Source organism: Mauremys reevesii, unplaced genomic scaffold (assembly GCF_016161935.1).
Source record: "Mauremys reevesii isolate NIE-2019 unplaced genomic scaffold, ASM1616193v1 Contig72, whole genome shotgun sequence".
Taxonomy (NCBI): domain Eukaryota; kingdom Metazoa; phylum Chordata; order Testudines; family Geoemydidae; genus Mauremys; species Mauremys reevesii.
Genome location: NW_024100887.1, coordinates 269,203 through 330,150, shown reverse-complemented (window position 1 = coordinate 330,150; position 60,948 = coordinate 269,203). Strand labels below are relative to the sequence as shown.

Below are 60,948 nucleotides of genomic sequence, written 5' to 3'. Positions count from 1 at the left end.
ATTAATCACTACAGGTGTCTTTGAAAACTCCTAGCCCTTTAAAATTTCTCCTAACCCACAGGAAAGGAGTGTAATTTATGGGAATTTAGGCTATGTCTAACCTTATGGTAATGTGTAGAGTACGTATTCTGCATGCACTCCGGCACGTGTGTGTGTGTGTGTGTGTGTGTGTGTGTGTGTGTATGTGTGTGTGTGTATATATAATATATATAGTAGTGTAGATGGTGAAACACTACTTAGGTGACTTAAGTAAAGACATGTCAGAATCGTAGGGTATGTGTCCTACACATCTCTCTACACCCAGTCAGTACCTGCCACATCTATGCTGCTATTCCCTATTTGTGACTGAAATAAGTAACATTTTTTTTATTTTTGCATAAAGGCAAAGTCATTAAATATAGTTGTAACCCTTCCCTCCCACCCCCCAAAAAAATCCATTGAGGAAAATTGAAATTACTTTTCATTTTACACTGGCAGGGTGGGTGTGTGGGGTTTGGTTTTTGCTTTTTTTAAGAGATATTGGCATCAACTGCTGCCAAACTGATTCACTGAGTAACCCCCCCTTCCCCAAAAGCCCCCAACAAATAAATCTTGAAAGAAAACATCTTTATTCTGCTTATAGTGAATTCCACACCCCCATTACAGCAAGCCCCCCACAGGAGGTTATGGGACCAGATTTTCAAAAGAGCTTAGGGTCATATTTTCAAGTGCTCAGTACCCACATCAGGGCCGATTTTTTTAGAAAGAGTTCATTCCCCTTGAGACACCTGAATACGGGCTAGCTTTTCAAAAGAACTCAGACACTGAGATTTGGGTACTGAACCTTTCTGAGAGTTCTAGCCTTAAGGGTAATTTCAAAAATACACTGCGAAAGGCTCTTAAATATTGCATTGCATGTGCTGGGCTTGTATCACCCAGCATCTTCTCCTGTGTTGGATAATAAAGCTAGAAACCTCCATGTCATAGTACTGTCTTGTCATTAATATATTATGAATGTTAACATATTATTTATTTATTTGCGGTAGCATCGCCGGTGTGCTAGGCACATTCCAAAGATAGAAGATGTCAAGCTAGGAAAACACAAAATGAAAGGGGACTGTCCCTGTAGAGCTGACTGGTTTTGTGGAGTAAAAGTGACAGATCACCCTGCCACACTCACACAAACATACACTCACAGACACTCCAAACAGCTTGTAAAACAAACAAACAAAACCAGGAGTGATTATACTGCTGAAGTCCTAAGAGAAGTAGGCCTCTTTCAGCCCAAAGCTTTCCTGTGGATGAGCTGTCTCATTTTTCTGGTCGGAGTTTTTTTCCTGATTCATACTTTGACCTTAATATGTCCAAATTTCCTGTTGGATTTTCACCATCTTGTTTTGTTACTTAGCAGCATGGACAGAAGTGCTTGTAGCTGAGTGCTTCTGAACATGATCTTTTAACTTTTAAGCTATAAGTTCAAGACTGCATAAATATATACCATAATGGGATAAGTGATTTCTTGTTTCTGTCAAAGTGTTTTGCACTACAGTTCTGGGTGAACATTTATTGAAGTGCTCAGGAGCACTTTCGGCAGCAAAGAGCTTGACAAAAATATCTTAGGCTGGTACATTTATAAACCTGTAAAATCTTGTCTAGTTTCATTATTATCATTTGAAAAAAATCAAATGTTTTTTGTTGGTCGAGGAAAATTTTCGGACGTGGAATTCTGTCCCTGAAATGGACCATCTAAAGCACCACATTTGGTGTGTACAGTTTCATAGAAAACGAGAAGCATGACACTTAAAATATTTTGTGGAACGCCTAAATATTCCATTATTATAACTTGACATTCCTAACAATGTTTATTGGATCAGTCTCCACCCTTTTGCCTCAAAGTTCCAGTTTGATTCAACCTCCGACAAGAGTGATTGAACCTCAGCTTGATTAATGGTTTTAGTAGATCCTAAATGAAGTGAATGGTGATCTCCACTCAATCAGTTATGGATTATACAGTAGTCTACATAAAATGAGCACGTTTAACACAAATCGGTACAGCTGCTAACCTTCAATTTAAAAAAACGCTCAGGCACACATTTCAGATATGCCTGAAGGGAATACTGAATTGTATCCATCACATAGATACATCATTGTTCATATAAACTGCATAAGTAAATCTACATGAATCCCAAATGATTGCTAAATAAATGTGGATTTTCGGATGAGGTGCACTACCTTTTTCTCCCACCTAAAATAGAAGCTGGAAAGTAAAGTAAAAATCTTCCTAGTAAATGTATTTAAATGTATGATAATTATACAGTCAGCAGTAACCCATCCTTGCTTTGACTTTTTCCATAATTACATATCACAGTATAAATTCTTAGTAAGAGTGGTCTGTGTAAGCTGCGAAAGCTGCTAGAGTCCCTGAAATTCTCCATCATAGATTCATAGAATATCAGGGTTGGAAGGGACCTCAGAAGGTCATCTAGTCCAACCCCCTGCTCAAAGCAGGACCAAACCCAACTAAATCATCCCAGCAAGGGCTTTGTCAAGCCTGACCTTAAAAACCTCTAAGGAAGGAGATTCCACCACCTCCCTAGGTAACCCATTCCAGTTCTTCACCACCCTACTAGTGAAAACGTTTTTCCTAATGTCCAACCTAAACCTCCCCCTCTGCAACTTGAGACCATTACTCCTTGTTCTGTCATCTTCTACCACTGAGAACAGTCTAGATCCATCCTCTTTGGAACCCCCTTTCAGGTAGTTGAAAGCAACTATCAAGTCCCCCCTCATTCTTCTCTTCTGCAGACTAAACAATCCCTGTTCCCTCAGCCTCTCCTCATAAGTCATGTGCTCCAGCCCCCTAATCATTTTTGTTGCCCTCCGCTGGACTCTCTCCAATTTATCCACATCCTTCTTGTAGTGTGGGGCCCAAAACTGGACACAGTACTCCAAATGAGGCCTCACCAGTGCTGAGTAGAGGGGAATGATCACATCCCTCGATCTGCTGGAAATGCCCCTACTTATACAACCCAAAATGCCATTAGCCTTCTTGGCAACAAGGGCACACTGTTGACTCGTATTCAGCTTTTCGTCCACCGTAACCCCTAGGTCCTTTTCTGCAGAACTGCTGCCCAGCCATTCGGTCCCTAGTCTGTAACAGTGAATGGGATTCTTCCGTCCTAAGTGCAGGACTCTGCACTTGTCCTTGTTGAACCTCATCATATTTCTCTTGCCCCAATCCTCTAATTTGTCTAGGTCCCTCTGTATCCTATCCCTACCCTCCAGCGTATCAACCACTCTTCCCAGTTTAGTGTCATCTGCAAACTTGCTAAGGGTGCAGTCCACACCATCCTCCAGATCGTTAATGAAGATATTGAATAAAACCGGCCCCAGCACCGACCCTTGGGGCACTCCACTTGATACTGGCTGCCAACTAGACATGGAACCATTGATCACTACCTGTTGAGCCCGACCATCTAGCCAGTTTTCTATCCACCTTACCGTCCATTCATCCAGCCCAGACTTCTTTAACTTGCTGGCAAGAATACTATGGGAGACTGTATCAAAAGCTTTGCTAAAGTCCAGAAATAGCACATCCACTGCTTTCCCCTCATCCACAGAGCTGGTTATCTCATCATAGAAGGCAATTAGGTTAGTCAGGCATGACTTGCCCTTGGTGAATCCATGCTGACTGTTCCTGATCACTTTCCCCTCCTTTAAGGGGTTCAGGATTGATTCTTTGAGGACCTGTTCCATGATTTTTCCAGGAACTGAGGTGAGACTGACTGGCCTGTAGTTCCCTGGATCTTCCTTCTTCCCTTTTTTAAAGATGGGCACTACATTAGCTTTTTTCCAGTAGTCCGGGATCTCCCCCGATCGCCATGATTTTTCAAAGATAATGGCCAATGGCTCTGCAATCTCATCGGCCAACTCCTTTAGCACCCTCGGATGCAGCGCATCCGGCCCCATGGACTTGTGCTCGTCCAGCTTTCCTAAATAGTCCCGAACTACTTCTTTCTCCACAGAGAGCTGGTCACTTCCTCCCCATACCGTGCTGCAGAGTGCAGCTGTCTGGGAGCTGACCTCGTCTGTGAAGACAGAGGCAAAAAAAGCATTGAGTACACTAGCTTTCTCCACATCCTCCGTCACTAGGTTCCCTCCCTCATTCAGCAAGGGGCCCACACTTTCCTTGACTTTCTTCCTGTTGCTAACATACCTAAAGAAACCCTTCTTGTTACTCCTAACATCTCCGGCTAGCTGCAACTCCCAGTGTGATTTGGCCTTCCTAATTTCACACCTGCATGCCTGAGCAATACTTTTATACTCCTCCCTGGTTATTTGTCCAATTTTCCACTTCTTGTAAGCTGTTTTTTTGTGTTTAAGACGAGCAAGGATTTCACTGCTTTAATGTTGTCAAATTAGTCTACACAGTGCTCAAAACAATCCCGAAGTGAAGTGAGAGTTTGACTGCATTAAAAAAAATAAAAAGCACAGTGTGATCAGTCAGAAACCAATTTTTAAATATGCAGCATTTTAGAATGCTCCAAATATCTTTAGTTGAATGTAGCTGGGAAAGACCAATATAGTTAGGATTTACTTTCTGGTTCCCTTTTAAGTCTATTATAAGCATATTAGTTAAGCCTGGCAAGGGGTTTGTGAACAACGTTTTATTTCAGTTTATCTAATTAAACCATAGCTGTAGGCCAATTAGACTTAAGCAAGAGTGTTTTAACCACCTTTTATTTATAAGAAGAAATCATAAAATGAGGTCTCTTTTTCTCAGATAAAGGAGAGAGCTGCTGTTTATGCATAGATATTAAAACTCAGTGAGAGAATTAGCAGACTAGTCGGACAACTCTAGCTAGAACAGAGAATAAGGCATCAGCAGACTGCAGCATGCCTACTCTCGCTAAACTTTAGCTAGGCTATAGAAGGGAAGGTCACATGCAGCTTCCTGTTATCTTAACCTTCAACAGTAAGGTTCTCCCCTTGCCAATATTATCATTTTTACACTGATGGCTTCGTTGAAAGGATGAGAAGAATGAGTGGAGCAATTTTTAATGAACTCTTTTTTTTCTTTTTTCTTTTTCTTTTTTCTTTTTTTTTTTTTAAGTGGGAGAGGAAATAGTCTTGATAAAGTGGTGGGAAGTAACAGAAAATTATTTCTAAATGATATGCGACAAGATACATTTCTCTAAAGGAGCCATCTGGGAAAAAGATACATTATGCAACTATTTATGCGGTCTAAACATTCTAAAATATCCAGAAAAAAGAGTGCACAGACCCAGAAATGCAGTATATTTTGTGCTGACAATATACACTTTATGCTTTTCATGTTCCTATTTACTATCAGTGTACCTGCAATAATGGATGCATCTCCCATAGTTGGGGGGTTTGATAGGTTTTTTTTTAAGAATCATACTACAAACTCAATAAAGTATAGATAGACAAACAAGCTTGTACACAAGAAGAACCTTTCAGAGCCTTCAACCATCCCTCTAACCAAGAGTGAATCTTGGTTCAGGTTTTGAAAAGCCCTCTCCCCATAACCACAAAGTCCACCTGTTCCTTTTTACTTTAGTTCACTTCCTTGCTCTAACTGCTAACCCTATCTGACCCCATATCTATCCCCTCCTCCCTATCATCCAGCGGAGTGCAAACCAATCCCTCCCTTTTCCCATAGACAGAAGATACTAATGGATCTGTTCTCTGACTTGTTTTTCATCTGACCAAACCCTCTCTCTTTTTCACGGCTCTTTTCACTGCTGCTCATTTTCCTTCCCTGCAGTTCCCCCCCATACAATGTGCCTAAAACTTCTATGAATCTCTCTGTTCCAACATTAATGTTTGCTTCAAAGTTATGGGAGTTCTACCCACCCCAAGTATGCACAGCATGCTTTGAACTCTAGAGAATGCAATACTGAGCTCATGAATTTTAGTAAAAGCATTTTTTCATGGCTTGTAGTAGCTACCTATTAGCCAACTTGACAAGGAAGCAGCAAAGAATCCTGTGGCACCTTATAGACTAACAGAAGTTTTGCAGCATGAGCTTTCGTGGGTGAATACCCACTTCTTCGGATGCAAGCAGTGGAAATTTCCAGGGACAGGTGTGTATATATAAGCAAGCAAGAAGCAAGCTAGAGATAACGAGGTTAGATCAATCAGGGAGGATGGGGCCCTGTTCCAGCAGCTGAGGTGTGAAAGCCAAGGGAGGAGAAACTGGTTCTGTAATTGGCAAGCCATTCACAGTCTTTGTTTAGTCCTAAGCTGATGGTGTTAAATTTGCAGATGAATTGGAGCTCAGCAGTTTCTCTTTGAAGTCTGGTCCTGAAGTTTTTTTGTTGTAAGATGGCCACCTTAACATCTGCTATTGTGTGGCCAGGGAGGTTGAAGTGTTCTCCTACAGGTTTTTGTATATTGCCATTCCTAATGTCTGATTTGTGTCCATTTATCCTTTTCCTTAGAGACTGTCCAGTTTGGCCGATGTACATAGCAGAGGGGCATTGCTGGCATATGATGGCATATATTACATTGGTGGACGTGCAGGTGAATGAACCGGTGATGGTGTGGCTGATCTGGTTAGGTCCTGTGATGGTGTTGCTGGTGTAGATATGTGGGCAGAGTTGGCATCGAGGTTTGTTGCATGGGTTGGTTCCTGAGCTAGAGTTACTATGGTGTGGTGTGCAGTTGTTGCCACAGGATTCTTTGCTGCTTCTACAGAACCAGACTAACACGGCTACCCCTCTGATACTTGACACCATGCAAGGCACTGCATTTAGCTGTATGGAGTGGAAATCCATCAACCTCATGAAGAAACTTGCACAAATACAGACGGATATCATCTTCCTTTCCAAATGTAAACGGATGGACATCATACCTAATGGACTAAAGGTAAAAAATCCACTGCTATCTACATACTACACAGACCACAGTGAGAGTTTATGCCGTACTCTATCTAAGAAACTGAGGAACCACCTGATCAGCATCCTATACAGCAAACAGGAAAACATCAAAAAAGAGCTCTCCAACCTAGAGACTCTCATCAATAACCAAACTTCCATACAAACGGACTTCACTAAAATAAGACAGGAGATCTACATTACCCACTTCACCTCTCTAAAAAGGATAAAGGACTGTAAGCTGTCTAAACTCCTACCTGCCACATGGGGCCAAAACCGTGATACCCCTAACCCACCCAGCAATATCGTCAATCTATCCAGCCACACACTCAGCCCAGAAGAACAGTCTGTCCTATCTCGGGGACTTTCCTTCTGCCCTGCCACCCCCACCAACATGATACAGTTCTGCGGCGATCTGGAAGCCTACTTTCGCCGTCTCCGACTCAAAGAATACTTCCAGGACAACACTGAACAGCGCACTGATACACAGTTACCCTCCCACCAACAGCACAAGAAGAAGAACTCCACATGGACTCCTCCTGAGGGTCGAAATGACAGTCTGGACCTATACATTGAATGCTTCCGCCGACGTGCACAGGCAGAAATTGTGGAAAAACAACATCGCTTGCCTCACAACCTAAGTCGTGCAGAACGCAATGCCATCCACAGCCTCAGAAACCATCCTGACATTATAATCAAAGAGGCTGATAAAGGAGGTGCTGTTGTCATCATGAACAGGTCTGACTACCAAAAGGAGGCCGCCAGACAACTCTCCAATACCAAATTTTACAGGCTACTTCCCTCAGATCCCACTGAGGAATACACTAAGAAACTGCACCATCTACTCAGGACACTCCCTACACTAGCACCGGAACAAATCAACGTACCCTTAGAACCCCGACCAGGGTTATTCTATCTACTACCCAAGATCCACAAACCCGGAAATCCTGGACGCCCCATCATCTCTGGCATTGGAACTCTCACTGAAGGACTCTCTGGATATGTGGACTCTCTACTCAGACCCTATGTTACCAGCACTCCCAGCTATCTCCGTGACACCACTGATTTCCTGAGGAAACTACAATGCATTGATGACCTTCCAGAAAACACCATCCTAGCCACCATGGATGTAGAGGCTCTCTACACAAACATCCCACACGCTGATGGAATACAATCTGTCAGGAACAGTATCCCTGATGATGCCACAGCACAACTGGTTGCTGAGCTCTGTGCCTTTATCCTCACACACAACTATTTCAAATTTAATGACAATATATATCTCCAGATCAGTGGCACTGCTATGGGCACCCGCATGGCCCCACAATATGCCAATATTTTTATGGCCGACCTGGAACAACGCTTCCTCAGCTCCCGTCCACTCACGCCCCTTCTCTACCTACGCTACATTGATGACATCTTCATCATCTGGACCCATGGGAAGGAGACTCTGGAAAAATTCCACCATGATTTCAACAGCTTCCACCCCTCCATCAACCTCAGCCTGGACCTATCTACACGGGAGGTCCACTTCCTAGACACCACGGTGCAAATAAGTGGTGGTCACATTAACACCACCCTATACCGAAAACCTACTGACCGCTATGCCTACCTTCATGCCTCCAGCTTCCATCCCGGGCACACCACAAGATCCATTGTCTACAGCCAAGCACTGAGGTACAACCGTATCTGCTCTAACCCCGCAGACAGAGACCAACACCTAGAAAATCTCCACCAAGCATTCTCAAGACTACAGTACCCACACGAGGAAATAAGGAAACAGATCAACAGAGCCAGATGTGTACCCAGAAACCTCCTTCTGCAAGACAAACCCAAGAAAGAAACCAACAGGACTCCACTGGCCATCACATACAGTCCCCAGCTCAAACCCCTCCAACGCATCATCAGGGATCTACAACCCATCCTGGACAATGATCCCACACTTTCACAGGCCTTGGGTGGCAGGCCAGTCCTCGCCCACAGACAACCTGCCAACCTGAAGCATATTCTCACCAACAACTGCACACCACACCATAGTAACTCTAGCTCAGGAACCAACCCATGCAACAAACCTCGATGCCAACTCTGCCCACATATCTACACCAGCAACACCATCACAGGACCTAACCAGATCAGCCACACCATCACCGGTTCATTCACCTGCACGTCCACCAATGTAATATATGCCATCATATGCCAGCAATGCCCCTCTGCTATGTACATCGGCCAAACTGGACAGTCTCTAAGGAAAAGGATAAATGGACACAAATCAGACATTAGGAATGGCAATATACAAAAACCTGTAGGAGAACACTTCAACCTCCCTGGCCACACAATAGCAGATGTTAAGGTGGCCATCTTACAACAAAAAAACTTCAGGACCAGACTTCAAAGAGAAACTGCTGAGCTCCAATTCATCTGCAAATTTAACACCATCAGCTTAGGACTAAACAAAGACTGTGAATGGCTTGCCAATTACAGAACCAGTTTCTCCTCCCTTGGCTTTCACACCTCAGCTGCTGGAACAGGGCCCCATCCTCCCTGATTGATCTAACCTCGTTATCTCTAGCTTGCTTCTTGCTTGCTTATATATACACACCTGTCCCTGGAAATTTCCACTGCTTGCATCCGAAGAAGTGGGTATTCACCCACGAAAGCTCATGCTGCAAAACTTCTGTTAGTCTATAAGGTGCCACAGGATTCTTTGCTGCTTCTACAGAACCAGACTAACACGGCTACCCCTCTGATACTTGACAAGGAAGTTTTCTGGACTTTCTTTCATCTGGTTTAATGAAAACAAAAACAACCACCCCCAAACCCGAAAGATCCTTATGTCACTGACCCTTCTTTTTCTCATAACAGTTTCAGAGCTAATGGTTAATTTCCTTTGTTTCATCCCATATATTTATTATTGTATTTTAGAAGCAGTCAAGTTAGATATCTTCTCATGTTTGCAATTTAAGAGATTAAGCACAGCAATGCAAGGAAAAACTCTTTGTTCACAGTTTCTGTGGATTTGCTGACTTTGAACTTTGGATTCAAATGAACTCAAAGCAAACTTGTCAAAACTGTCTCAATTCACTGGTTTTGTTGTGAAATTAAATTAGCTCACGTATGTTTCCAAAGTTTGTCATGAGATTGGGCTAGGAATCAAATTTGTAAAGAAACTCGTGTGATTTGGGGTTGTCTGAGTTTAGTCAAGTTGGAGCAAAAAGTCCATTTTTTCTGAAAATAAGCTTGGGTTCTTTAATTACTTTGGTGGTCAAATCCCTGATTATTTTTGCAGCAGCAGCTTCTGTTTTGGTGAGGGTTTCCTGAATATGGTTAAAGTCCACAAATGTATAGTTCATTAGTTGTTACAAGGGAACATTTTACTAATTTAGGGGTGTGTGTATATAGTTTCAAAAAGAGTCAATCTTTGAGACTGCTACTTGAGTGACTTAGCATGGGAGTGAATTGAAGTATCTATTTTGGCCATTATCTAGAAACACTGAATTTGAAAAGTATGTCTATTGATAGTGCTTACATTTTTGATATTTACAAAGCAAAGTGTTACATGTAATTAAACTATATTGCGAAGTGCTGTTGAACTGCATACAGTACCTTTAGAATTAGAGTTTCAAATATTTTTCAAATTGCTTTTGAATTTATTGGTTCATGAGGCTGAGATTCATCTTTGTTCACTCCGTGTTAATTTTTAACATTCTTACAAATATATTATTTGTCTTGCTGCCAGAGTCTTTAATTCACAATAATTTTCAGCATGGCATTTTTTCTCAGTCATCTGTTTATGCCAGCACACTAGCAATTGGCAAATATATACTTTAAACTGAATGGGTAGCTAATCATTTTCCATTATTATTATTTTGTGAATGGTTGGGAGTGGGAGAAAGCTTTTAAATCTGCAGTTTTTGCTACCAGACTGAATTCAAGGATTTGTCCTTACAACACCTTTGTGAGAGTAGCACCCTAACCACTAAGCTATCTATCCGCTCAGGGTAGGAAACCTGTCTCTGAGGATTTTAGTGCTGTTTGTGAGGGATTCAGAGCCAGCTCCAGGCACCAGCGGAGGAAGCATGTGCTTGGGGCAGCACATTCAAAGGGGCGGCATTCTGTCCATCCAAGCCACACAGTCCGAGTGGCTTCCTTTTTTTTTTTTTTTTTTTTGGTTGGGGCAGCAAAAATAGTAGAGCCAGCCCTGGAGGGATGAATGTTAAATTCTTGTAATGTGTCTGGCTGAAATTCCTCTCTGGTTGTGTAATAGAAGCTTGGAATTAAACTCTTGTCGAATTGGTGCTTTCCCAGAAAAGTTGCACAATTCATAGATTTTGGGTGGGCTATAAAAATATCTTTTTGAAATCTGCTTTTTTAATGGCAGGAATCTCCAAGCACCGGGATATTAAGATTGGTTGCCTTTTGGATCTACCTCACTCCCCACATTTCTTCCCAATATAGAGTCTTATCGCAAGTAGCTTATCTCAGCACATATGCATTAAGTGCCACATGGCCATGGATGCGGAGACCAGAAGTTGTTCTTGAATTCAGTCCAGTAGCAAAACCTGCAGATTTAAAAGCTTTCTCACCCCTTCTCTCCCCCCAACCACTCAAAAAAAAAAAGTTGATCACAAATCATTGTTCTCTAGAATTTTCTAATTTCCCATAAATGTCTGTAGAAAGAGGCAGAAAAGAAAAATGACCCCTTTAGATAGAGGAGTAAATCTGAAATGTTCCATACAAATGTGGTCTGTTCTTCAGTGCAGCAGTTCTTTCCTATGTGAGTGTGTTACAGCCTCTGCAGAAAACTCCAGCACAATTTTATACAACTTCTCTTAAAATGAAGAGCATATTCCTGATAATTCACGGTTTAAACAATCCCTGACCAGTAACTCATTAACAAGTGTTTAACAGGGGGAACTTGTCAGGGCCGCCCAAAGGATTCAGGGGGCCTGGGGCAAAGCAATTTTGGGGGCCCCTTCCATGAGAAAAAGTTGCAATACTATAAAATACTATATTCTCATGGGGGCCCCTGCAGGGCTCGGGGCCTGGGGCAAATTGCCCCACTTGCCCCCCCCCAACCCCCCCGGGCAGCCCTGGAACTTGTCCTCTCCTCATGCCTCTGAGGACAAAAGGGAAGTTTTTAAAATGTGAATGCTGGATACAGTGATTTCACACATAGAATCTTGTTTCATCCTAAAACCTGGCTCCCTCACTCTGGTTATATGGGCCCATATTTAAAAGGACATTTATTTCTCTGTGAAGGTAGCATGAAAAAGTCTAATTCAGTATTTGTGCTTCATAAAGATGGTACCCAATGCAAAGAGTGTGGGGTATTTTTTGTGGGAGTGGAAAAGATACAAGTCTTCTTTTGACTTTCTGTATCCTGTGCAAACTCTGCAAAACACAGCACAGTGTGCACAAGAGTTTCATATACTGTATATGAAGGCAAATTATTTTGTTCTATTTAGTAAATAAATTATATCATGCAAAGTTGCCCTGACCTCTGAATTAATATGACAAATTTTTGCTTGATCTTCCAATACATATTTATGAATGGATTTAGAAGATGGAAATGGGATGGAGAAATTCTCATCTCTCATTAATGTGTATATTCCTCATGGTATGCTATAACTCACTAATACTATGTTGGAAAACAGCCTCAAATTTTCTGTTTTACAGTTATTTGGTATCAGCTTAGAGCTATTTAAAGTGATTCTACTTGATTTTTTTTCAATGAAAATTGTAGTTTCATCAAAATTAAAAAAACAGGAGTACTTGTGGCACCTTAAAGACTAACAAATTTATTTTAGCATGAGCTTTCGTGAGCTAAAGCTCACTTCTTCGGATGCATAGAATGGAACACACAGACAGGGGATATTTATACATACAGAGAACATGAAAAGGTGGAAGTATGCATACCAACAGGCAGAGTCTAATCAATTGAGATGAGCTATCGTTAGCAGGAGGAAAAAAAACTTTTTGAAGTGATAATTAAGATGGCCCATAGAAGGTGTGAGGTGAACTTAACATAGGGAAATAGATTAATTTTATTTCCCAACCATTCCCAGTCTGTGTTTAGAATGTACATTGGCCAAACCGGACAGTCTCTACGCAAAAGAATAAATGGACACAAATCTGACCTCAGGAATCATAACATTCAAAAACCAGTGGGAGAACACTTCAACCTCTCTAACCACTCAGTGACAGACTTGAAGGTGGCAAATTTGCAACAAAAAAACTTCAAAAACAGACTTCAAAGAGAAACTGCTGAACTTGAATTAATATGCAAACTAGATACTATTAACTGTGGTCTAAACAAAGACTGGGAATGGTTGGGTCATTACACCAATTGAATCTATTTCCCTATGTTAAGTTCACCTCACACCTTCTATTATTTAATTATTAATTATCTTAATTATCACTTCAAAAAGTTTTTTTTCCTCCTGCTAACGATAGCTCATCTCAATTGATTAGACTCTGCCTGTTGGTATGCATACTTCCACCTTTTCATGTTCTCTGTATGTATAAATGTCTCCTGTCTGTGTGTTCCATTCTATGCATCCGAAGAAGTGAGCTTTAGCTCACGAAAGCTCATGCTGAAATAAATTTGTTAGTCTTTAAGGTGCCACAAGTACTCCTGGTTTTTTTGCGGATACAGACTAACACGGCTGCTACTCTGAAACCTATCAAAATTAAAGTGTTTCGCAAAACATGTGTTTGATTTAGGCAAACATTTTTATTTATTTTTTCACACTAGAGAATTCAAAATGAAACAGAATGACTGTTTAGGCTTCAAAATGACACATTTGTTTAATTTTGGCTTTCAAAAAAACAAAATGAAATGAAAATTCAAAGGGAACCAAACATATCAATAAGAAAATAAATACACGTGTTTTTCCTTTTAAATATTTTCATCAAAAATCAAAATATTCTGCAAAAAAAAAAATAGAAATTCTTCACAGAGATAAAATGGGATAATTTTTATCCAACTCTAGTATCAACAATATTAAGCGTTTTGGATGTCAGCTGGAAAATGAAGAGATGTAGCATCCTTACAACAAGGTTAGATTTTTTTTTGTTAGAGTATAATCCATGAGAAGTCTTCCTAAAACGAAAATCAAGTGGCTTTAGCAGTAGTAGAGAGAAGAGAGTGAATGGCTCATACAATAAGAAATAGAACGATTCATCTTTAATCTTCAGCTGTGATCTCCCTTAGCTAAAAAATTAAGTGGGTTAGTGGAAAATGAACACTATTACTAACTATAGTGTCAGGTGCCCATATGTGAAATGATTTTTGTGGTTTTGCAGAGGACAGAAGTCTGCATTGCAAAAATTCACGACCACAATTGGCGTTGATCTCCTTTTCTTTCAGTAATGTAAGCAGAAATGCAAGAACTGAATTCACATGGAGACTGAACTACCCTTTCAGATTGTCTCTATATTATGAGGAAGTCACTGCTGCTGTGTATATTGTGTATAGAAGACTTCATCTGGCACCTTTTAGAAACACTAAAATTCACACTTGGTGGGGGGGATCTTGACTTGAGCATCTGTATATAAAACATCTCATTTTGAACCTTAATATGTTGTCGATGATATATTTAGTCAGTGGCATGTCACTAATTTTTTTCCAAAGAAATTCCTGCAATATGCTAATATGGTTTCTACTTAGAAAAACAATTTCCAACAGGAGACTTGATTGTTATTAGTGGCGCAGACTCAAGTCTTTTTTCATTCTTCCTTTTCATTTTCATAAGCACTATTTCATTTACCCAGAGTTCTCCATTTAAGAGCTTTCACATTCTGACTGATTAGTCATCTTATCAAATCTTACTGGTTTGTGGCTCCCATGCTACCAAGTGAGAATTATTAACGGGATTTAGGAATTTAGCTGGCTCGGCACAATTTGAATTGTGACCTGTTTAGCAAGTGATGTCTAATTTCCCATGATTCCTAGTAAAATAGAATGGCTACAGAACGGCGGTGTGACTGACTTTTATGACTGTAGAAAATAGAGTATTCCAAGGAGAAAATCTTCAATAGAGCATCCATATGCTTCGGGTCAAATCCTGCTTGCCATATGCAATCAGACCTCCCATTGAAATCTGTGGACGTTTTGCTTGAGTAAGGACAGCAATTGAACCTTTATTTCCAAGAGATCACATATAAAATTCTTAATACTCCTAAATACATACTATAGTATAACATTTGGGGAAGGGCTATCATGGTTAAAAGAATAAAGTTCTCCTTCAGTGGAGACCAAAATCTTCCACTCGGTTGCCTTTTGCCCCTTTTCCCTAAATCACTGTTTTCTCTCTCCTTCTTCCTAAAGCACGCACAGTCACTGTCACTGGTGCTGGTAGATCTGGTTTAGAGCAGAAACTATAGTAGTTCAGTGTTTGTAGTTAAGTCTGCATTGTATCTTTGCTGCACCACATTATCTTCAAATGCATCATTGAATACAATTCTGAACCTCTCTTTGGCCATATATCTTCTTTATGTGGGGCAGCAGACTGTTGAATGTGCTGCATCTGCATTCATAATAAAAAAAAAGGAATAGTTCAGCTAGTGGGAATAGAAGGATGTTCAATCAGGGTAACGTTAACTGCATTGGATCGTACTTGTCCACTTGGGTAAATTTGCTGTCCACCTTTCTTGTGCATACCCACTGATCCTACCACTCGCAGCAATATTTTCAATACTTCTTAAGTTCATGATATTAATCATCTAGCACTGGGGGAACATGGTTTAAAATGTTACAGGCTAGGTGCTGTATTGGCTAGTGCTCTCTCACTGAAATAGTGGGTGTCAGTTCCTGAAACCAAAAGCAACACAAATGCTCTCTTTGCCAGCTGGGGTTGGGTTCTATGGGGCTGGAAGCAGTGGAGACGTCCTCAGGGTGGGGGGACGTGAGATCACCTCCAGGAGCAACTACAGAAGTGATCCATGTGCTCCCTCTGCTTCCCCCTTCTCCTCCCTCTTGCCTTCAGCATGGTGGGCTGCTTGGCATGCGTCGGGCCACACTGCTTTTGACTGTTATTGAGCAGAACCCATCATCAGCATAGACGCATGTCCCCTGGAATGGTGGTTGAAACATGAAGGGACATATGACTCTTTAGCACATCTGGCACATACATATATTTTGACGCCAGCTACAACAGTGTTATGAGAATGTCTGTTCTCACTTTCCGGTGACCTTGTAAACAAGAAGCAGTCAGTGTTATATTCTGCAAATGCAAACAAACTGGTTTGTGTGAGTGATTGGCTGAACAAGAAGTAGGACTGGCTCTAAAATTTTAAATTGTTTTATTTCTGAATGCAGGTTTTTTTGTACATAATGCTACTTTTGGAAGTTCAACTTTCATGATAAAGAGATTGCACTACAGTACTTGTATTAGGTGAATTTAAAAATACATTTTTATTTTTTTTAAACAGTGCAAATACTTGTAATCAAAAAATAAATAAGTGAGTACTGTACACTTTGTATTCTGTGTTGTAATTGAAATCAATATATTTGAAAATGTAGAAAAGATCCACAAATATTTAAATAAATGGTATTCTATGGTTGTTTAATAGTGTGATTAATCACACAATTAAAACAATTTTTTTTAAATCACTTGAGAGCCCTATTTTACATTTGAAGCTATGTCTCTGAGATATTTTGATATTTTGAATTAAGGGCATATTGAGCTATGGAAGGCCTCTACAATTCTGTACTGTGTTGGTCTCAGCTTTTCATTGCTACTAACTGAAATGGTTTTGTTGCCTCAGGAAACAAACAGAAAGGACGTCCTCCAGTCAGTTCTCATTTTATTTGAAACATTTTTATTTCTAAGCAGAACACATGCCTCTGTATGAATGAGCTGTTAAGTTCTGCACCATTCTGAAGATTGTACCCAGAGCTTATTACACACAAAAATTGTTGCACAATTCACAAATCAAAGTTGTTTTAATTCATTTCCAAGAAGAAATGAACACTTTGGATCAAACTCTGCTCATGATTCCATCAGAGTAAATCTGCAGTGACTCCAGCAAAGCTGATGGAATTACTATATTTTTACTTTAGGAGAACTGAGGGGAGAATGTATCCCTTACACTAGTAATGCTCCGGAAAATCTTTAGAAACCGGATATGATGTCAGAATTTTCAGAAACTGAATTTGAAAAATTGATGCAGCTACCACAGTATTTTGTGTTCTCTGCCTATTGAGATGGTTCAAATTCTCCAGGCTTTGAACGAAAATTAAAACTAATCAGCAAGATCTTTACATTTTTAAAAGAAAACTGACCTTTTGTAATATCATACTTAAGTTATAATGCCACACAAATTGTTTGTTTATTTATTACAGTACTAGAAAATAATGCTTTTGTAATAAAAAATTACAAAAGTTATTTTACTTTCCTCAGGGGAATTTTATCACACTTTTGTGTGAAGCCTAATGGGTAGAAATGTTTGGCAGATCTTTTTCTTCACCTTATCTCATACCTTGGAAAGGACTCTGAAGTACCAGTTGCATGGGTTATGTGATAGCCAATTGGTCTCTGATTGTGATGTGTATTGTTAAAATTTAGTACGGCAATGACATGCATGCAGAATTGCTCGACTCTTACCACACCAATACGACTGTCCTGCTTTTATGAGGCCCTGGTGCTACTGCTTATTTTTTTATTGCTTTGTTTAGGACTCGGAGCAGCTGTTTTGTATAATAAGGCAGAGGGAAAATAGGTTGCAAGTCCCTATGTGCTATAGATGCATCTTAATGCATTATTCTTTAATACAGTAGGTCTGCTTATGATTTCTAATAGGACCTTTGTCCTCATCATGTGTCCCGGGCCTCATACTGTTGCATGAAACCACCAAATGTCCATCATGACCAGCAACTGATGTTTTATAGTAGATTTTGACATGTTTCTTTAAGGTATTTCTTCCAATTATTATAATACCTATGCTAATTAAATTAAAGCTATAGGGACTCTTTGCCATCATTCTAGAGAGGTACTTTGGATGTATATTCTGTGTCTGTCCCAGAATCATACACATCTTACTGACTAGTATCTTAGGTTTCCATTTTAAGCTGGGTTTTTTTTCCTAGTGCCACCTTTATTGTTACATCAGGATTTCTGTTCAGTTAAATAGTTCTGTGACTAATGTACAAGTTGTTTCACTGAGTGATTATTTTAATGCAGAAATTTGACCTATAACGCCATCCATTATTTTAACTAATAGCATAGCACTATTATTTCAGAATCAATAACAATGCTAAAGGGGAACCAAAAGAAGTTGATGAACTATTAACCTAGTTTAAAGATTTATTTTAAATTTTTTTGTCAATATTCTTGTATGTGAAAACGTCAAGTAAAGTCACTTTAAAAAAAAACAAAACAGAATTTTCACATTTTCCCACATCAAATCCAAACCAGTGTAACCCACTCACCTCCTGGGTGTGATGCTCTGTCCCCTTCTAGTGGCACTCAGACCACTTAGAGATGAATGAGTCTGCCACCACCTTAGCCAAGAGCCATGTGGCTTTAGCTCATGCCGTAGACGCTCATGCATTAAGCTTCAGAAATCCCAGGTTCGATCCCGCCCGCCCGCGGATGACCAGGGTCTGTCGGTGTTACACCAGTACCTTACTGACTGAAAACACTCTTTAGATTATAAAGCCATGACACTCACTGATTTTTATGAAGCTCAAACATTCACCCCTGCATTCCTATAGGTTGTCAGAGTGGGCATTGGCAGTTCAACTCAATGGTTAGAACTGGGCTGAGGGAGCCAGGAACTAGAGTTGAGGGCAAAGGGTCAGAGCCGAAGTCGGAAACCAGAGCCAGGGGTTGGAGACGGAGCCAGGCAGCAGAGCCGGAATAGGAACTGGGGTCAGCGCCAGAGACAGAAACCAAAGTCAGGAACTGGGCGCTTGAGCTAGGAACCAGGAAGGGAACACAGGGCTGGAGCAGGACAGGAACAAGGCGGGGGCAGAACCAGGCCAGGACTGGAGCAGGGCAGGAGCAGGCAAAGGCAAGAATGATTGCATCTGAAGGCAGAAACACTGAGCAGCTGGTCAAACATTGAACAGCCGGTGACCAGCTGCTGCTGTTGGGCTTAAAAGCAGGCCTGCTGGCTCCCTTCAGCCAATCAGGCAGGCTAGCCAATCAGAAGATCCTACAGCAACCCAGCTGGGCTCATTAATCAGCCTGGAGGCTGGACTGATTAGAGCTTAGGCTCAACTGAAGGTAATTTATTTTACGTTGGGGATTGTGAAGAGTTGGGAGAATTGCACACTGTGCCTGGAGAGCAAGCTAAGGACTCCTGCTAGGAAAATGTGTACCCTCAAACTTTAAATACTTATTTAATATATATCACAGTTGTAAAATCAATGGACGGTCTAATATTCCAGTCTGATTAATAGGGAAGGTGCTCAGATGCTACAGTGGTGGGTGGTAGTACAAACCCCTAAGATACGTAGAAAGTATTGGGTAGGACAAGACAGCTAGTGTTCTGTCTTCCTTGATGATGAATAGTAGGGGAGACAGTCTTATTCTGTCAGTGTAGGGACTCTGATTAAAGACTTCATCCAGGCATAGTGCTAATGATGCAATACTGCATTTTATGGAAATATAAATAACTTTATATCTTCAGATCATGTCATGGTTTTGCTTTCTTCTAGGTCATGTTTTAAATTTAGTGCAGTGATGGGTAGACTTCAAGGGATTGGATTCAGATAAACTTACAAAAATGTAAGTTGCCAGAAGCTGGGAATGGGCTACAAGGGATGGATCACTTGATGATTACCTGTTCTGTTCATTCCCTCTGCAGCAGCTGGCACTGGCCACTGTCGGTAGACAGGACACTGGGCTAGATGGACCTTTGGTCGACCCAGTATGGCCATTCTTATGTGGATGTTCATTGGTTCTGTTTGAATAAAAAGTCCTTGTTCAGGAAAGTACTTTAAGCCGTGCTTAAATCCGTCAATGTTACATAAACGTGTGTTTAAAGTCAAGCACATGCATTCTTGCTTTCCTAAATAGAGATGAACTTAAAACAAGTCCATGGGGCCGGATGCGCTGCATCCGAGGGTGCTAAAGGAGTTGGCCGATGAGATTGCAGAGCCATTGGCCATTATCTTTGAAAAATCATGGTGATCGGGGGAGGTCCCAGACGACTGGAAAAAAGCTAATGTAGTGCCCATCTTTAAAAAAGGGAAGAAGGAAGATCCAGGGAACTACATGCCAGTCAGTCTCACCTCAGTTCATGGAAAAATCATGGAACAGGTCCTCAAGGAATCAATCCTGAACCCCTTAAAGGAGGGGAAAGTGATCAGGAACAGTCAGCATGGATTCACCAAGGGCAAGTCATGCCTGACTAACCTAATTGCCTTCTATGATGAGATAACCGGCTCTGTGGATGAGGGGAAAGCAGTGGATGTGCTATTTCTGGACTTTAGCAAAGCTTTTGATACAGTCTCCCATAGTATTCTTGCCAGCAAGTTAAAGAAGTATGGGCTGGATGAATGGACGGTAAGGTGGATAGAAAACTGGCTAGATGGTCGGGCTCAACAGGTAGTGATCAATGGTTCCATGTCTAGTTGGCAGCCGGTATCAAGTGGAGTGCCCCAAGGGTCGGTGCTGGGGCCGGTTTTATTCAATATCTTCATTAACGATCTGGAGGATGGTGTGGACTGCACCCTTAGCAAGTTTGCAGATGACACTAAACTGGGAGGAGTGGTTGATACGCTGGAGGGTAGGGATAGGATACAGAGGGACCTAGACAAATTAGAGGATTGGGGCAAAAGAAATATGATGAGGTTCAACAAGGACAAGTGCAGAGTCCTGCACTTAGGACGGAAGAATCCCATTCACTGTTACAGACTAGTGTTAGCCAAAAGGGCTCGTTTCCCCCTGGAGCTTACCTAATTACACCAAGGAGGCACGGAGACAGGAAGACGAGTACCACACCCTTTATTGATCGGTCAGCTGAGCGGGTGTTCCTCTCGGCTAGTGCCAGAGAAAGAGACACACCTTTCATGGCCAAACGGCCTACCTTTATAGCCGGTAACAAACAACTCAGCCTACGTTTGTTTACGTCATTTGGTTGACCTATAAACCCTGTGGATAATTGGGTACGCAGGATACATATATCATTTTGTGGGGGCTACAAGAGACATACAGCTGTTGAGGATACATTTGTCATTCTGAAGGGGACACAAGATACATCCGTTGACCCTTTGTACTAGATACTTTGGATGCATACATGTGAACGCAGCTGCATACACTTGGGGAGCCAAACAAAACTGATAAGCGAAATAGCTGACTTAGGTAGATACACGGCCTTCAGTCTAATGAGTTCTGTAAGCTTTCCAACACAGTTTGGACAAGCATAACATAACTTTGGTTTACTCAGGCCTAATACAAAAAGGCTTCATTAGCACTATGATTTTTCCAACACTAGGGACCGAATGGCTGGGCAGCAGTTCTGCAGAAAAGGACCTAGGGGTTACGGTGGACGAAAAGCTGAATACGAGTCAACAGTGTGCCCTTGTTGCCAAGAAGGCTAATGGCATTTTGGGTTGTATAAGTAGGGGCATTTCCAGCAGATCAAGGGATGTGATCATTCCCCTCTACTCAGCACTGGTGAGGCCTCATTTGGAGTACTGTGTCCAGTTTTGGGCCCCACACTACAAGAAGGATGTGGATAAATTGGAGAGAGTCCAGCGGAGGGCAACAAAAATGATTAGGGGGCTGGAGCACATGACTTATGAGGAGAGGCTGAGGGAACAGGGATTGTTTAGTCTGCAGAAGAGAAGAATGAGTGGGGACTCGATAGCTGCTTTCAACTACCTGAAAGGGGGTTCCAAAGAGGATGGATCTAGACTGTTCTCAGTGGTAGAAGATGACAGAACAAGAAGTAATGGTCTCAAGTTGCAGAGGGGGAGGTTTAGGTTGGACATTAGGAAAAACGTTTTCACTAGTAGGGTGGTGAAGAACTGGAATGGGTTACCTAGGGAGGTGGTGGAATCTCCTTCCTTAGAGGTTTTTAAGGTCAGGCTTGACAAAGCCCTTGCTGGGATGATTTAGTTGGGTTTGGTCCTGCTGTGAGCAGGGGGTTGGACTAGATGACCTTCTGAGGTCCCTTCCAACCCTGATATTCTATGATTCTATGATGGAGAATTTCAGGGACTCTAGCAGCTTTCGCAGCTTACACAAACCACTTTTACTAAGAATTTATACTGTGATATGTAATTATGGAAAAAGTCAAAGCAAGGATGGGTTACTGCTGACTGTATAATTATCATACATTTAAATACATTTACTAGGAAGATTTTTACTTTACTTTCCAGCTTCTATTTTAGGTGGGAGAAAAAGGTAGTGCACCTCATCCAAAAATCCACATTTATTTAGCAGTCATTTGGGATTCATGTAGATTTACTTATGCAGTTTATATGAACAATGATGTATCTATGTGATGGATACAATTCAGTATTCCCTTCAGGCATATCTGAAATGTGTGCCTGAGCGTTTTTTTAAATTGAAGGTTAGCAGCTGTACCGATTTGTGTTAAACGTGCTCATTTTATGTAGACTACTGTATAATCCATAACTGATTGAGTGGAGATCACCATTCACTTCACTTAGGATCTACTGAAACCATTAATCAAGCTGAGGTTCAATCACTCTTGTCGGAGGTTGAATCAAACTGGAACTTTGAGGCAAAAGGGTAGAGACTGATCCAATGAACATTGTCAGGAATGTCAAGTTATAATAATGGAATATTTAGGCGTTCCACAAAATATTTTAAGTGTCATGCTTCTCGTTTTCTATGAAACTGTACACACCAAATGTGGTGCTTTAGATGGTCCATTTCAGGGACAGAATTCCACGTCCGAAAATTTTCCTCGACCAACAAAAAACATTCGATTTTTTTCAAATGATAATAATGAAACTAGACAACATTTTACAGGTTTATAAATGTACCAGCCTAAGATATTTTTGTCAAGCTCTTTGCTGCCGAAAGTGCTCCTGAGCACTTCAATAAATGTTCACCCAGAACTGTAGTCCAAAACACTTTGACAGAAACAAGAAATCACTTATCCCATTATGGTATATATTTATGCAGTCTTGAACTTATAGCTTAAAAGTTAAAAGATCATGTTCAGAAGCACTCAGCTACAAGCACTTCTGTCCATGCTGCTAAGTAACAAAACAAGATGGTGAAAATCCAACAGGAAATTTGGACATATTAAGGTCAAGGTATGAATCAGGAAAAAAACTCCGACCAGAAAAATGAGACAGCTCATCCACAGGAAAGCTTTGGGCTGAAAGAGGCCTACTTCTCTTAGGACTTCAGCAGTATAAAATCACTCCTGGTTTTGTTTTGTTTTTTTTACAAGCTGTTTGGAGTGTCTGTGAGTGTATGTTTGTGTGAGTGTGGCAGGGTGATCTGTCACATTTACTCCACAAAACCAGTCAGCTCTACAGGGACAGTCCCCTTTCATTTTGTGTTTTCCTAGCTTGACATCTTCTATCTTTGGAATGTGCCTAGCACACCGGCGATGCTACCGCAAATAAATAAATAATATGTTAACATTCATAATATATTAATGACAAGACAGTACTATGACATGGAGGTTTCTAGCTTTATTATCCAACACAGGAGAAGATGCTGGGTGATAAAAGCCCTTAAGGCTAGAACTCAGAAAGGTTCAGTACCCAAATCTCAGTGTCTGAGTTCTTTTGAAAAGCTAGCCCGTATTCAGGTGTCTCAAGGGGAATGAACTCTTTCTAAAAAATCGGCCCTGATGTGGGTACTGAGCACTTGAAAATATGACCCTAAGCTCTTTTGAAAATCTGGTCCCATAACCTCCTGTGGGGGGCTTGCTGTAATGGGGGTGTGGAATTCACTATAAGCAGAATAAAGATGTTTTCTTTCAAGATTTATTTGTTGGGAGCTTTTGGGGAAGGGGGGGTTACTCAGTGAATCAGTTTGGCAACAGTTGATGCCAATATCTCTTAAAAAAAGCAAAAACCAAACCCCACACACCCACCCTGCCAGTGTAAAATGAAAAGTAATTTCAATTTTCCTCAATGGATTTTTTTGGGGGGTGGGAGGGAAGGGTTACAACTATATTTAATGACTTTGCCTTTATGCAAAAATAAAAAAAGTTACTTATTTCAGTCACAAATAGGGAATAGCAGCATAGATGTGGCAGGTACTGACTGGGTGTAGAGAGATGTGTAGGACACATACCCTACGATTCTGACATGTCTTTACTCAAGTCACCTAAGTAGTGTTTCACCATCTACACTACTATATTTTTTTATATATATATATATACACACACACACACACACCTGTGCCAGAGTGCATGCAGAATACGTACTCTACACATTACCATAAGGTTAGACATAGCCTAAATTCCCATAAATTACACTCCTTTCCTGTGGGTTAGGAGAAATTTTAAAGGGCTAGGAGTTTTCAAAGACACCTGTAGTGATTAATCTTCGAAACAATGAGACAGACAGACATTACTCTTCCCATATTAAAGCTGGAGAAAGTTAGGCACTTAGGGTCAGAGTTGTCTTGATTTACATCTGCTGGGAATCTGCCACAGTATTGTTCAGGGACTGATCTCTCAGGCGTGATGAACTGTACATTCCGCTAATTTGCAGTCATTCAGAAAATGTAGGTCTTGCCAGTCCACAGCCTTAACCACAAAATTATCCTTCCACTTTTGAAAGACAATAGGTATTTATAGTCCCACTGTTAAGGTCTTGCCAATAATAATCCACCATAGGAAAACAGAATCTGGTAATTTAGGCCCATTTCCTGTAATTTGCCTCACGATCAGAGTCTGTTTTGCCAACATGCAATGAATTGCAAAGATCCAGGCTCAAATCATGTTTGCTTTTCTGATCTTTTGAAGAATATGGAGGAGTGAGTTATAAATACCAGATTAATTACTGGAGGAAGAAAGAAAATTGGGGTGCCATTAAAACTGACGTTTTCTCCTGCACAATGTAGAATAGTGCTAGAAATGCCAAGAAGGCATAGAATCAACATATAACACACAGTGGTAACAATTAGTTTTAATTTATTAGGTAGTTTGCTAACAACTATACTGTGTTCTATTAGAACTTATTACATTTTATTCTCTTTTACCATGGATATCAACACATGCTTTACCTACTCATAACTATTCTGAGTCAGAAACAGCAACAATAAAACTTAGCAAAATCCATCATGCAGTCACAACCCTAAATTGGAGCAATGTAGAAGATCTTGGAGTTTAATGAATTGACATTTTGGCCTGATTTTCAAAAATGTGTGCTCAACCACAAGCCCTGCATCTGAGAGCAGACAACCATTTGTAAGGGCAAATTAGTTATGAAACAGCATACAAACCAGTTTTGAAAATCAGTCTGAGTCAAGATGGTGTAGTTGCTAAGCAACAGCATTAAAAGAATGCATGATTTTTGTTTGTTTGTATGTTCCTCTCTCCTGTTGCTTATTTCTCAGTGGGGGGAAGGGGGTAGACTAATATTTAAATTGGAATTTAACAACTGCTTTTTGCTTTTTAATTACACGACATTGAAAAAATAATGAATAATATTAGTGCTTCTGAAGAATAAGAGATTCAATTAAAAGACAGCAGTGTACATCTGCATGCATAGTCAGGGACACCAGGGTGGTGAGCATGAGTGGGAGGGACAGCAAATGAAGCTATGTGCCTGCCATGTTCGTATATGGCCCAATCCTGCCTCTGAACTAGCGGGGAAAGTCCACCTTGACTCCAGTGGTGTCAGAATAAGGCCCTAAATTTTGACCCTCATGAGCCAAACATCAATATACATCTCTACCCCGATATAACGTTGTCCTCAGGAGCCAAAAAAAAAATCTTACTGCATTATAGGTGAAACCACGTTATATCAAACTTGCTTTGATCCGTGGGAGTGCGCAGCTCTGCCCCCCTGGAGCACTGTTTTACCGCATTATATCAGAATTTGTATTATATCAGGTCATGTTATATTGGGGTAGAGGTTTAGTACCCAAAAAAAAAAAAAAGTACAGTCTACAGCTTAGTTTTCCAACATGGACCTAAGGCATGGCCTTAAATATTAGATGAAGGTAAAATTTTGAAGAACAACTAACTAACTTAAGGGGGAGATTTTCAAAGGCACAAGGAGCAGTTTGGCTGCCTAACTCCACATGACTTTCTGTGAGATAAAGGAGTCTCTCCTTTTGTGCCTTTGAAAATCTCCCATTGTATCATTTTCAAAAGTGTCTTAAGTGCCTAGGAATCTAACACCCATTGACTTTCAATCAGAATAAGATTCCTAAGTGCCCAAAAGCCAGATTTACACAGGTATTTAGGTGCCCAAAGATACAAATAGGTGCCTCATAGGATTTACAGAAGATTAACTTGAAGCCTGTGGGAGTTAGGTGCCTAACCTTTTGAAAATCCCAATAGGTACCTATCTGCATCTTTAAGCACCTTCGTACACCCAGCCCTAAGTCCCTTTTGAAAATGGCCCTTGAGCTCGTAAATCACTTAGTTGGTTCAGAAAATTTTACCCAAAGCCTAAAAAGTGATGATCTTTGACAGTTTCTCGAGCAGAACGCAAAGGCAGCTGCACAATACAGATGCCATAAGCGGTTGACTAGAGCAGCAAAGCATCCAGTAACTGTTTGCGTGGGTGACAGCAAGCTGCTGTGGTAGAGCAGTACGAATTGGCATTTGTTGGTTTGCCTGTAACAGAAGAATCATTAGCATAGCCCATAAGGGGGAAGTGTATAGGTGTCACTACAGAATGTTGAGATATAAATAAAAACAGAGCATTCTAGTTACCAGTATAGTTGTTGTTCTGCAGGTTTGAGGACTTTTGTGCAGTAGATCATTAAACTATCCATACAGAACAACAGATTACTACCTGCTATTGTGATAATCTGTCCTTTATGCAGAATAGATCTCACTTCTTATTATGCAGTACAGTTGAGTCTTTTTATAAGGCTCAATCTGAGCAATTTCCATTCTGATTGTTATAGAGTATCTGACTGATCACTACAGCCAGATCTACAAAATGACGTATTTCCTAAATTAGAGAGTTATGCATAGAAGTAACAAAGGCATCATGCCAATACTGATCTTTCTGTGCAGATGGATTTGAACAGGTTTTCCCACGGACTGATGCATTTCCATTGCCACAACAAAGATCTGGGGAAATCATCCTCAAATTCAGTGTCTCCACCAATTTCCCTAGGTCATTTGAGAGAGCACCAACAACAAATAGCTCCTTCCTACATACATATTCCGCTGTTGGGTTGAACATGAATATGCATATTAGCTGAAACTGGCAACAAGCGGAGTTTTGTTCAAGCCTCTCTCATAAATAAGTAGCACAAGAGAGGTGTGGCCTGTACGTCTGTAAGATGCTAGCCGACAGATGTATTGACAAGGACTACATTCTCAGAAGTGTCTGAATGAGTTAGGGGCTCAGCTCCCACTGAAATTCAATGTAAAGTAGGTGCCTATCCTTAGATTACCAAACACCATCCAAGACATTCTTGATCTGGGTTCATTTTCAATTCACTCTTGGGAGAGCCCATTAAAGGCAAAACACTAGCATAATTTTTTCCATCATGCTGCTGCAGACCTAACTGCTCATATCTGCACCAACAGGTTCAAGAAAGCAAGAAACATAGCAACAAAGGAAATGCTATACTGGATCGAACAGTGCTCATCTTAGTCCAGGATCCCATCTCTGACATTGACCAGTTCCAGCAGGTTCAGAGTAAAGTTATGGAACACCACTTCAAAAGAGAAAGTTTCTTCTGTACCCTTCATTAGTTAGATGTTGACTAATGCATGTAAATGTACAGATTTATCTCTCTACCAAAACTCTTATTTTTTAAAATCCTTGTTTATAACAACTCTGGATGTTTTCATTATCCATATAAAATGTCCATTCTTTTTATAATCCTACTAAACTCTTGGTTTCAATGCTACCTTCAATATCTTATATATTCTAGCAATAAAGTTCTCTTTCCTTGAGGCAAACTTGAACCAGAGACTCTAAGCAGACAAATCTTCATCACACCTCTGATTCCCTCCATTTCTGCTCACATTTCTGCTTTTCTCTCTCTCTTTTTATTTCCGTTTTTCACCAAAAGCAAAATTCACCTGGGATGCAAATCACAAGAAGGTCTACTCATGATCAGGAACTCAGATTTCTCCACCCTAGGTGATCTGTCTTGCATGCAGGCACCCAACTTATGAGGTAAGGTAAAACTTCCATCTCAGCCTGAATAAAAACAGAGTCAACAAATATAACATATTCTGTATGACACAACATCTACAATTTTCAATTACTTAAACAAAATGCTAGCAAAGGACTTCATAAGATTTTAAGATGAATACAGGGTATATCCCCAATAGCATTGCTTTTCATAGCATTTTTAATACCTGCATCTGTATCAACATCATCACAATCCTTCCATTTTTTCCATAAGCATGATGCAACAGTGGATGGAGTGATTCCCAAGGAAACATTACAGCCTCTCAATCAATTGCATAAAACACATTCTGAACATTGTCCAAATGGGTGTTTACTGGATAGAAAATAACTGCTCCTGTGGCGCCCTTAAAGTCTATTGATCGCATAATATGTATTTTAAAAAATTTCTAAATAAGAGAAAACAAAGATGAAAGGAACTATTGATCCATCCAGTTCAGCCCCTGTCTTTTGGAAGGACTAGCTGCATTTTATATACCACTGAAGTGCCAGCAGTCCTCATAGATTTATCCATTCTTTTTTATGTTTGCAGCCCTTGCTACTTCTTTGAGCACGGGCAGCCTATCCCATTTCTCAACAGCACAATGCAAAATATGTTCCCAATGCCCAAGCTAAATACATTATTTTTACCTCATGTCAAATCTCAAACATATTTTTGATAGTTAATATTACTGTGAAAACACCTGGAAACAAAATACGTCAATGTACAGTTTCAAAGTTCCATGGAATTTAACCACATAATTCCCACTAATGCCATCAAGAGAGAAATCCTAAAAAGAATGAGAAGAAAATCGACAATGCAGCATGATGAAACTGACAAGTCTCTCAGCAGCACTTTGCCCATTCTTCGGTCTGAAGAGCTGGGGCATGGGGAAGCAAAAGAGGAGGGACTCCAATAACGGTAAGAGGAAATGACAGGGTGGATGAGTGTCCCCTTGTGTCCTTAGTTTGATTCTGCATTCATTTCGGATATATACAGAAGAAATGAAAAAAAAACCTGATATCCTATATTCTATTTTTGGACCTTAACCTTATAGTGATGGTAAAAATGACTTGGAGAGTTTTTACAGCCTTTTTGTGACTTGAGGTATTTTTTTGAGTGTGGTTTTTTTTTGTTTTGTTTTTTAAAGAATTGCCTGAGATAATCCATCCTGGAACAATCTTTTGGATTATCTGTTTCCACTTTAGCTTTCCATTGTATACATAAACATACAATGTTCCAGATAGAGTGAGAGATTCAGTTAGAGAATAAGTAAACAGCTTCAACCGTGTTTAATATTCAGAATAAAACAGCTTACCGAACAATCTACTTCAGCTAGCTGCTGTGGGGTTAGCTATTGGCCACACACAGAACATTCAAAGATATTAGCAGAACAGACTGATGTGGGATCCTTAACTCACCCTATCGAGCAGAGCTAAAGAAGGACAGATCCTCAACTGGTGTAAATTGTTATCACTCCAGCACCTTCAATGGAATTATTACAATGTCTACCAGTTGAGGATCTACTCCAGAATGTTTCTGTGTCAGGGATTTAATAACAGTGAATGATCTTTTACAATATTTTACCCCTGATGTTTAGTAATATGGTATATCCTTGGACATATTTTTCACATCCAAAGTAGACTGAATCAAAATTTGTGCCCAGCAGGGTAAGTTTAAAAGATGCTTCTGTAGCCGTAATATATAATTGTCTGGCTTTTGTTCCTAGGCATGTTTTTTCAACATAGGGCTTTTCCCCTAGCATTTACTCTGTTCCTAAAATTATTCACACCCGGGAACATGCTCCAGGCCTCCATCAGTCAGCATTTTTCATCCATTTGATCTGTGCACACATATTCTGGCAATGGATGTTGTGGAATGGAAATAAAACCAAACAAGAAAGATTGGATTGACCATCCTTTGCAATACTGACTAACGCTTGGTCTTGGCAAACTAAACTAGACTTGTTGGAAACCTGGCTCATAACACCATGGAGGCTCAACTTTCTTGCTGGAAAATAAAACTGATGCAAAAAACAGTTGATCCTAAAAAATCAATCATAAAAGGTGCTTGTTTCCCTGGCTGCAGTTTGGAAGCATTTTCTAAGTTGTCTCTTTATAGATTACATATAACTTGCTTTGTAAAAGCTAGGAACAATTTTTTTCTGCCAACACCACCTTTTGGACCCAGTTTTCTGCTTTTGTTGGCAGTCTCTCTCTAGTCAGTGACCTGAAACCATGCAAACCCAGTCTGCTGACCTAGCAGTGCTGTGAAACTATTCACTTCTGTATTGCTCCTCAAGGGACATTTACAGGATCTTTAAAATCACAGAAAGAGAACACAACGATTGTGTTATGTACAGTAATCTCAACCCAATTAAAAGTAGCTTTGAGATCCAAGTGCAATTTTATTATGAACCTGAAAATGTGTCACATTTATATGCAATTGTTTATTTGATGAAAAATCTTCTTTATCTTCAAAAGGCCATGTACACCTTCCTGGACTTGACAGGCACAATTCTAACTCTGACAGATTTCAAACAACGTAGTCACATGATGTTTGTCATTGGAATTGATAGAATTTAGAGACTGTCAGGGATATGCATTTATTACAATCAATGCTTGCAAAAGTCAGTTTTGCAAAATTAAGCTCCAATCCAGCGACTGTATCTGGAAACCCTGACTCTCACTCCAGCATAACACTGTACTGAAATCAGTGGGATTCCATGCAGGAATAAAGATCTTTGCTTGATCAGTGCTATAATGCAGTGCATCTCAGGCCCAGTCTTCCCTACACAAATGGCAAAAGAGATTTTGTTCAAACTTCAAATTCAACTCCCAAAGACCAAGCAGGAAAAATTCTAACCCCAAAAGATGAATGCTTCTGAAAACTTAAGATCTAGAAAGAAGGAGCTATAATGGACACTCATTAGCAAACCTAACGATAGCAATCATCTTGCCAGTGATTGTCATCATTAAACATTTGTTTTTACTTAGCCTAGTCCTTTAAAATCATTGCCAAGCATGCAGCTGATTTATAAAGCGAGAAGGTAATATTTACTGGACTTTTAAACTTTCTACTGCACAAGGAGACACGACTAACATCCTGCCAAAAAGGATTTGTACATGAAATATTCAAAGTTCAAAATTTAGCAACAAATATTATTTAGCCTTTCCAGCAACTTCATTCCTCTCTGCATTTTTAGCATTATGGCCAGTACAGGTGAGGGGTTGTTTTAAGATCCGCAAAAGAAATGATACATAGGATCTTCCCCATGGAAGACATTCATTTTCCTGCCAGATTGTCTTTTATCTTTTAAATAATGAAGCTATCGCCCTATCATGTGATTCAACTAACTTTGATGTAGTATTGGCCCACTCACATGGCCTAGAGGAAAGATTTAATTATTGGAGAGTTTAATTTTTTAGCTGACACGTGTAAAATACTTTGCCTGCCCTTCTCTCCAGAACATACTCTCACACAAACTGTTTACATGAAAGCAATTAACTTTCTAATAAACAATGGATGCTTTACAACTAAATATGCATTTGCAATTCACAGTTTTTCTTTAAAAAAATTGTTTTATTTATCAAAGAAAATATACAGATTTATACCTTACCAATGGGAAATGAATAAAACCATCAATTATTACATGTCTATAAATTAGGCTAATGTTATGAGCAACTCCGGTAAACTTCTCAGAGAGAGTTTCCTACTTATGGAGATGAATTTAACAAATATATACGTCCAATTTTTATGAAAATAAGGATATATGGGGATTTCTATTGCACTCCATTAGTAGGTGTGTAGTTTTTGTTGGATCTTTTACATATTCACTATAACAATACAAACATAATACCTGTTGCTAAGCAATATGATACATGGTGTTAATTTAAATCTGCCACGCTACATGCTTATGAAAATAAATGACCAAACTTTTAAAGGTTATCAAAATTGTACCTCCAAAACTTACACCCATATTTCATTAGCTTATGTGACTAGACACTTATGCAAAAAAACCACACCCACTTTACTTTGTATATACAATTGATTTATTTTGCATGCACAATGTTTGTATTGTGCATTTTTATTACGTATTTTGCATGCAGGTGCATGTTTCTTTGTCAGATTTAGATTTCATTTTCATTGTGTCAGTGATTGTGCTATCCTTTATGTTGGTACAGCCCCAATCAATCTGTGGTGCTCAATAAGTAACAAGTGCCACCTTTTGAAACCTCTCTTCTACCATTCATATATGACCATTATCTGAATCTAAGTTTATCCCCAAAATTGCATTACACTCCTCGTTACATATTTCTCTCTGTATAAGCATGAAAATAAATACAAAATTAATTCTATACAATGCATTTTTAGCGTAACATTATTATAGAGTCATAGTCAAGCCATAGTTAAGTGCATTACAGAGAATAAAGATATGGGGTGGGATTTTCAACACCCGAAAGAATTTGGATGTGAAATTTCTATTAATTTTCATGGAAACTGGATAGCCAAATCCTCTGCAGAGCATTGAAATTTCAGCCTTGGTCCATGCCATAGAATCCTATAATCTACTATATGCGAGAAAAAAAAATAAGATTCACATAATCGATAGGTGTTTCTCAATGCACAAATATCTGCAGTTGTGTATAATTTCATGGTTGGTTTCCATTGAGCATCTTTCAGCAAAGCTAAATAAGCATTTTATTCCAGAAGTTATCTTCCATTTCTGCATTTGATTCTTTGCAGATTGGAAATGTAGGTTTACTATAAATAGTTAAAGTGAACTTTTGCAATTAAAGTCATTTTTTAAATTTTCAAAAAATAGCAAATAAAACATTTGTATTGTATTAATGTACCTAAAGCATTAGAAAGAAAGTTTCCATCATGTGTAATTACTATAACATTGAATTATGACTTGAAAGAAGGATATTGTTATACAAGCATTGAATATCCTATAATCCAACCTGGGGCTCTGTTCTCTAATGCAAGTATTTTTATGCATAAGCTTTAAAACCAGAATGCAAAATGAACAGCACATTGAAATTATGCTATTGTTTGACAAAGTATTATCTATGTAGTTTCTTAAATCTTATTGAATAATGCTAATGTAGCTTGGTATTGTTCTCCGATTAAAAAAAACACCTCTCGGAATTTAATATAATTATGGTTCTATTAAAATTTGACACAATAGGGGAAAAAAGCCTGTTTCAAAATGTCTAAGACATCTTTCCACATGTTCCTCAGACAACATATTTTGTTAGTTAGCCAGTAAACCTATCATCTGAAACAAAGGAGAAAACATTTTTATGTAGAAGGTAACACCAGGGTGATCAGATGTCCTGATTTTATAGGGACAGTCATGATATTCGGGGTTTTTTCTTATATTGACCTATTACACCTCACTCTCTATCCTGATTTTTCACACTTTCTATCTGGTCACCCTAGGTAACACGGAAATCCTCACTGCATCATTGCTTATTCATGGTTTTCACTAAAAGCAAGAACATAGGCACATAATACCTGATGCTAAAGCAAGGCCATGGAGTCGTAAGATAAAGAAAAAGCAGTAAAACAATAACAATTTCAGTAAGCAATACTATAGTTATGCAAAACTTGCTAAAATAAGATTTCAGATCACCATTGTATTCATTTGTGATGCCATACACAAGAAAAAAATAGTTAACTGAATTGGGCAAATTGGGATTTGACACCAACAAATATTCTACTAGCAATTTGATTATAAGCCAGAAACATTGTAAGAAGTTTTACTCTGCTGTTTGATGTTCTTCCATGAGGTATATTGATTATGTGTGTATACTGCTGTCGGTGAGTGAAAATCCTGTTCAAAGTAAGGTGGGAACCCCACCAGTTTACAGATAAGTACATGGAGACCCGCAGAGGAAAGAGTTATATAAGCGCTAATGGTTATCAACATTCTTGGGAAAGCAAAGGACTCCTCTTGCACAGAATCTGGAAATCTGTACTCACCCATAACTGTGAGCTCTGCAGAGGCACTACTGTTCTCATTCTTGTAGCTGACAATGCAAGTGTACGTCCCAGAATCGTCATCAGTCACATTAGAAATAAGTAAGTTACTGCCAGCCAGTAATGAATATTTTTTGGATCTGTAACATTGACCAATAAATAAATAAATAAAAACCATGTTCACATTCATCTCCAATAAAAAGTACTCAGGATCTAAGGTACTCCATAGAACCTTCTCAGCTGGCTAGCTCTGATCTTATAATGTTGTTATTAAATGTGATAATTAACTTTTGGATGCTGCTCTACCTGATTTAAATACCATTTCATAAAAGAAGACATTTATGGCCAAATTCTACCCTCAGCTATGCATGCACAGCTGCAAATGAGGAAAACAGGAGTTTCATGTGCACATCCAGTCTTATTATTACTTAGAATGAAAGCTTGATCTCCTCAAAGCTGAACCAAACTGACAACATTTAAAATGATAGTTAATGTTTTACCCGTACTTCACCCTGGGAAACGAACTTTCATTACATAAGAGACGCGTGTATGAAATACCTGACAGGAATAATTTCATCTCCTCGCATCCATGTGAAGGTGGGTGTGGGAAACCCAGAAACACAACACTCGAGAACGGCATCTTTTCCCTCAAGGGCTACCACATTTGACGGTCTCTGCTGGAAAAATTGCTGTCTGTGCAAACCCGGATCTATGAAGGAAAAAGAGAGTTATCATAAAATGCTATTTGTGTTCAGAACATGGAGCAAAACAGCCTATCAATAACGGACCCAGGGAATTCAGGTCTTCAAGTCTTATCTCTGAAGAGGGAAAAAAAAAAGTTAATAAAGAATTATAGAAAGGGCTATGGAACGGAGATCTGATGGAGCTGTTTGTGGATGGAAGCCAATGGAGCTGTTTGATTCTGGGGTGATGCTATCTTTTTGAATAGCTGCAGAAGCATTCTTTAGAGATTGGAGTCAGAGCTGAGTCTTGGGAAGGCCACAGAAAAAGTTGCACTTGAGGCAAAAAGAGACAAAGGCATGTATAAGGATGTCAGAAAATCTGGGGTCAGGGTAGTCACGGCATTTTGAAAGTGGTGGTAAGCAGATTTACAAATATGAGAGGTGAGAGAGAGGAAAAGGGAAGCTCTAGTAAATCAAGGAAGTCATCAACATTATGAACCATGGACAGAAACAGAAAGGCTGAGTTGAGAAGGAAGCTAGGAGAAAGAGTAGTGTCCAAAAAGCTCCTTTGGCTCAAATTTGCTGGAGGGATGTTGAGAAACAGCTTCAAATTTAGTTGGTAGTAAGGCAGGCAAAAAATAGACAGAAAGAGTGACCAGGAAAAAGTCAAAGTGTAAAGTTTGGACAAAGACAGACAGACATCACTCTGTGTGTGTGTATATATATATATATATATATATATATATATATATAGTAAGCATCAAGAAGTTTAACTAAAATAGCATGTTAGTTTACAGGGCAGATAAAACACTTGAGAACAGAACTGTGGAAATTCCTGATACGCCATGGGGATGAGATGTCTTAAGTCTGTTCCAATTCTATTTAAAATGATTTCTGAAGACACATACACACACACACTATAACTATCATTACGTATTCTTCCATATCACCTGACAAACACTGACACCTGCAAATCTCACTTAAGTTAGCAGGAAGCCATAGTACTTAGCATCTCTCAGGATCAGGTCCAACGTAATGGCTCTGTTTTACCAAACATATAGCTAGAAATTTTATTTATTTCTATTGTGACAAAGTTCCTCCTCTACCTTGGTGGGTCCTGCGCTTATTGGCAGATTTGCTCACTTCAGTGATCTTCCCCAGTGTCTGGGTCAACTTCTCCTGTGTCTGATCAGGAGTTGGGAGGTTTGGGGGGAACCCGGGCCCGCCCTCTACTCCGGGTTCCAGCCCAGGGCCCTGTGGATTGCAGCTGTCTATAGTGCCTCTTGTAACAGCTGCATGACAGCTACAACTCCCTGGGCTACTTCCCCATGGCTTCCTCCAAACACCTTCTTTATCCTCACCACAGGACCTTCCTCCTGGTGTCTGATAACGCTTGTACTTCTCAGTCCTCCAGCAGCACAGCCTCTCAGCTCCTTCAGACTCTTGCTACCAGCTCCTCACACACACACCACAAACTGAAGTGAGCTCCTTTTTAAACCCAGGTGCCCTGATTAGCCTGCCTTGATTGGCTGCAGGTGATCTAATCAGCCTGTCTGCCTTAATTGGTTCTAGCAGGTTCCTGATTACACTAGTGCAGCCCCTGCTCTGGTCACTCAGGGAACAGACAACTCTTTCTCCAGTGGCCAGAAGACCTCCTTTCTGCTCCTCTGCTGTAGAGGGTAGGAGGGAGAGGGCTGCTACTGCTGTTGCTGTTCCTGCTGGGCCCTCCCTGCTGCTACTGCTCTGGCTCCGGCTGCTCCCCTGGCTGGGCTAGACACCACCACCCACCCCCTTTCTCTGCTATTTGCTTGCTGGCTGGCTAGTAGATTTCCCCCCCACCACCCAGTTGCTGCTGTTGCTCCACCCACAGCCCCTTTGGGGGGGGGCTGCTGGCCCGCTCCCCAGAGGAGGGGAGTGAGGGACCCCAGCTCCAGGCCTTGTTGCTGAGGAAGCCACCACCACCATCTTCTGGGCGGGGTCCCTCCTGCCTAGCCACCAGACCACCACCTGGAGCTGCTGGAGCTGCTGTGTTAGCTGCTGGGGAGCTGCTGGAGCCCCGAGGAGAAGGAGAGTGCTGCCTACTGCTGCTGGAGGACCTCATAGAGACTCTGAAGGCCACCGTGGCGGGGGCACCTAAGGACTGAGTATTTTTCGGACTGTGCTCTTGTGGTGGGGGCTTGGACTGTGTCTGTTGGGACACTGGGGGTGTGGCGTGGAGCCTGCCCCCGGTCCATCTGTGTCCCCCTTCGCCCCCACCACCGTCGTTGCCCCCTCCACCACCCCCGCTGGCGTTTTTCCATCTGCCTCATTCTCCTGCCTCTGGGACTGAGCTGCTCACCTGGCTTGCCACGCCCACCTCCGCCATTTGGGCCTGCAGCAGCAGCCAGCTGCATTGACTTTTTGCACAAGTGCCCGTGGGCGCACCCCCCACCCCCACCCCCTTGGCCTGGCCCCTCTCCTTACCACATTTGTCTGCCCCACCCACTTCCCTCTCTGGCCCTGACTGTCCTGCCCCAGCCCTCCAGCTAGCCCCGTGGTCCCACTGCCCTGTTCCTAGTTTGATTTTCCCCGGCCCTGTGATCCCCAGCCCTGATTGGCCCCTCCCCTCGTGCGCCCATGCCCCCTCCCAAGCGCTTGTGGGCTTCCCCCAATTGCGTTTGGCCTTGTTCACTGCACCCCCAATGTTGTTAGCCCCTGGTCCCCTAGTGCAACTAGAGGATCCGGAATTCTCTCTGGGTCGGTGGCCTGCCACCCTCCCGCCCCTGGGTCCTTGATTGCTCCCCACGCCCCTTTAGCCTTCCCTTTGGCACCCTCCTCCCTGCCTGCAGCCTAGCGGGAGGGGTGGTCGCCTCCTTTCCTCCTCCCCTCGCTGTTTGTCCCCTTCCCGCTCTCGTTATGGCGGGGACGCGCGGGGAGACCCTCGCGATGCTCCCACCACCCCTCCTCCCGAAACCCCCGTGTCCAATCCCCAAGCCTCTACCTCGACCGCCGCCGCCGGTTTACCTGCCACTGCCCCCGCTGGGGCACCGGCAACGGCGAGTATCGGGGAGACGTCCGCTGCTGCCACGTCCTTCGCCCCTTCCGATTCGGAGGGAGCCCCCCCAGCCGGTCGGAAAGGTCGGGGTGGGAAGAAGGGTAAGGGCCCAGCTATAAAGACCAGGCCCTCCATGGCGGGGACTACCCCCGCTGCCGTGGTCCCGGTACCGGCCGCGGCATCCCTCCCCGCTGTTCCCTCTACCAGCTCCGCAGGTGTCCCTCCCCCGGCCCCCAGGGCATATGCCCAGGTGGCGGCGGCCCCCCCGCCTGCCGCTACTCCTCCGCCTGCCGCTTCCACTACCATCTCTAGCGGCCGGGGCCCCTTTCCCACCTTGACTAGGAAGCACGGCGTCCGTTGCCTCCTGGTGCCCGCCTCGCCCCACGTCGAAACCTATGTGAGGGCGTTGGCGAGGGTAGTGGGGCCCACGGCCATTGTGGCGGCCTCCAAAATGTACGGGAAGGTGGTCTTCTTCCTGGCGTCGGAGGCCGCCGCCCAGGAAGCGGTAGAGACGGGTCTGGCGGTGGGGGGCGTGTTTGTGCCCCTGGAGCCCTTGGAAGACCTGGGGGTCCGCTTGGTCCTGACCTCCGTCCCTCCCTTCCTGCCCAATGCCGCCCTGCTGCCCGCCCTTTCTGCCCTGGGGCACCCTATTTCTGTCATCAGCCCTCTCCCGTTGGGCTGCAAGGACCCCGCCCTCCGTCACGTCCTCTCGTTCCGCCGGCAAGTGCAGCTTCAACTGCCGCCGGCGGCACGTGACGGAGAGGCGCTCGAGGGGTCCTTTGTGGTCCCCTACCAGGGAGCCCGCTACCGGGTGCATTATTCAACGGGGGAGGCCCGGTGCTACCTCTGCCGGGCGATGGGGCACGTCCGGAGGGACTGCCCCTTGGCCCGGCACGGAGGAGCGTCCGGGACCCCCGAGCCCCGGTATGGCGCCGGCCCCGTCACCGCCAGTGCCCCTAGCTGCCCAGCACCTGAAGCTGCCCCTCCTCCTTCTCAGTCCACCGCTGTGGAGGAGGGTGCAGCGGAGATAACGCCGGGCGTGGGAGAGGGCCCGCCCCAGGGAGACTCCTCCCTCGTTCCTGTTGCCCCTCCGTTGCCTCCCCGAGTCCCTAAGCCGCTGCCCTTGCCCCCAGACCTGACCCCTGTTAGCCAGCCCCTGGATGATGCCATGGAGGGCTGGTCTTTAGTGCAGGGGAAGCGGGGCAAGCGGAAGGCTCCGGTCCCATTACATCTTTCAGATTTGGAGGCCCCCCGGAAAAGCAGGAAGGGGGTCTCTGATGACGAGCCTTCCGCCTTGCCCCCCGACGACGCCCGTTTTGTGGTGCTGGCTGGGCGCGACGTGGCAGCACCGGACGGTGATGCTGCCCCTCCTCCAGGGTCCCTTCCTGAGGAAGCCCTCGAGGGAGCCCCCCTTGCTCGCTTGCCATCCGCAGCCTCCGCAAGGACTGAGGTGGGCGTCGCTTCGGGTGTTGGCGGGGAGGGCCCCGGGGTGGCGGACGGCAATCTCCCCTCCATCTACGAGGAGATCGAGGCCCTGGGTCTGACCCCGGTTGCGCAGGGGGAGGATGACCCTTTACTAGCGGGCCTCGATCTGAGTGACCTCACCTCGGTCCCCCTGTCCCCGGTTTCCCCTCCCCTGACTGCCGCTTCTGCTCCTGCCTCTGAGGGTCCCCTGGGATCCTCCATCATCCCGGCTGCGGGTGGCACCCCGCTGACGGCCGCCGAGCCCATCGAGGCGACGGCCGATGCCCCGCTGCCCGGACCCGATTCCCAGGGGGTGTCCCTCTTGGGTGTGGGCCAACCGACCCCTTGCCCTACTCTTGTCCCCTCCACCTCCCGTGATGCCATTGCCGCCCCTCGGGATACTCCCCAGGGTGCGGCCTTAGTTGTTTTTCCCTGCTCTGACCCATCAGGGGCTGCTGCTCTCCTTCCGCCGCCCCCTGTTGAACTGGGGAGCGGGGCGGGCCGCGTGGCGTCGGCCCATCGGACGCCACGTCGAGGGTCTGCCCCCTGCCTGCCCGCCTTGGTGGGCCACGGGGCTGTGACGGGGGCCCCGCTGGGGGACGGTCATCGGTCCGTTACCCCGCCCCCCCATGCGCTGAGGGAGGAGCTGCGGGCGTTCCTTGAGGACGTCCGTGGCTCCCGTAACAAAGTCCAACTCGCGCTCCAGCGGTGGGGGGATTTCCATCTAATCCTCCGGGCCGCAAAGGCCCTCATAGGGGAGGGTAAGGGGACCGGGAAGCAGGCCGCCGCGACCTACCGGCGGGTCTGCCTCTTCCGTGACTCTCTCCTCACCCACGGGTTTGGTCACGGATTGCTGCGCGGCCCGACGGAGGCCGTGGGCGTGTCTGCCAGCGAGGATCCCCCCCAGCACTCCTCATGGCGACGATCATCTTTGCCACTTTGAACGCCCGGGGCTGTAGGATGGGTCTCCGCAGGAGCCAGGTGCTCTCCTTCCTTCGGGTCGGGGGGTACTCTGTGGTTTTCCTGCAGGAGACCCATACAGATCCGGCCGCTGAAGCTAGCTGGCGGCTGGAGTGGGGGGACAGGGTCTACTTTAGCCACCTCTCGGTTCGCTCGGCGGGAGTGGCGACCCTGTTCTCCCCCGACCTACGGCCCGAGGTGCTGGGGGTTGCCAAGGCTGTGCCGGGCCGCCTGCTGCACCTCCGGGTCCGCATGGCGGGGCTTGTGGTTAATCTTGTCAACGTCTATGCCCCGACATCGGGCCCGGAGAGGTTGCGTTTTTATCGGCAGGCGTCCGCCTTCCTCGGCTCCCTGGATCCTCGTGAGTGCCTGGTCCTGGGCGGGGACTTTAACACCACCCTCGAGGAACGGGACCGCTCGGGGACCGAGCAGTGCCCGGCCGCAGCGGACGTCCTCCGGGAGATCGTCGAACGCCACTCCCTGGTGGACGTCTGGCGCGACCACCACCCGGACGACGTCTCGACTTTCACCTTCGTCCGGGTGGAGGCCCATCGGTCGCGCCACTCCCGGCTGGACCGCATTTATCTGTCACGTTTCCACCTTTCACGAGCCCACTCCTCCAGCGTTCGGCCGGCCCCCTTTTCTGATCACCACCTTGCCACCGTGACGGCCTCTCTCTGCGCGGAGAGGCCGGGGCCGGCCTACTGGCATTTTAATAATAGTTTGCTGGAGGACGTGGGCTTCGTGGCGTCCTTCCGGGAGTTCTGGCTGGCCTGGCGAGGGCAGAGGCGCGCCTTTCCCTCGGCGCGGCGATGGTGGGACCTGGGGAAGGTGCGTGCCCGGCTCTTCTGCCGCGACTACACCCGGGGCGCCAGCCGACGGAGGGATGCGGCGATAGAGCAGTTGGAACGGGAGGTTTTGAAGCTGGAGAGGCGTCTGGCCGCCAGCCCCGAGGATCCATCCCTCTGCGGAGCGTGCCGGGAGAAGCGGGAGGAGCTCCGGGCCCTCGAGGATCATCGAGCCCGGGGTGCCTTTGTTCGATCCCGCATCCGCCTCCTTCGGGAGATGGATCGCGGCTCCCGCTTCTTCTACGCCCTGGAGAAAAGGAGGGGGGCCAAAAAGCACGTCACCTGCCTCCTGGCGGAGGACGGCACCCCCCTCACGGATCCGGCGGAGATCTGCGGGAGGGCCAGGGCCTTCTACGCGGCTCTTTTCTCCCCGGATCCGACCGATCCTAACGCTTGCAAAGTGCTCTGGGACGGACTCCCGACGGTCAGCGCGGGTGACCGGGACCGGCTAGAGCTGCCTCTCACTCTGGCCGAGTTCTCAGAAGCCCTCCGTCGCATGCCCACCAATAAATCTCCGGGCATGGACGGGCTGACCGTGGAGTTCTACCGCGTGTTCTGGGACGTCCTCGGCCCAGACCTAGTCACCGTCTGGGCCGAGTCTTTGCGGAGCGGGGTCCTCCCTCTTTCGTGCAGGCGAGCCGTGCTCGCCTTATTGCCGAAGAGGGGGGACCTCCGCGATTTACGGAATTGGCGTCCCATCTCGCTCCTCAGCACGGACTATAAAATCGTTGCGAAGGCCATTTCGATTCGGCTAGGGTCCGTGCTGGCGGACGTGGTCCACCCGGACCAGACCTACACCGTCCCGGGCCGCACGATCTTTGATAACTTGTATCTGGTCCGGGACCTTCTGGAATTAGGGTGTAGGGATGGTCTGTCGTTCGCCCTCCTGTCCCTGGATCAGGAGAAGGCGTTCGACAGGGTGGATCACGGGTATCTCCTGGGCACTCTGCAAGCGTTAGGCTTCGGACCCCAGTTTGTGGGTTTTCTCCAGGTGCTGTACGCTTCCGCGGAGTGTCTGGTCAGGCTCAACTGGACCCTGACCGAGCCGGTCAGCTTCGGGCGAGGAGTACGGCAGGGGTGTCCCCTCTCGGGTCAGCTGTACGCTCTGGCGATCGAGCCCTTCCTCTGTCTCCTCCGTCGGAGGTTGACGGGGTTGGTGCTCCGGGAGCCGGAGCTGCGGCTGGTCCTGTCGGCGTACGCCGACGATGTGCTCCTCGTGGTCCAGGACCCGGGTGACTTGGCGCGGGTGGAGGCTTGCCAGGCCATTTATTCGGCGGCCTCCTGCCCGGGTCAACTGGGTCAAGAGCTCTGGCCTGGTGGTAGGGGACGGGTGGCAGGCGAGCTCCCTCCCACCCGCGCTTCAGGCCATCCGGTGGAGCGCGGGTCCACTGCTCTATCTTGGCGTTTACCTTTCTGCCACGCATCCGTCTCCGCCGGAGAACTGGCATGGTTTAGAGGGCGGGGTGAGGGCGCGGCTCCGGAAATGGACAGGACTACTCCGGTGCCTCTCTTCGGGAGGGCGCTGGTGCTGAATCAATTAGTCCTGTCCATGCTCTGGTACCGCTCAACACCCTGGTCCCGGCCCCGGATTTCCTGGCCAACCTCCGGACGGCGGTTCTGGAGTTCTTCTGGCCAGGAACGCACTGGGTCTCTGCAGGGGTCCTCCACCTGCCCCTGGAGGAGGGGGGGCAGGGCCTGAAGTGCCTGCGCACTCAGGTCCACGTCTTCCGCCTCCAGGCCCTGCAGAGGCTCCTGTACGGTGTGGGTAGTCCGGCGTGGAGCGTATTGGCACACACCTTCCTCCGCCGCTTCCGAGGGCTCCGATACGACCGGCAGCTCTTTTCTCTCCATCCGAGAGGTCTTCCGCGAGACCTCTCTGGGCTGCCGGTCTTCTACCACGACCTCCTCCGACCTGGAAGCTCTTTCAACGACCAGGTCCGTGGCGGCCACCGTGGGGTCGATCTCCTCGCGGAGCCCCTGCTACACAACCCCCAGCTCCGTGTGCAGGTGGCGGAGTCCCCCGCGGTGCGCCAGAGGCTGGTCTTGGCAGGAGTCACCAGGGTCGGAGACCTCCTGGACTACGACCGGGGAGACTGGCTGGATCCCCTGACGCTCGCTCAGCGCATGGGGCTCTCCAGCCTTCGTACCCCCCGGCGCGTACTTCAGGAGGTGAAGGCCGCTTTACTGCCCGCTGCTCGGGTTTACCTCGACCGGGTCCTGCGAGAGGGCACGCCCCGCCCACCTTCCACCCCGGGCCCTGTGGATCTTTTTATCGGGCCCCTGCCCCGTGGCCCCACTCACCCCCCTCGCCCTTTCACTGCAAGCCGGCTGCCCGATCTGCAGCCGGTTTTGTTCCAGACCGCGCCAAGGAAACATCTGTACACGCTCGTGCTCCACACGCTTCACTACCTCACCCTCGCGTCCCGCCCCGATACGAAATGGCGGGACCTCCTGCCACCTCTCGAGGGTGAGGAGCCCCGGTGGGCCAGCCTGTATTCTGCCCTAGTCCCGAGGCCCGCCGGGGATGTCAGTTGGCGGCTCCTTCACGGGGCCGTGAGCACAGGCGTGTACTTGGCGCGGTTTACCCCTGTCCCCAACACCTGCCCCTTTTGCGGCATGAAGGAGACCCTGGCGCATGTTTATTTAGAGTGCGCCAGGTTGCAGCCCCTGTTCCGGCTCCTCTTGGATCTCCTATTGCGTTTTTGGTTGCACTTTTCCCCTCACCTGTTTGTCTATGCACTCCCTATCCGTGGCCCCACGAAGTCGCGGGATCTCCTTGTCAACCTCCTCTTAGTCCTGGCCAAACTGGCCATCTATAAAACCAGGGAGAGGAGGTTGGCCGATGGGATTTCCTGCGACTGTGGGGCCTATTTCCGCTCCTCCGTCCGTTCACGCATCCGGGCGGAGTTCCTCTGGGCGGCGTCCACTGGCTCCATTGACGCCTTCGAGGAGCAGTGGGCGTTGTCCGGGGTTCTCTGCTCGGTGTCCCCATCTGGTTCCCTTCGTTTAGCCCTGTGACCTCACTCCCGCTCCTGTTTTTTTTCATTAGTTGTCCCACGTACTTAGTTGGTGTCCCGGACCTGTGGATCCTCTCCTTAGGCTGGGGGGAGGTCCTTTAGTAGTGGGCGGGCTTCGCCCGCCCACTTCCTGGATACTAATAGGACCAGACTCCTGTACCCCACTGGTCTGGATGCACTGGATGATCTGTTGCTCCATGCCTACTGTATACCCAGCCTTCCAAGGTACACATGCCATGCCCAACCGCAAGTTAGTAGACACAGCACAGGATTTACTTTGTGACATTCTATGAGCTGCATTTTGCTGGAAGTTGGATTAGATGATCAAAATGGCCTCTACGATCACTACCTTAGAAGGCATAACAAATATACAGAAGTAAAAATCTACATGCTGTTTTAAAAAGGCCAATTTTCCAAAGCTAAAAACAATTGTGAACAGAATTGAATAAGAGACAATATTTGAACATTAAAATTTGAATGCCAGTTAGGAATTGTGACTGCTTTATTAGATGCTCAGAAAAACCCACTCTTCTGCTACCATGAAAGAAGGTTTCTTTGGTTAAAAAAGTCTTGATTAAGAGGGGAGATAAAGTCAGCAGTAAAAACTAATATGCAGAAAACAAATTAAAAAGCGCGGAAGCGGATAGCAATGAATACAAACTAGGAGTTAGGAAATGCAAAAATGAGACCAAAGGTATCAGTGATTTTTTTTTCCAGCCAGTTAGGTTAAGGGCAATAAGAAATAATTTTTTAAATAGATCAAGAATAAATTAAAGCCTAGCACTATTACAGGTCTGACTAACACTCAAGGATGATAGAATTATGCATCATGATGCAGAAAAGGCAGAAGTATTCAATACATATTTCTCTTGTATATTTTGAAAGAAGCTGTTTAATATATTCCTATATTAAAGTGATAATTAAATATCTTTTATTCCATCAGAATCTAGGGACAATGTTAAATTTAATAATGGCTATTTAACTTCTTGTTTAGCCATTCTTAAAAAATGTTTTCAGATCAAGACATTATTAACTGGAGGTAATCAATCAAGCAGGACATAGTTTTATGTAAAAAAAAAACCAGTGAAATTTTATGATCTGTTATTTCTCGGGCTGTCAAGCAATTAAAAAAATATTGTGATTTATCGCATGATTACTCACGCTGTTAAACAATGATAGAAAACCATTTATTTAAATATTTTTGCATGTTTTCTACATTTTCAAATATTTTTATTTCAATCACAATAGAGGTATGAAGTGTAGACTGCTCCCTTTATATTTATTTGTTATTACAAATATTTGCACTGTAAAAAAACAAAAGAAATAGTATTTTTCAATTCACATAATACAAATACTGAAGTGCAATCTCTTTAACATGAAAGTTGAACTTACTAATATAGAATTATGTGCAAAAAATAACTTCATTCAAAAATAAAACAATATAAAACCTTAGAGCCTAGAAAGTCCACTCAGTTCTACTTCTTGTACAGCCAATCACTCGGACAAACAAGTTTGTTTACCTTGCAGGAGATAATGCTGCCCAATTCTTCTTTACAATGTCAACTGAAAGTGAGAACAAGTGTTGATATGGCACTGTTATAGCCAGCATCACTAAAGATGCTAAAGATTCCTAGGTCCCTTCATGCTTCAACCACCATTCTAGGAAATACATCCATGCTGATGATGGGTTCTTCTAGATAATGATCCAAAGCAGTGTGGACTGATACATATTCATTTTTATAGGCGTGCACAGCACATTTCATTAGGGTGTGCACCCAGGGAGCCCCGCCCTAGCCCCACCCCACCCTGCCCTAAGCCCTGTCCCACCCACATCCACTCCCTCCTACTTCCCACCCCCTGACAGCCCCCGAACCCTCAAACCCCACTCCTTGTCCCCTGACTGCCCCCTAGGACCCTACCGCCTACCTGTCCCCTGACTGCCCTGACCCTTATCCACACTCCTGCCCCCAGACAGACCCCTGGGACTTCCATGCCTATCCAACTGCCCCCGCCCCTGACAGAACCCCAGAACTCCCAACTCATCCACCCCCCCCCACAGCTCCTTGTCCCCTGACCACCCACTCCAGAGACCCCCCACACCCTAACTGCCGCCAGACCCTCCTTACTCCCTGTCCCTGATTTCCCTGACCCATATCCACCCCCTGCCCCTCGACAGACCCCCTGACTCCCATGCCCAATCCAACCCCCCCTGCTCCCTGACTGCCCCCTCCAGAGGCCCTCCGCCCCAACCACCCCCCCCCAGGATCCCATCCCCTATCCAACCCACCCTGCTGTCTGTCCCCTGACTGCTCCCACCCCTTATCCAACGCCCCCGGTCCCGGATCCCTTACCATGAGGCTCCTAGCAGCATGTTTTGCTTCGCACAGAGCCAGACACGCTGCCCTGCGGGAGCATGCAGCCCCGCCCCTCAGAGCGGCATGGCTCCAGATGAGCAGGGAGTGTGTCTGCCTCCCCACGGAGCCAAACACTGCCCCATGGGAATGCACAGCCCCGGCCCCCAGAGCACTGTGTGCGTGGCAGCATGGCTCCAGGGGAGGGAGGAAAGGTGGGGGAGGGGCCGGCGACTTGCTATGCTCAGCCGGGCGCTCCGGCCCCGGAGCACAGACCCCACGGCTTGCCACGCCAGGAGAGTGGGGCCATTTTCCCATCCCTGCATTAGGGTGTGCCTGGGCACACCCAGCACACCCCGTGCACACGCCTATGTTCATTTTCATCATCTGAGTCAGATGCCACCAGCAGAAGGTTGATTTTCCTTTTTGATGGTTCAGGTTCTGTAGTTTCCGCATCAGAGTGTTACGCTTTTAAGACTTCTGAAAGCATGTTCCACACTTAGTCCCTCTCAAATTTTGGAAGGTACTTCAGATTCTTAAACCTTGGGTCAAGTGCTGTAGCTATCTTTAGAAATATCACATTGGTACCGTCTTTGCATTTTGTCAAATCTGCAGTGAAAGTGTTCTTAAAATGAACAACATGTGCTGGGTCATCATCTGAGATTGTTATAACATGAAATAAGTGGCAGAATGCAGGTAAAACAGCAGGAAACATATAATGCTCCCCCAAGGAGTTCAGTCATAAATTTAATGCATTATTTGCATTATTTTTTTAACAAGCATAGTCAGCATGGAAACATGTCCTCTGGAATGGTGGCTGAAGCATGCAGAGGCATACGAATGTTTAGCATATCTGGCACGTAATGCCAGCTACAAAAGTGCCATGCGAACACCTGTTCTCACTTTCAGGTGATGTAAATAAGAAGCGGGCAACATTATTTCCTGTAAATGTAAACTAACTTGTTTGTTGAGTGATTGGCTGAACAAGAAGTAGGACTAAGTGGACTTGTAGGCTCTAAAGTTGTACGTTACTTTTTTTTTGGATTGCAGTTACGTGACAAAAATATCTACATTTGTAAATTGTACTTTCACAATAAAGAGATTTCACTACAGTACCTGTATGAGGTAAATTGAAAAATACTATTTCTTTTATCATTTTTACAATGCAAATATTTGTAATAAAAAATAATATTATAAAGTGAGCATTGTACACTTTGTAGTCTGTGTTGTAATTAAATCAAAATATCTGAAAATGTAGGAAATCATCCAAAAATATTTAATACATTTCAATTGGTATTTTATTGTTTAACAGTGTGGTTAAAACTGCGATTAATCACAATTAAAATTTAAAATCACAATTAATTTTTGAGTTAATTGCGTTAGTTAACTGCGATTAATCGACAGCCCTAGTTATTTCATCTGTTTCTCTATTGCTTCAATTTTGCCTGGCCAAATTTTTGATATAGCTGAAGTATCAGAGGGGTAGCCGTGTTAGTCTGGATCTGTAAAAGCAATAAAGAATCCTGTGGCACCTTATAGACTAACAGACGTTCTGCAGCATGAGCTTTCGTGGGTGAATACCCACTTCTTCAGATGCAAGTGGTGGAAATTTCCAGGGGCAGGTTTATATATGCAAGCAAGAAGCAAGTTAGAGATAACGAGGTTAGTTCAATCAGGGAGGATGAGGCCCTGTTCTAGCAGTTGAGGTGTGAAAACCAAGGGAGGAGAAACTGGTTCTGTAATTGGCAAGCCATTCACAGTCTTTGTTTAATCCTGAGCTGATGGTGTCAAATTTGCAGATGAACTGGAGCTCAGCAGTTTCTCTTTGAAGTCTGGTCCTGAAGTTTTTTTGCTGCAGGATGGCCACCTTAAGATCTGCTATTGTGTGGCAAGGGAGGTTGAAGTGTTCTCCTACAGGTTTTTGTATATTGCCATTCCTAATATCTGATTTGTGTCCATTTATCCTTTTCCTTAGAGACTGTCCAGTTTGGCCGATGTACATAGCAGAGGGGCATTGCTGGCATATGATGACATATATTATATTGGTGGACGTGCAGGTGCATGAACCGGTGATGGTGTGGCTGATCTGGTTAGGTCCTGTGATGGTGTTGCTGGTGTAGATATGTGGGCAGAGTTGGCATCGAGGTTTGTTGCATGGGTTAGTTCCTGAGCTAGAGTTACTATGGTGCGGTGTGCACTTACTGGTGAGAATATGCTGAATATAGCTGAAGTGAAGTGAAGTGAAGTGAATATAGCTGAAGTGTATCAGAAACACATACTTTAATGGAAACCCTACTAAAAATGATACAGCTAGATTAATGACTTTTTAAATTTGAGAATGCTTATCTGAATGTGAAATTGCCAAATTTCATCTAAATCTGAAATGTATTCAGCCTTTCTTTGATGATAACTTCAAATCATAGCTTAAACTATTTATATGAAATAATTAAGATAGACACAAAAATCTAAGTTGCAAGGAAACTTTTTTTTTTTTCCAAATCTTCCTTAGACCAGAGTTTTAAAACAGGAGGCTTGATGCTTGAGCACATTTGCCCACCTGCATTAGCACATGTAAACAACATGATTGTGTGGGCAAATGGCAACCAGCACAGGCAATCACGCGGTTTCTCAGTACACATATGTATAATACCGTTGCATAATCACGCTTCTGCTTTTTTTTCCCTCCAAAATTTGCTCTTTACATTCATCCAAGCCTCATTTGTCTGACTTCCCTCACCCTCTGACCACCTATTTCCTAGCAGGACTGCTTTTTTTTTTAATCTTCAGTAGTTTCTAAATTTGCAGTGTGGTGCCTTAGACTCAGCCCAGCTGCCTCTCTCTCTCTCTCTCTCTGTCACCTAGCTGCTTCATCTTATTAATGCACAAATTGCCTGGCACAAGAAGGAGGTACTGTGCTGTATGGTAACAAATACCATTTCAATATACTGTCCCATTAAGACCTTACAAGTGCAAGGCCAGACCTCTATCTGAACTTTTCTTTCCTGCTTAGACACAGAAATGCTAGTTGAAAAGGCAGCATTATCTTCACATCCGTATTTCATTTGGAAGTCCACTTCAAAAGCAGATACAAATTATAAATGAGTCATTCTTGAAACATCAGCAGAATTGAATGAAAGCTCTACCTGAGTGAGGGAGTGCAGGGCACGGTCAGAGACTGTAGCAGACTGGTACATAAAGATCTTAATAGAAAATCAGTTACAAAAAGGAAGGATGAGGAAATCACCTGCAATTTTCTGAAAAGCAAAGGGAAGAATAGGATCTTTGGTCTCAGATCCCTGAAATCTACTTAGAAATGGTAGGAACTCCTGCACAAAGTGGGGCAAGATCCTGTAAGGTGCTGAGGACCTCCTGGAAGTTGATGACTGTGCTCTCATCTCCCATATAAATCATTAAGAGTTGAATGTGTTCAATGTTTCCCCAAAGGTGATCAGCACTTCACAGAATCAGGACCTTAGCCCTTCCTTATGCCAGCGGTATAAAGGCTATAATAAATTTTAGGATAAGAGGGATACATTTTGTTAATTGCTGAGCAAATCGGACATTTTGAGTATTGAATGCTAGTCCCACCATCAATATTTGGAAACAGGATTTGATCTGCTATCTCAGGGTAGCAAAAAGTCCTGTGGCACCTTATAGATTAACAGACGTATTGGAGCATGAGCTTTTGTGGGTGAATACCCACTTCGTCGGATGCCTGTATCTCAGGGTATCAAACCTGACACATAATCCCAAAAAACAACTGCCAAAACTCACATATGCTGGTTAACTGGAATGTCAACTTTAACCTAAAAGAAAGCAACTACAGGCTTCTGAAAATAACACTCATCAGGGTGTTATACAAACTTTTTCTGTGCCATGAAAAGAAGAACAGCTTTCAGCACACACTGATTACTTCACAGTTAGCATATTTATTACCGTTACTTTTTGGGTTTTATGTTTGATTGGGCAGATCCTCAACTGATATAAAAGGTCCAATGAAGTCAGAGGAACTACGTCAATTTCACCCGCTGAGATTATGGTCCAATGTGATTTTATTAGTGATATTTAGTGAAAAAAAATTGATTATGAAAGTTTACTGGATGATATTTTTCCTTAGCCAGAAGGAGGTAAAATAGCAATACAAATATTACAAATTCATTTCCTGTATTTTTGCCCAAACTGTATGCAATTTGTCACTTGTACTTGCCATATTCACACTCTATACATGAAGGGAGAAGAAAAAAGGTAAGAAGAAGAAAAAAATGAAAAAGAAAAAGAAACAGAAACTAAATACTGTAATAACACTCAAGTATGCCTAAAGGAGAAGGGAAGTGGTCAAAAAATAATTCACCCTGCCCCTTCAGCATCCTTCACAGACATTGTACACAAGGATCATGAGAGCCTAGTACAGACAACCCATAGCCCCGTTCTGCCCCAACCAGTTAGTAGAGCTGGGATAGCATTAAAAGGGGGTCATTCAGGCCCATGCTGTCCCAGGGCACGTGAAGGTCTATGCTCCACTGGAGCATCTGCATGCTCACCCAGTTCAGAGGGAGTGCACAGTGAACCCTGGCAAATATTATGGCAGGGAGCAATTAGGCATGATCTATCAGTGAATCTGGAGGCCCTAGGTTTAAACACCAACAGCTTGATTCTGTCCTTACATAAGAATGGCCATACAGGCCAATGGTCCATCTTGCCCTGTATCCTGTCTTTGACAGAGGTCAATGCCAAATGCTTCAGAGGAATAAACAGAACAGGGCAATTATTGAGTGATCCATCCTGTCATTCTCTCCCAGCTTCTGGCAATTGGAGGTTTAGGTATACCCAAAGGAGAGGGTAGCATCTTGGCTAATAGCATTGATAGACCTATCATCCATGGACTTATCCAGTTCTTTTTTGAACCCAGTTACACTTTTGGCCTTCACAACATCCCTTCACAATGAGTTCCACAGGTTGACTGTGTGTTGTGTGAACAAGTACTTCCTTTGGTTTGTTTTAAACCTGCTGCCAATTCATTTCATTGGGTGACCCTTGGTTCTTGTGTTATGTGAAGGGATAAATAACACTTCCTTATTCACTTCCCCAGATTGTTCATGATTTTATACACCTTGATCATATCCCCCCCGGTCTCTCTATTCCAAGCTGAAAAGTCCCAGTCATCTTTAATCTTTCCTCAAATGGAAGCTGTTCCAAAACCTTAATCATTTTTGTTGCTCTTCTCAGTACATTTTCCAATTCTAATATATCTTTTTTGAGATGGGGCAACTAGAATTGCACACAATATTCAATTTGTACTCAGACCATGGATTTATATAAAGGCATAATGATATTTACTGTCATGCTATCTATCAATTTCCTAACAGTTCCTAACTTTTTGTTAACTTTTTTGACTGACACTGCACATTGAGCAAGTGTTTTCAGAGAACTATCTACAATGTCTCCGAGATCTCTTTCTTGAGTGGTAACGGCTAATTTAGACCCCCATCATTTTGAATGTATAGCTTGGATTATGTATTCAAATGTACATTATTTTGCATTTATCAACATTGAATTTCATCTGCCATTTTGTTGCCCAGTCACTCAGTTTTGTGAGATCCCATTATAACTCCTCACAGTCTGCTTTGGACTTAGTTATTCTGAGTAATTTTGTATCATCTGTAAATTTTGCCATCTCACTGTTGACCCCTTTTTCCGTATCTTTTATGAATGTGTTGAATATAACTGGTCCTAGTACAGATCCCTGGGGGACACCATTTACCTCTCTCCATTCTGAAAACTGACCATTTATTCCTATCCTTTGTTTCCTGTCTTTTAACCAGTTACTGATCCATAAGAGGACCTTCCCTCTTATCCCATGACTGCTTACTTTGCTTAAGAGCCTTTGGTGAGGGACCTTGTCAAAGGCTTTCTGAAAAGTCCAAGTACATGATATCCACTGGATCATCCTTGTCCACATGCTTGTTGACCTCCTCAAAGAATTCTGCTAGATTTGTGAGGCATGATTTCCCTTTAGAAAAGCCCTGTGGACTCTCCCCCAACATATTCCGTTCATCTATGTGCCTGATAATTCTATTCTTTAATATAGTTTTAACCAATTTGCCTAGTACTGAAGAAAGGCTTACTGACATGTACTTGCCAGGTTCACCTCTGGAGCCTTTTTAAAAAATTTGCATCATATAGCTACCCTTCAGTCAGCTGGTACAGAAGCTGATTTAAGTGATAAGTTACATACCACAGCTAGTTGTTTTGGAATTTCATATTGCAGTTCCTTCAGAACTCTCGGGTGAAAACCATCTGGTCCTGCTGACTTATTACTGTTTAATTTATCAATTTCTTCTAAAATCCCTACTGACACCTCAGGCTGGGACAGTTCCTTAGATATGTCACCTAAAAAGAATGGGTCACGTATGGGAATCTCCCTCACATCCTCTACATTGGAGCTGGATACAAACAATTAATTTAGGAAGTACTTTTATCCCCATTTCACAGATGAGGACCTGAGACCCGGAGAGATTAAGTGATTTACCCAAAGCCAAACAGGAAGTCTGTGGCAGGGAATTAAACTCCGGTCTCCCCACTCTCAGGCTAGTGCCCCTCATCATAATTTATTGTTATTATTCATTATTATTTACCGATTAATCCTTTAATCAAACCAGGGGTACATTTTATGTCTGCATCATATCTTATAAATAAGGGTTGTGATGCATTTAATCTCATATCAAATGGCATTCAGCCAAGAATAATTCAATTTCTGTTTAATATCCCACCCTGTGAGCCTCCAAAAGAAGGAATAACAAAGGAAGTTGCAGGGAATTTGGCTCATTCAGCCTTACAGAAATGGAGAGTGCCAGGCAGGAGATAGAGACTGTCACTACTGCATTTGAGCTATGCTGTACATTACTATGAAAATGGGGACTGGTTCCATACAATGACCTATTTTGCTGGCCTGAAATACACAGTCTCTTATTGTACTCAATTACTTTTGCACTACAGTCCATTAGTAAGAGTTGTTCAGCTGAAAGAAAACTATCATATCATATATATGAATTTTGCTGAACATATTTTTGCTAATACTGTATATCAGGCCAGTATAATGTTATTTTATGATTGCAGCAGTTTTTCTATTGCAAACTGCAGAACAGATTCCTTTAATAAGAGATTAATGTCTATAAGTGCTCATAGTCACATTTCTAAATTTGATTAGAGGAGATAAAGATTCATACTTACTAAAACCCAATTTTGCTGTCTCCTGTCACAGAGACAAGGACAAACCAATTCCCTGACCTGATCTTACCATCATGCCTAGAGGCTGCATAGTTAATCCTACCGAAGAAGCAAAGGTTATGTGTGAAGAACAATAGAGAAATCTGTCATTAAAATGATACTGATCTGTCAATATACAGAATGCATTAAAGTGTATAACCACAATGTAGTAATGTGTTTGGGATTTTGCTTCCCCACCCCCCGAAGGAAATTCAGGCCAGGCTTAGCAGAGCTATAGGACGTCATATGAGCCTATGTGGATAAGCAATAAAGAGGTAAAAAGATCATAACATTTGTACTGACACCCATCAAGGCATTCTTCTTGCTACAATATTTGCAAAATACATTTACAGTTTGCAAAAGAGGCAGTCAACTAATGGTTGGAATATGGGACTAGAAGTCAGCTTTGTGGCTGCCTTGCTGTGTGACCTTGAACCTTCAGTTTCCTGACTTGTGATAGGAATAAAAATATTTACAAGCCTTTGAAATAATGAACATTTTATTATTGGGGCTATTACTTTTACCTATTTAGGTGGAGGGTTTTTTTTTAATTAAATGTACCAGAATTTTGTCAAGAAAACAGTTGTTTTGGAAAAGCTTCTTCCACTGCGGTTTAATTGTCAGTGGCAAAATGTTACAGAATGAGGAACTGTAATACACCTAAATTAGCCCATAACCTTAATCAATTATGAATCCACACAGTCAAGAAAATACGAATGTAACCCTACATATTTCCTTTAACCCCACTCAATATTGCTCTGTTTATACATTCAGGGATTGCATTAGCTCTTCTGGCCCCAGGGCCACACTGGAAGTTCATGATTACCATTACCCCCAAGTCTTTTTCATAGTCACTGCTTCCCAGGAGTCCCCTCATCCTGTAAGCATAGCCTGCGTTCTTTGTTCCTAAATGTATGACTCTACATTTGGCCATATTGAAATATGAATTGTTTGCTCACACCCAGCTTACCGAACAATCCAGATCGCTCTGTACTAGTGACCTATCCTCTCCATTCTGTACCACTTCCCCAGTCTTCGGGTCATCCGGAAGTGTTATCAGTAATGATTTTACGTTTTCTTCCATTAATAAAAAATGTTAAATAGCACAGGGCCAAAAACCCATCCCTGCTGGACTCCGCTAGAAACACATCTGCTCAGTGATGATTCCCCATTTACAATTACATTTTGAGACCTATCAGCTAGCCAGTTCTTAATCCATTTAATGTGTGCCATATTGATTTTGTATTGTTCTAGTTTCTTAATCCAAATCTCATGTGGTACCAAATCAAATGGTTTACAGAAGACTAAGTATATTACATCAACACTATTCCCTTGATCAAGCAAAGAAATCACATAAAAAAGATAAAGTTAGTTTGACAAGTTCTGTCTTCTATAAATCCATGTTGATTGGCATTAATAAAATTACCCCCCTTTAATTCTTGATTGACCCTTGTATCAACTGTTCCTTATTTTTCCCAAGATCCATGTCAGGCTGATGGGTCTATAATTACCTACCTAATCCTCTATCTTTTTAAAATACTGACACAACATTAAGAACGAGGAGTACTTATGGCACCTTAGAGACTAACAAATTTATTTGGGCATAAGCTTTCATGGGCTAAAGCCCACTTCATCAAATGCATGCAGTGAAAAATACAGTAGGAGGATATATATACACAGAGAACATGAAAAAATGGGTGTTGCCATACCAACTCTAAGGAGACTAATCAATTAAGGTGGGCTATTATCAGCAGGAGAAAAAAAACACATTTGTAGTGATAATCAGGATGGCCCATTTCAAACAGTTAATAAGAAGGTGTGAATAACAGTAGGGGAAAATTAGCATGGGGAAATAGTTTTTACTTTGTGTAATGACCCATCCACTCCCAGTCTTTATTCAAGCCTAATTAAATGGTGTCCAGTTTGCAAATTAATTCTACTTCTGCAGTTTCTCGTTGGAATCTGTTTTTGAAGCTTTTTTGTTGCAGAATTGCAACTTTAAAAAACTTCAAAAACAGACTTTTCCCCCTACTGTTATTCACGCCTTCTTGTCAACTGTTTGAAATGGGCCATCCTGATTATCTCCTGCTGATAATAGCCCACCTTAATTGATTAGTCTCCTTAGAGTTGGTATGGAAACACCCATCTTTTCATGTTCTCTGTGTAATATATATCTCCTACTGTATTTTCCACTGCATGCATCTGATGAAGTGAGCTTTAGCCCATGAAAGCTTATGCCCAAATAAATTTTAGTCTCTAAGGTGCCACAAGTACTCCTGTTCTTTTTGCTGATACAGACTAACACGGCTACCACTCTGACACCTGACACAACATTAGCTTTCTTCCAGTTTTCTGGAACTTCCCCAGTGTTCAGTGATTTATTGAAAATCATTAACAACAGTCCAGAGAGCTCCTTGGCCATCTCTTAATATTGACAGATGCATGTTTTATCTGGACTTACTGATTTTAAAAAGTCTAACTTTTTAACATCCTCCTGAGTTACTGTTGGAATGGAAAGTAAATTTGATCACCATCATATGATATAAATGCATTATCTGTCTTTTTTCCCAAACACAGAACAGAAATATTTGTTGAACACTTCTGCCTTCTCTGCATTAATATTGACAATTGTACCATTTTTATGTAGTGATGGAAAAGTACTGTTAGGATCCCTTTTGTTCCTAATATACTTGAAACAATCATTGTCCTTAACTCTGCTGGCCACTGGTTTTGTCTTATGCTTCTCTTATCATTTTTCTGCAATTCCTAGCATCTAATTTATATTAATCACCATAAAATGTCCCTTTTTTGTATTCAATATATATCAAATACACACACACACACACACACACACACACACACACACACACACAGTTTCTACTTTCCGTCTCAGCCACACTGTTTTCTAACCAATGTAATCTCTCTCAATTTTGGCTTTTTGAGCATCTTGTAAAATATATTTAAACTGTTCCCAGTTATCATTTGCATTTTTCTATTTAATTCTTTCATCCAGATGATTTGGCTCACAATTGTTTTCTGTTGCGCCTTCCGTAGCTATAGCTGTGTCCACTATGACATTGCCCCTCCAATCCCTGGTCCTTCCCCTTACAACAAGACTTGTGTAGGGAGCCTTCTAAAACTGCCTATGGCTGTCTTACTCAATTCCTGCACAGGGAGAATTCGCTTCGAGCTGGACCCTGGGTTTTAATGGCACTGCAAAATAAAGAGTCCATAACAGGAGGGGGAGGACATCCTCAGGAACCCTTACACACAGTTCCCTCTTCTAAACATCTAGTAATCCTGCCTAATTCTGGACAATTGTTGGACAGCTACTTGCCCACATTACATGTTGCAGGTAAACACCGTGCGCTGCAACACTGACACAACCTAGTCCCGAATCTGGCACAAGTGCCTATGAGTCTTGAACAGCTAAAGTAGCAGCTCCTATACCACTCCTCCTCCCTCCACCTTCAGTGGATATATGTAAAACAAAGGTGCATGGGCTTCTTTATACCCAGAAGATCCCAGCTGCACAACACACAGCAGGTCCAGGATTGGAGAAGGGTGAAGTTGAGCTTTATGCAACCTTTCACACCTCTTTACATGCCTCACCTGTGCACTTCTCAGAATCTAACCCAGTATTTCTAATTTTTCAGCTCTCCTATGACAGAATAATTTTTTTTTAATTTTTTAGCACCCAACACTTTTCATTATTAAATCTGTAGTGCCATTATGTGGTGTAAAATAGCTTTGCCATTGGAAAGTAAAGGCATATTGTCCCAAATTGATTTAAAGTGAAAAGAACCAGTTCACTCTTGTCTCTATACCCAGATTTGTAAACTAATCTATTCCCCACCTACTGACAATCTCCAATCCAGTTAGATCATCCTCAATCTAGTTAGATCTCATGAAGTTCATCCTGTACAATGGGTCTTCAAATAACAAATTGTATTTCAAATACATTCAGAGGCAAATTACATGATACTATTATTGCCCTTCTTCTGACCTAAGTCTGTGCATCAAATACCTTAAACACAAAAATCAATCCTATCCAAACTGATCACAGGAAACTGAATTTATTTAATAAAGAAGAAAAACCCTAATCTGGCAACAAGCCAAGGAGTTTTGAGCAGACAAGGAAAAGTCAGAAGTTTCTTGGTAGCTATTTGTTATTGCATTTACAGCTCTGTTACTCCTGATATTTTACTTATACCAGTTCTATGCAAAAAGTGACACATTGACTAGGTATATATGCTTATATCTGTATTTATTTCCCCATCCATCTGCATATATGCTATAAACAGTATGGTATGTTACATGTTTTGTAGCCAATAGATTGGCCTATTCAGAACAGTATCCCATTATATTCTCTAAGTATCACACACTAATTTTCTACCTATAAAATTTTATACCGTGTCTGGAAAAATATCCATTTATGAGTGCACGGCTATTTACAGCCAGGACTGAAATTCAGGACACTGTTTTGTTAAAGCTTAGCGTAAAGCTAGCTTTGAAATACAAAACCTTTATATAATTAATGGGTATGTCACATAAAAGATACTTTCATACTGGAAAAAAAGGAAACTACATCATGCTAATAATATGGATTTATTGTTCTGTGTTGTGCTTCCATAAATTTCCGTCCCACTATGGCTAAATAGCAAGAGAGCCTGTCTCCCCCTGGGATAACAGACAGCCTTTCCTACATGATCCTTCAGTGAAGTCAAAATCCTGATTTATTTTTTTATAATTTAAGTATTTAGTCAAATTTTCTACAAGCAACGCTAAAAAAAACCCAACATACCAGAACCCTGATGAGGATTCTGTACCCTGCACTCAGATGAGAAACTCCACTGGTCTTGGCTTACTCATATGAGTAAAAATTGCTTATTGAGTATGTGAGTTGAAGGATTAGGTTCCAAAATAAGGCACATAAGTAAAGCAGCTACTGTCAGACACCTGTTAAGGTTGAAAACAGTATCTATGATAATTATAATCCTATTTTCACACACACTTAAACCTTTCTGAAACAATCAGCTTTTGAGTTGAAATTGTGACACCTTTAATTCATTTATCCACCAAATAGCACAAATTTATTTAGATCATTGAACCTACAACTCAAATGTTTCTTGTGGCATGATCAGTAATGCTCTAAATAAACAAGACACTACTGAACAAAAATAGGCAGAAGCAAGGTGTGTTCCTCTAAAATCAGAATGGAGGAAGGGAGGAATTCAAAAGAAGAAACATTTTGTTTTGGAAATGTCTTCCGTTAATCTTCTAAGAAAGTACTAAAAACTTGGCGAGAGATACTCTCTGCCAAATTCAGCCTGTAGATATGTGCTTCCAGCCCTCATTGATTTCAGTACAGGCACAACTCAGAGAGCAGTATCTGGCCACAGAAAGATAGATCTTGACAGCATTTTTTTTACACTGAGAAGTCATTTGAATTCCACCTTCTAAAACAACATTCCTGAGGCTCACTAGCAATATGGGAAGTGGATAGTTTGGATAAAATGCGAGCTGTCTCAGGCCATCATCCAAAGCCCAAACTAAAGCCAGATCTTTTCTGATGTCTGGAAAATTCAGTTTACTTTGAGTTCTTGCACTTCCTGATTCTGTGTGGGACCAGAAGCAGTAGTGCCAAAATCCTGGGAGAATGGGTATTCTCATGGAATTTCCAACTCACCGAAGCTAAGGAGAAGTGGAAATTTCACAAGAAAACCTGTTCTCAGTGTTTTCAGTGCTGGATCAACATGGCTGAATTTGGGATAAACATCAATAAATTCAGTGTTGTGTTGTCCAGGGTTTAACAAGGGGAATCCTGTAAATATCCCTCTGAGCCTATGGTAAATCCCATGTACCTGATGTGTGTATGATGGCAGAGAGGAGAGCTGAGGGACTGGAGAATCTATTCATTTATTTTCCCATTTAAACTGAAAATGTGCTGTCATTACCGTGACCAAAGACAGACACACCACGTTCAACTCTTATTTATAATACCAAATAGATAAGGATGTCTGAGAGCGTCCTACCATGAGAATATTTTTGATAATACTTGCCAGTTGGTGCAATCTGGTTTATTCCAAAGGCAAAACATTTTCTCTTGCAATGTACTGTATGAGAACCTGGAGTAAGTCATCTCTGGCAGGTATTTGTTTGGATAAAATGGATGGTGTAGTAATAGCCAAACTTGCCTTCCGCTTGGAGGCAGGATTTCAAAAAAATTGCCACTAGCCTCTGCTATCAGACTCCAACACATCACTGGATTAAATTTGGGATGAGCTTTGAAGCTACTGGATGCTTATCTGAGCAAAGGCTTTTTAACCAATCTAACACCCATTCATTGTTTCACTTCTTCCTTTGTTTTACGAATAGCCAGCACACATTTTCCCCCAAAGAATGCTTATTCCTGATGCACAGACCTAACCTTTAATTAAAATGTACCCCTTTACTTCAGGTTCCAGAAACATAACCTCAGCCAGACACTTTGGACAGACACTACAAGACTGCAGAAAACGAGAGATGCTCACATCACCACATACGCTCCTCTAATCAATATAGAGAAAAGAATCTTCTTGTACACAGAAAAGAATCCTAAGATACAAAATCACTCCCAAACTCATCCCTGGTGTAAATTGATTGGTCCGGTTGGTTTCTTGAGAAGCCTGTACCCTGCTGAAGTTCAATGATTTTTTTCCCCAATGCATAAGTTGTGTAGTTCATTGTCTAAAAGCATTAATTTTCCTTTTGTAAATAATAACCCTGCATTGTCCTTAGGGGCAGATGATATTGATGGGTCTAGTGTTACCTATTCTGGAGTCTTCTCTTTTGTCTCACACAGCTTACCTCTGCTGAATTACAGTGCAGAATTTGCCACCCTACTTCCCCACAAAAAACATCACACACAATGTGCTCCACCAAGGACAGGGGCAGCTCCAGGCACCAGCGCAGCAAGTGCGTGCGTGGGGCAGCAAGCTGGGGGAAGGGGGGTGAGTGGCCTGTCAGTTGTCATGAGGGTGGCAGTCAGGGAGCCTTTGGTGGCGTTTCTGTGGGAGGTCTGCCGGTCCCCTGGCTTCGGCGGTAATTCAGTGGCGAGTACGCTGAAGGCGCGGGACCGGTAGATCACCCACACAACCACTGCCGAATCCACGTGACCAGTGGACCTCCTGCAGAAACGCCGCCAAAGGCTGCCTGACTGC

The 60,948-nt window shown here is 43.2% G+C and overlaps 1 long non-coding RNA gene across 8 annotated transcripts; it reads right to left on the bottom strand.

Moving 5' to 3' along the window:
* Positions 1-13,975: 13,975 nt before the first annotated feature.
* Positions 13,976-36,260, bottom strand: LOC120394670. 8 transcript variants are annotated; one of them, XR_005592359.1, is made up of 5 exons: positions 36,168-36,260; positions 34,682-34,832; positions 34,127-34,263; positions 28,047-28,167; positions 15,389-15,403 (listed from the first exon to the last, which is right to left on the bottom strand). It is a non-coding gene; the product is annotated as an uncharacterized LOC120394670 (long non-coding RNA). The 8 variants fall into 8 exon arrangements; XR_005592358.1 differs by lacking the exon at positions 28,047-28,167 and having other exon boundaries at positions 13,976-15,403; XR_005592357.1 differs by lacking the exons at positions 15,389-15,403; positions 28,047-28,167 and adding an exon at positions 30,168-30,928.
* Between the last annotated feature and the right edge of the window lie 24,688 nt (positions 36,261-60,948).